Genomic DNA, 60948 nt, shown 5'->3' with positions numbered 1-60948 from the left:
TGAAACTCCAGCTGTCAAATGCAGGGGTTCTCAAACTAGGCTTCAGGTAAGAACCTGAATCAAGGAAAGAACTCCGCGGGGCCTCAAATTAATTGAAGATCAGTCTAATGTCCTATTGTAGTAATTCATTAATTCGTAGTGGAGCAGAATACCGTATATTGCCTAGATTTCTGTTCTTTCTATCTATAGATCTATCTGCACACTAGTATTCTTATAATCCCTTACCACTGTATGTGTGGTTTTTATTGCTGTAAATGAGACTAAATGACAACACTACAATGTAAATTGTATGAATATTGAATGTGATAGTGATGCCATAATGACACAGTTAATTACCGAGCCCAACAAGCATCAAGCTAGTCTAGAAGCCAGTAAAGTGGACTGGTTACTGGGAAGTGACATATTTAGTGATGGTGCGGCTTTTTCCATGTCTAATAAAGATCTCCCTTTGTGTGACTCAAAACCTCTAAACATATTTGCAGTTTGTCACATTCTTTCCATATTTTAACGTGAAACTTATCACGTTATAACGTGATGCTTTTTTGATGATTTTTTTTGCTGGTGTGGCAGCAATGAGCTTCAGGATGGAACAGATATCTCATGTTGATATGTTGTAAAGGACGGACAGTTAAGGATAGGAGTAGTGTTTATGGCGATTTCTACAAGAGATATTGAAATCAAAACCACTTCTGTTGTATGGTTTATTTTAGGTGAAATGTGTAGTAACTTAGTGCTTTAAAATGATTGTAAATAGGATCTCAGGAGCTTCATGGACTGGCAATGCTTTTCTATGATTTGGCCACAAGAGGGCTCTGTTGTCCGCCTGTTTATGCTCAGGAGTTAAAACGGAAACCTGCAGAGTATCTGATGTTTCTTTGCACCATATACGGTTCCACCACAGCATTTTGTGAACGACAATAAATAAATAATCTGACTTGCAGCCTTCTGTCACAAAATTATAGATTCAGCAGTCATTCATATAGCGTTCCTCCCAGTATGTAAAAGACGGAGTTAAAACCATCAATGTTAGACTTAAATTTAACTTCCCCCAGAGATTTTGGGCTCAAGCAAGAAGATTTTTGAAAGTCAGTCAGATAATTCAGTGAAACCCTAGCTCACACATATGTACATATTTAAAAGGAAGTTCTCATTTCTTGATTTTGGCTGTTAAGGAAAACACCATAACTTTAATTATTTGGTCATGACTTTTCCTGTCCACATCCAAGCTGAAGGTAGCCATTGTTAAAGGTAGAGGGATGGTAGAATTGCTACTCGGATTTAGCAATATTAATTACATGAGTATTGCATGAGAGACAGCCAGGGGTGAAATGTCGATCTATATACACAGTATTTACAAGAATTATAAAAAATTGAATATTAAAATTAAATGTACAACCAATAACCAACCATGTGCAAATGTGCAAAAAAAAAGCCACAGTCTTTATCAATCAACATTTAGACTGCAATAGAATTAATGTTATCTTATATATATAATAATATATAATAATGTTGTCTTATAATGTAATATTAGATCATATTATTCCATAAAACAAAGTAAATTGTTACAATTTAGATGCGTAATAAAGGATTAGGATTTGTGAATGGACTCCGGTGGACATACTTTAAAACATCTTGACACGAAACTTCTGCTTTTAACTCACGAAACATTTTCCGGAAGTGTTCTTCGGGTATAACAACAATTATAAAACGCACATTGTTTGATTGGACATGCTCAATGACAAACTGTGATATAACGCATGGCTGATTCTATACGTAACACAATATGAGCACAGGTTATGAATATAGATACACAGTCCATAAATGGGCTTTAGTTGTAGGTTGTCACACATCACATGTGTAAAACAAACGACGAAGCAGCACATGGTAGAGGTTTACAAATTGAGAAATAGAACATTGACAGCAACATGTTTCATACTGAATCTTCCGTTTTTATTTGCTGTAACCTGAAACAAAGACGGAAACAACGGTGTGGCTGCATCTCGCCTCCCTGTTCGTCTCTGCAGCGTCACTTGGGGCGTGTTAACAGCTGAGTTTTGTGGAACTCACGCAAGCTCGGCCAGATATCCTGCTAGCAACTCCTAAAGCTCTTCAACTTCACGGTAACTAGAACCAAAACGTGAGATGACGGCAGCTATGTAATAGTCGTTAAATACGGCGTTATAAGTTCTGTTGAATTGGACAGATAACCCAATTACCCATGTTGCTAAGTTAGCTTAATGTTCGGTTAGCTAATGCTAAAGTTGTTTTAGCTGCTTCGCATGCTATCGTTGTACGGTCTGGCTTATATCCTTAATTTTAAGAAGTTGCATGCTTTGGGTGTTGTTTAACGCTACTAGGCAGCTGCTGTTGTTTGACCTCTTAACACAAGCTAACTTGGCACAATGCTAATCTTCGATGGACATGAGTAAACTGTAGCTAGTGGTTGTACCGCAGGAACTGGTCTGAGCAGTAATGTCGGAATGCTACGACTCGGGATGTTAATGTTCAGAGATGTCATTATAAACCTGTGGTACTACAAGAGTTTTTTTTTTTTCTAGCTCATTTTTTAGCTGCGAAAATTTCTTAACAATTTTCGCAGTATAGGTGCGGCATTTTTTTTACCATGGCAGGAAATATTTTCAAAAGGGTAGATGGGTGTGTCATTAATTAGACAAATGAAGAAAACGCAGGACGTGCCACTACTTGAAAAAAGTCTAACTGGAGTTGCTGCAATTAGCTACTCTAACACTAAACAGGTTATCATTTTAAAACATGACAGGGAGGAATGGCATAACCACCACAGTTTCGTTTTTACTTGCTCTTTTTTTGTTTGGTTTGGCATTTACTTCTTAATTGTTCTGTTGTTCAGTTTATTTTCACTAGAATTTCCTAGACTTTTCCGAGATAAGCCTCCAAACAAATGAAAGACATTTCCCTTTCCAGTTTAAGTGATTACAGCTATAGTGCTGAGCTCTTTAGCCAGCTGTATCAGTCATGTTGTACTTTGCATTCACAGTTGACCCAAGATGTTTTTTGCCAAAAAGTTTATTGGCGGCATCATCGATGTTGTCAGGTGAGAATCTTCATTAGTACACATGTAAGCAAAACAAGAACAAAACCAAACAAAGTGGGGTTTGTGGATTCATTTTTCTTTCTCGTCTCTGACACTGTCCTTGTAGCAACATCGACCCAGCCCAGTTTGTGCCTTCTGACCCTGTGAGTATCCGTCATGAAAAGAGAAGCTATAACTGTTCTACTGACTTTGCATGATCACAGTGTTTCTGATGGTTGCTGGTGTCTCTCTTTCACAGCCTCCACCACGCAGGCCGGTTGCATATGCAGAGCAGCATGAGAACGATGAGGAGAAACAGTTCCGCAGAGTCTTCCAGCAACTCGCTGGAGATGTGAGTACCTATCAGTACTCCTCTTTGATTTTCTACTGTTTGATGCTTTAATTATGAAAATATCTAACTATGAAGGTTGCTTTAACACTATAAGGATTGTTTCTCCATCATCTATTCTGCTACACCATACAGGTGTGTGTTTGTACAGCTTTCTTCGGGTCTTTTAATGATGAATATTTATCATATAGGACATGGAAGTGAGCCCTCCTGAACTGATGAACATCCTTAACAGAATCATTTCAAAGCGTAAGACACGTTTACATTTGTCACATTTAGAAGTCATCTCTTACACGTCATTGTGGCTATTTCTTTTAGTTATTAGTCAGCTTTCTTACTTTGCTGTTCTTTTGTTATTCACAACATTTACACATTTTAATGTACCTTTTAACATTATACATTCATTTATTGACTCTTTCTTCTTATATTATAGATGGAGACCTGAAGACAGATGGTTTCAGCATTGAGTCATGCAGGAGCATGGTGGCTGTCATGGATGTATCCTTTCTGGAATTAGTAGGCTTTATGTGTTGTGTAATGCAGATGACAGTATTGAGCTGACAGTGACAGCGCAATAATTATATATACAGTGCAGAACAAAAACAAACAGTGCACTAAAGGAAGGAAATGTTGACTCCAACGCATTTGTGGCTGCTATGGAGCTAAGACCGAAACATTAATAGGCAGTTTAGACGTCAAATTGACCCCAGAAATGTAACCACCCAATGCAGACTGCAAGAGCTGTGATTGGTCCACTTGGTAGTAGCGTGTTTCCGCTTTAGTATTTCCAGCTGCTTCTCCATCTCCAAAAATTTCAAATTGATTGTTTTGGATCAATACTGAGGAGCTCCGGAGATACAAACATCTGTTTGTTGACTCGTCTTTCTCGAAAGTTAACAGTTAACCCGAATGGCAAAAAAGACGCAGCACCGACTAGCATTTGGGTGGCAGATGTCAGTGTGTATTTGGTAACGCGTGTGGAGATGTGAACACAGGTACTTAAAGCTGGCCAGTTGCGATTGAATTGTCCAGGTCATATGTTAATGGCGGTCTGAACTGAGCCATCAGGTGTTTCAACATGATCTATAGCCCTGTAATATAAGCTTGAGTTAAAATAATAGTAACCAATATTAATTCCATATTTTCATAGGAAATAGTGAAAGCTCGGCTGATCTTAGCTTCAACTAAGAATTATTTTTTCCTTGGTGTGGTGTCATTCTCTAGTGTGGCAGAGAATTTCAGTACAACATGCATAAGGAAGGCACGTGGAAAAAAACACCTTGAGCAAATAAAACATACCCACGAGTAACTGTTCAGTTTAGCTGGAGTCGAAGAAGAGGACATTTTGTCTGTTGTCCTTAATCCTGTTTCAGAGTGACAGCACTGGAAAACTCGGCTTCCATGAATTTAAACATCTCTGGAACAATGTAAAAAAATGGCAGGCAAGTACAGCAGGACCTTTTCGTTTGTCCTACACATCTGTTTCTGTGTTTCGCAGTAACATTCCTGTGGTGCGTGTTAATTATCTGCAGCAACAGTGAACACTCAAGAAAGCATGTTCTGTATCAGCTGATTTAAATATGCAGTGTGCCAAGCTTGTCCATAATTTGATAACTGCTGTGTTTTTACATAGGCATAGATGTGGTCTGTTTTCTGAGAGAGATTTTCTAACAACCAGTTTGAATGTGGTGCTCGTCAAAATGAGCCTGTATACAAGAGAGGTTCTCCTTCAATGCTATTATCATAGACAGCAACAGTTGCAGATCCAACACTGCCAACTGTTTGGATAGTGAAAGCAACCGTTTCATTGTTTCCTTTGACTCTTTCTAGGTTGTGAATTGGCTTACCAGGAATCTTTCATGTGGCGTACATGCTTTAAATTATTCTGTTGTTACTGTTTAGGGTGTGTACAAGACCTACGACACAGATGGCTCTGGTGTCATTGGTGCAGATGAACTGCCTAATGCCTTCAGGGCTGCAGGTGAGGATTCTTTAAATTTCCCGTATTGCCTTTTATGTGTTCGCTCATGTATTCTAATGATGCACACAAAAGCCTTATTAGTGTAAAAACAAAAAATGGTAAAGCAGTGTCTACAGTTGCAGAAGCTATGGGTCAACAGTCAGCTGTTGCGTGCCTGTGCATGTTTGAAAAAAAAATTGCATATTAGTTTTGAAAGGCCAGAAAGCCACGGGGGCTAAGTTTCTGACTTTGATCTTGGTGGCTGAATTTTTTTAACTAGAGGCTTGTGATTTTCTGTCATGCCGCTTTTAAACAAATTTAGAGTTAAGCCTTCAGCCTGCATTATGCACATGTACCGTCTGCGTACAAGCTATTTAACAGTGGTTTCATCTTCTTTCTTATTCAGGCTTCCCTCTCAATGACCAGCTCTACCAGATGATCATTCGTAGATACAGTGATGAAAATGGGAACATGGATTTTGACAACTACATTGGCTGCCTTGTGAGGCTGGATGCAATGTGCCGTAAGTTTAAAAGTCCTGAAAAGAAGTGATTCTTTATTGGTTTAGCAGTTTTATCAGTGTGATAAGAATGATTGTCTGCTCGGCTTATTATCTGTTCTGATGATTCAGGTGCCTTCAAAACCCTGGATAAGGACAACAATGGGACCATCAAAGTCAATGTCCAGGAGGTAACGTTATTGTGAACATCACCCTGATTTTATCTAGTATTCCAATTTGCTATGCATTTCTTCTAAAGCATTCGATTCAGCTGGTAAGTGAAATGCAGTTCACAGTTTTTATAAAGCCACCTCCTCTGCTCTGTTTTTCTTTTCAGTGGCTTCAGTTGACCATGTACTCCTGAGTCCGGGTGATGCCACTTCTGCTTGCTCAATGGAGCCACTTCGTTTATCTACACAGTACAAAATATTTTATCTATAATCCCCACGACTTTCTGTCACTCAGCAAATCCCTTGTGCATGCAGGTTTATTTTGGATTCTTCACTGTTCTATCAGAATTGATACAGTGTCAACAAGGGAAAGAACAAACCTGCATGCAGGATGGTCCCCATAGCTGAGGATCAAAAACAAATGCTACTTAGCCCACCTGATTCGGGTTTGTGAAGATGGTAGTATGTTGAATAGGTTTAATTTGGCTTGTTTAGCATTTGCTTTTGATCACGACGCAAGCATTTGTGAAAACCCATATGTGAAAGCAGCATGTGGACACAGCTGGTATCACAAAGACAATATGTTGTCAGTATGAGTGTTGTGTTGGGGTAGGTCAATTTTAGTTTTTTCTTTTCAACAGTTTCCAATCAAACATTCTGCATCCGTTTATAACAAATATAACTCTTTTGACACCTTAACCCAAGTTTGCATAGGAACAATCACTTTAGTTCATCTGCTGACAAAGATAGAAAGAGACTATTCACAGAACTTCAGTTGGCCACCCACACATTTGTTGCCACCATATTTAGCCTACATAATGCAAACTGTTTGATTATTGACTGCTTGATTACATCTCCATGTCTCTTATGTTTGTTGTGTTACCGTGGGGCTGTTGGCCTGGGATAGTGCATTTCTTCAGCAACCATAACATTACTTGGAATTTTGCAGTGTGTGCCACCCAGCTTTAGCCTGAGCCGGTGACTAATGAGCGTCACAGTAACTGATGTCAGCTGGGAGTTTGTACAGGACATTAAAGACTTTTAATTTACCCACATATTTAATCAAATGAACATATTCACTAAAAGGTGAGGCTCAGCTATTGTGGCTAAGGTTGAAGGTAGGGTAGGCTGTTTTGAGATATCTGTGACCATGTCCATTGTAACCTAAAGCTTCATAGGTGTGTGTCAGAAGAAATGCAGTCCAAGTCTAACAGGTGCAACAGGACAAACAAGTCATCAGTCAGTTTGCAGCCATCTAGTCCACAGAATAAATCTGTTAAATATGTCAAGTAGGCAGTGAGCTTCAGATGGTCAATAACAATACAGCTCTTGAAAGTGATACTCCCTGTATATCTGACATCTTAGACTTCTGCTATATTTTGATTTTGTAAAACCAGCCTCAAGTCCTGTGAATGAAGATGTGATCTCAATAAAACTACTCACCACCATTTAGGCAGATTTATGAATAATGGTTCAGCTGCAACACAGAAAATTGTTCTTCAGTGATTTGTAAAAAACCGTTTTGCTTCAGAGTTGCACTGCAATAATTCTTACTGTCATGAAGGCATGCTTCTTACAGCCACTAGAGAGCTGAACAATAGATCTCCTAGTCCCAGACCTTCTTTAAAGTGACCTAATATGAATGATTGTTTGTCAGTGTACAGTATATATTCAGTATATCCAGCTCTATATCCCCTCTGCAATAGTGACATCGTACGAGATGGTGTTTTATATGGGCAGGCTATATTCTGCGGTTGCTCAGTGCTGTTGTGCAACTCCCTCATAGAATTCTCTGTTTCTCAGCGAACTTACCACTTTCCATATCACTGTGTACTTATTCAAAATGCTTGCAGCAAACAATGCCCGCACAATGTGTGAATTGATTTTATGTAACAGATGTGTATGCCACTAATGCACGCAGCTGATTGTGAAGATGCCATTATTCAGAGTTTTTAAACATGTAGTTACGGCCACAGTCATTATTCTGTTAACTGAAAGTGCTTGTTAAAATAAATACCTGTGCCATATTTGGAATAAAAAGGGTATGTCAAATGTGTCACTCTTGTTCTTGATGCACTGCTTGAACACATGGCTGGATACTACTGAACTGAGATCCGCCTCTAGGCCACTTAGAGAGGCAAACATTTAGTTGAAATGGAACAATGGCTATTTATTTAGAACAAAATGGAAACCAAATAATACACTTTCCTTCTTTTTAGGATGCTTAAAGGCATCTGAATCAACTTCTGTTAGATGAATGGGCAATATGGTTCATGTTTTACTTTTTAATAAGCTTGGTTTTAATTTAAATAACATTATCAAAATGATAAAATGTGACTGGAAAGGTCCATACTTAAGTTCTACTGTCTGATCTCTCAGAGTTGTGGTGTATCTTATTTGAATCCTGGCAAGCATTTGAATTCAGATTTAACTGGTAAAGAGTGGCTTGAAATAGAAAATGTGGTGTTTTGGGAAGCTAAAATATCAACGCCCTCTTCTTCAAAAGTGAGGGCTTTACCAGTGACGGATCCACTGGAGGCTCTGTCACATTGGCATTCTTGGCTAGACATCCGTTTTTCCTCCGTGTATATGTGTCACAGTCAGTGGTGTGTTGTGTGTTTTGATCCCATATGGCTGATCCTTCGGTGAAGCCAGTTGACGGCACCGGAAGTCGGCGTGCGCCTTCAAAATAAAATGTATTAAACCTAAATGTTTGACATAAAACGAAATAATGTAGTCATCAAAACTACTAAATTAGCCGTGGTTAATCTCACAAGTTGCAGAGGTAGTGTAAACCGTGAAACTAACACAAACAGCTAACGTAGCATTGCCATACAAACGCCCCCGTGTTCCTGTATATCTGCTTTAGTTAGCTATCTGGCTAAAGCTAACCGGACATGATATGTGTACCGTTAGCGTCCTTGTGTCTAGCTTAACAGTTTCAATCTTGTCGATAAGGAAGTTTATCTGCTGGTTTCTGGATCAAATCCCAATTTGGGGGTATGTTCACCATCTCATAAGCTATTTTGTCACTAACGTTTACTTCTCGAGGAGAGGCTGCGTGAACTAAGTGCTTCATTGGCCATTTCTCAACGCAGCGTTAGCAAACGTTGCCTTGCAGCAGAGGGCTAGCTAACATTGTGTTTTGTAATATTAGCTAGCGAAATGTATGCTGCATCGCATGAGGGGGCGAAATAGGCAGCACTCGCTAAATCAATCAGGGCAATTTGCGTCAAAGTAGTCAAGAGAGTACTGCTTGAGTTCCAGATGTAGCAATGCTAACTATGCTATCGCATGTGCAAAGTGGTCACAGCATCGTCCATTGTTCATTCACTCTTTCAGTGCTATCGCTGATGGTGTTGTCCTAACGCCATACCTGCAGTATGTCCCTGTCCAACTGTGTGAACATGGAGACCTGTGTGTGTGTAACTAGGTTACATTTAAAATGCTGATTGTATTCATTCATTAAACGAACTAATCAACGTACTAGCCCCCTGCAGCTCGTTGCTCAGCTGTTGATTCTGAACCACAGTATCATTTTAGCAATACTTATGAACTGTTTGTGTATTGCAGCTTTACCCTTCACTCTAACTTTATTAAAAAGATTGTTGATCTCCTAACAAACAGCTGAAGAAGTTGCACCACAGCGGGGGCTACAGAGGAGCTGGATACCTACTGACAGTGTGCGTGGAGGATGTCTTCACCCATATACTACAACCAAGACAGTGTTGCCCGCTTCAAGAAAAGAAAAGCTCGTTTCTCTTTCAGTGAAGTTCACATACTGTTGGATGAAGTAAGGAAGCATCGAATGGTTGTTGTGGGTATGTGTCTGGTAATAAACTGTTTACTGCATTCAGAATGATTTCATTTACCTCCTAAATGAAGAGACTGCGCTCAGAGGCAGTAGGTGATTGCACAGCAACTGTTTAATTGAAAACAAAATGCACAGAAGTAATTTAGGGATAATTGAATGGTTTGAGAATTTGTAGGTAGAGAAGAAATGAGTGCATTATAAACAGTTAAATGTGATCACGGACATAATGGCCTTTTAAAGCAGATGTTTCTGATTTTTTTCCGCCCTCCCCAAAGGCAAATTCAACCGTGGTGTGCCAACGGACATGAAGAAGCGCACATGGGCCGAGATTACTGCACGTGTCAATGAGATTGGAGAGTGCCAACGCGAGGTCATAGAAGTCATCAAGAAATGGTCCGACCTAAAGTGTGACACTAAGAGGAAAGTGGCTGCTATGCGGTCAGGGACAGTACCCAACAGAGGCCTCAACTCACGCCTTTCCAAAGACCTTAATCCAACAGAGAAAATAGTGCTCCAGATCCTGGAGATGGATGACGAAGATCAGGGCTCTGGTGACTTTGGCCCACTGGGGGATGATGATGATGTACCAGACGAGGAAGAAGAAATGGAAGAGGAGGACATGATTGGAATGCAGAGCTCCCCAAATGGCGGCTTGGATATGCCATCGATGCCTCCGCCACCTTCCTACAACATGAGCGGACTTGCGCAGTCAGGTAGCAGAGACAATCACCTGTGGTCTACATTTCATTCCAAACTTTAGTTGATTTGTGTACATAGCACTTTTAATGTTCCAACAGCTACATGTCACATTTATCTTCATTTACATTTGGCTAATGGCTCACAAATCTTCAAACTTTGCATGACTGGTTATTATTAATAGTTTAATTAAGAGCTTGAAGTGAAGTGAATGCAAATGAATTTTTCAGGGGACTCGTCGCAGCCTGCCTTCGATTTGCAATATGAAGTACCTCCAGCAGAAGGTAAGTTGCCAGATCTATTGGTGGGTTAGTAATGTTAATAACGTTAGCTGTGCCTCCTCTTTACTTACTTATTGGCCTTTTCTTTGTCTCAAGACACTGAAACTGCATTTGGAGACTCAGACGAAGACCAAAGGGATGACGTGCTTCCTTCAACTCAGACAGCAAAACCAACAGAGGATCACCAAGTTAACAACGGCAACGGCATCCAGAAACAAGGACAACCTCAGACGTCCTCTGGACCGTCGGCATCAGCAGCCACACTTCCAATGCCAGGTCAGCCTCCGCTGAGCACAAGGGACAGCATGCTACACAATGCATCGTTGAGCCTTCAGGAACAGCACGCCACCAACATCCTGCTGGAGACCGTTTCACGCTCCCTGGAGCTTCTCTCCGAGTCTGTGCAGCAGCTGGCAGAGACTCAGCAAGAGTTTGTACGTGAGTCGCTGCAGCTCCAGCGGGAGACAGTGCAGGTTCTCAGAGACTTCACAGGCGGAGCCATTGCTCTCATGCACGACAAACTGAATGGACGGCCAGCGTTATAACGGCAGTGTCAGGCGGAGATGTTTCTAAGTTGTATCACTGACTTCATACATGACCTTCAGGCGCAGGAACTTCTAAGTTCCTTGGACTTCACCTGCGGTTAATGTCATTTTGATAATACTGAACAGATATTCTGTGGTTTTATTTTAAAACTGTACTGGTAGAAATATTGTATTGATGGAATTGCTGTCTGTGTGGTTACATGAAAATGGTTTGATAAGATAACCAATATTAGCCATAAAGAAAGAGCAGAGTTTTTTTTTCTACTGAAAGTGACTTCTACTTGCATTTTTTTATTAAGCAAACACCACATTTAAAGCCTTTACAGTCTTTTAATGTTGACATGCAAAGAATGAGTCTTTGATTTTGAAAAGTCCTGAAAAGTCAGTGTGTGTGTGTGCGCGCGTGTGTCCTTTTGTTGTAGATTTCCTTTGCATCTGGAGATTATCACATGTACTGTAATGGTGAGCGGATGCCTGCACCTGACCATTATATGGTCCTTATGTCTGAGAGCTAAACAAGGTGTGTTAGATTACTTTACCTGTAGGTGAATAATATGTGATTGTCTGATTTTGTTTTGTTACGATATAAACATCGACACTTGAATTTGAAAGTTTCAGCAAGTTACTTTAAATTTGAAATAAACCCTTCATATATTTAAATGTTTCAGAATTAATTTTCCTGACTATGGGTCTGTAAAGTGCAAAGCATTCTAGTCGATGTTCGGGAGCTGCACTTTTCCATCTAACCTCACTGCAGATCATACGTTTCGAATTATCTTAAATTGGAAAATATGACCTGTTAAATGGACCGACTGTCCAACTGCACTAGTAAGAGAGAAACCATAAAACTATTTTACAGTGAAACAAAAACTAGACACAGACCTTGAGCTATAGAGTTGGATATGTTCATTTTCCCCAATAACAACAACCATGACACCTTGATGGTACCTATCTAGCCATCCATATCCATAGATGAATATGTTTGCCACCATAGAGCTTCATTATAACCACATGAACGAGTGGTATTTTCTCCATCATGATGAACATGGACATTGTAGTTGAAGTTTGAGTAGATCTCCAAATTCTTACTTAAGCATGAAAAATGTATTAATCCCGTGCTGAAAATAGTCCCTGATAATCACACAATTTCCCCTTTAAGAAACTAAATTTTTCCCAACTAGACCTAGGGTTTTCTAAAAACTACAATACCTAGCTGATTCAGTTGATGAATGAACTACACTGCCTGATCTGTGATCACTTAAACGTTTGGTGAAATCAAATTGAAGAAAATCAACAGTAGAACTCAGGGCTGTGTTTAATAGTGAAAGTAAGAGCATTTCCACACGTACAATGTGAAGGGAACTCAAGGGATTGGGACTGAACAGCTGTGTAGCCTTAAGAAAACCACTAATCAGTGAGGATAACTGGGGGAAAAAAAGGCTTCAGTTTGCTCGGGAGCATAAAGATTGGACTCTGGAGCAATGGAAGAAGGTCATGTGGTCTGATGAGTCCAGATTTACTCTGTTCCAGAGTGATGGGGGCATCAGGGTAAGAAGAGAGGCAGATGAAGTGATGCACCCATCATGCCTACTGTACAAGCCTGTGGGGGCAGTGCTATGATCTGGGGTTGCTGCAGTTGCTCAGGTCTAGGTTCAGCAACATTATGTGCCCAAAGAATGAGTTCAGCTGACTACCTGAATATACTAAATGACCAGGTTATTCTATCAATGGATTTTTTCTTCCCTGATGGCACGGGCATATTCCAAGACGACAATGCCAGGATTCATGGGGCTCAAATTGTGAAAGAGTGGTTCAAGGAGCATGAGACATAATTTTCACACATGGATTGGCCACCACAGAGTCCAGACCTTAACCCCATTGAGAATCTTTGGGATGTGCTGGAGAAGGCTTTGTGCAGTGGTCAGACTCTCCCATCATCAATACAAGATGTTGGTGAAAAATGAATGCAACACTGGATGGAAATAAATCTTGTGACATTGCAGAAGCTTATCAAAACAATGTCACAGCGAATGCGTGCTGTAATCAAAGCTAAAGGTGGTCCAATGAAATATTAGAGTGTGTGACCCTTTTTTTGGCCAGGCAGTGTATTTTATGAACGTGAAATTTTATGAAATATTGTTACCTTTTTTAGAAATGGTCAGGCTTCAGAGAGGCCACATGTTGGTCATAGTTTTATGGGATGTGTTGACTCTTAAGTGAAACAAATAATAATTACATTATGTAGTGAGCGTATGCTATTTTTGCATTATCCCACTCACACACATCTTGACGGATGGAGACACATGTTCAGGACCAGACATTAAGACAGCTTTGCAGGATGATAGAAAGTGCAGTAGGGGGCACTACTGCACAATCTGTCTGAGACACTGTGTTAGTGCGGAGCTGACTGGAGACCATAACCAGACTGTGTTTTTATATATTCTCTGTAATATTTTGCAGCAGTAATCTATATACACTCCATCTGAATATTCCAAATTGTAGTACATCTGTCATGTCAAATGTTTAGTCATGCATACTTTCATTTTTCCCCTGCTCCCCTTTATCGGGAAAGGGCATGGTCTAAGTGTCATAAATCATTCACTTAACATGTTTGAACTTGTGCTAAGAGCTTAATTTCAGAATACGCCTTCAGCGGACATAGTACATGATAAAACACAACTTGTAAAGCCTTGTACAATGTAGAGAGGGCTTCTTAATAAATCAGGAAGAACTATTCCTGTCCAGGCATCATTAGGGACATTTCTGTCCATTTGGGCAAATTGTTCCTCTGCGCTTGGCCGTCATTTTGGCTGTGTTAGTGCATGTTGCACATTTTTTTGTAACAAAGCCACTCTCTACACAAAGTCTGAAAAAAATTCTAATATGTCAACTGAACACTGTGAAAAAATGTACTGCCCTCTTGAGTAATTAAGGACAAAAATATCCACTTCCAAAAACTGCTATAGAAACTTAACTGATTAATATTTTTTTCTGCTTTCTTTGCTTAAATCTCTTAAAACACTTCAGCACTTTACAAAACTACCAAAAATTCCATAATTGTTAGGATTTTAACCCTTTAAATGCCAGTTGGATTACTTAATATCACTGTTGTTTTTATGAACAACTGACTTGATTGCATTATTAGTTATTGTGTAGCATCAGATTTAAAATTTACTATCCTCTTGTGGCCTTATCCGACAAAAATGTCCCATTGACTGCCATTATAACCACATTTTTTTTAAATCTCTCAGCCATGACACAATATAATCATTCATTCTGCCGTATTAGGGTTTGATTTATGAGAAAATGGTCAGCTTTATCATTTAACATAGTACTTAGATTGTTGGTTGAGGTCATTTCTGCTGCAGTTCTACTAGTCTTGCATATGGTGTTTGCAAATCTGCACCGAGTTATGTCTCCAAAGTAGAAAGATGCGGCCTCCTACCATTCTGTTAAATGCGTTTTAGACAATTAACAGGAAGGTCTGTTCCAAATGGATGCACTTTTAAAGCTGATAAAATAATCATATATCCACAGTTCGATACTATAACAATGAAGGCTTTGAGCTGACAGCTGTAGAGGATTGGAAAAAAAAAAATTAACAACAAACTCATGCATACGAGTCAAGACATGGGCCCCCGTTGATTTATCAGGTTGCATGTCTCCTCTTGCTTTTGACAGCACAAATGGCCCATACAAATCTATTACTTTAAGATTTTAGGGTGTTTGGATGTTGTCTATCAACTAAAAAAAACATTTTTTTCCCCCCTTTTCTCTGACAAAGGTAGGCAGGTCAATGTGACCATGAAGTCTCCAACCTTTATCATTAATATGAAGCTAAGAGATGAGCTAGCGTGATCTATGGAGCTTCATAATTTAATGTGAAAGATCCAGACACACACACGCCTGCACACACACACACACAGAGGGATAGTTTTGTCAAACTCCATTGTTCTCCTACAGCCCCTTCTGCCTCAGTTGGTTAAACAGCTGCCAGGGTTGGGCTGGCGTGCCACAACAGGGAGGGGAGGAGGGCGGGATCCAGCGGGAGTTCAACAATCTGCTAGGGTATCCTCCTATGCGGAAAGGCAGGGGGCAGCATTATTGTATCTGGCTGGGGGGCTGGGGTCCTGAATAGACAGCTGTATTCACATTGTGAGAGAGCCCTTTACCTTCAGTTCTTTACGGAGCCCTTAAACCTGAGACTTAAGCCCCTCTGAAAAGGCATTATTCACTTTGAGTGCCTATAAAACTGTATTCTACTCCATCCCAAGCCCCTCTTTCTTCTCCTCAGAATAAAATACAACTCCTTTTCTATATTAGAGTGAATGTATACACTAGATCGGTAACTGCTCTAATTCGACTACAAAATTCCTTCATAATCTCCATTTCTACGTAGTATTCCACATTAAATGCTGCACAGCGTTAAATCTAGTTCTACACCAGTAGAACAAAGATAATGATTAAAAAACAGCAGAGGATATACTTGATAATTTAGCAGTAATAGTTGCCAAAAGCCTTTATATGCTATAAATATAAGCTCCAGTCTCTCTTCTACCCTCACTCTGTAGAAATGTTGGTTGACATCTGGCAAAATAAAAAGGGGGAAAAAATCTATCCATCGATCTGCCCTTCTGCAAGCCTATATGTACGTTTCCTCCCCCTGTTTCTCCCGTTGACCCTTGTGCCCTTTCCTTTTCTTCAGTTTTCACCCCCACCTGTTCTCATTCCCTCGTTCCTCCCATCTCCCTCTTTCATCTCCCATCTGCCACTGAGGCTGCTGCAGGACAGAGTCTGGAAAGGTAGGATTGGAGGAGAGCAGATCTGCAGCTCAGCTTGAACGGGATTAAATAATTATCATGGCTCCTTTTGTGCCATGACAAAAGAGTAATTATGCATCTGCTGCTAAGCTATACCGTTCAGTTTTATTTACCACATCACAGCTTTTGTTTTGGGGGGGATTTTGTGATTCAGCAGTGACTTGATTAGTGACTCACAAACACATATTTGTTTGTTCCATATGGCAGTTTAGGCAATAATCACACTTTTTGGTTTTAGAAAGCCAACACCCAAGATGTTTGTCAGTGTATGTTTTTGTAATGACTGGTAAACAGCCAGCCTATGGGTTGTAATATTACGTTCTGACTGGATCTTGGAAGATGAATGAAGAAAGTAACAGGTTACATTGTTGAACAGATACAGATAATGGATTTTCTTGCTGTTTTGTAGAAACTGTAGCTCCCCATTATGTGGATTTTAAAGCCAAAGTGTCCAGTTCCTCTGCAAAACCAGGGAATCCTACAGGTCCTGTAGATATTGTTGCCAACTTAATCATCTGGAGAAAGTATTAAGGTTTAGAGTTAGTTTGTGGATAGAGTGGGTTATCCACAAACCAGAGGATTAGCGGTTACCTATTTGTAGAAATTGGTGACCAGTAGGTAGGAAGGCATTATAGACCGGGGCCCAAATATCTCTCTAAAAAGCCTTCAATTATTTCAAAATGCGGCAACACAAGCATTAATGGAAGTTAGCGAGAGAGATCATATTACTCAGATTTTAGCTGCTCTTCATTGGCTCCCTGTAAAATTCTAATTAAAATGTACTATCCCTCTGTAAAGACCTAGCTCCATCATGTCTCAAACCTTGTTGTACCCAATAGATCACTTCGCTCTCAAAGTGTAGGCTTGCTTGTGGATCAAAAAGGAGAATGGGAGGCAGAGCCTTCGGCTACCAGGCCCCTCTCATGTGGAACCAGCTCCCAGTTTGAGTTCAGGAGGTAGATGCTGTCTCTACTTTTAAGTTTAGACTTCAAACTTTCCTCCTTGATAAAGCTCATAGTTAGGACTGGCTCAGGTGACCCAGAACCATCCCTTAGTCATGCTGCTATAGGTCCAGGCTGCTGGGGAATGATACACTGAGCACCTGCCCTCTACGTTCTTCTCTCGCGTACTGAGCACCTATCCTGTAATTTTCTCTTTCTCTTTTTGCTATACATGCATTTGTGTGTGTGTACTGTATAACATGTTATTAGCTGTGTGCTGTGTGCCATTCATGTTGTACCAGCAAGTCTACAACTGTGCTTGTTGGCCTTGTGTCTGAAACAGACGCACTCGAGGGTGAAACAAAAAAGCAAAGTTGTAGCCACACAGCAGAACAATGGGATGATGTTCACTATAGAGCTCAGTGAAGACAAGGAGAGATTCTGTACTGATATTTATGTAGGTTCATCACTTCAAGTGACCCATTTAACGGTGTAACATTGTGTTGTCACTGCCACTTGATCCACGGTTAGTGTAAAAAGCCAGTCATAGCTGCTCCACCTTAAAGCTACAAACTGAAAGTGCTTTTCAGGTTCATTTTACAGACACTCCTGAACCCAGCCTCATTAAAAAGCCTTCAAGTCTCCAATACCAAACATGAGCACTATTATTCATCATGTGGAAATAAATAATGTGCAGTGGAAGACAGAGGGACCTGCACTATTCCCTTCCTGGTAACTGTGATATTTTCTGGTGTGCTATGGAATAATGATGGTGATAGATATGTGCTGCACTGTTGCCCACAAAGTTATTTCTTCTCCTGAAAAAATTGTGACAATGTGATTTGTTCTTGATAGATAAAGTGTATATGTTCTCATAACTTTATTGATCGATCTCTTCCAAATGTATATGATGCGTGTAGGAATAAAAAGAGGAGTGTGTCTGAAAACAAAATTATTCCAACTTAATGGGCAACCGTTTGTTTAAAAAAGACTGTTTTTTAATTAGTTTTACATGTTTAATGTGCTGTCTTTAAACTGAGGCATGTTTAAGTTATCTAATATATAGTTAGTCTCTGTTAATCTCTGTTATTTTTTTTCAGTATTTAAATACTCAGACTATCCTCATTTCCTTACAAAAGTAAGAACGGCCTTAAAAAACAAGATGTTTTGATTTTACAACCTGCTGCAAGAGGTGTCAGGGATAAGTACAGTCGTTCTCTCCATATTACTGTAAGCCAGCTGTCCTAGAAGAGTCTGGAGGAGCACTATAGGATGTAAATTGCTTTAGTAGGCACAGATGGTCTTAGGAAACGAGAACTAAATGGCCTAAAATGTTTCTGAAACTGTGATTTAAAGACCGCCGGTTAGAGGCGGTAAGGAAAGTCACAGGATACAGTATATCTGCCAGTATTATTGTTAGCCAGTGATTTGCTTCATAACGCTCCTCCATCCATCACACAGGCCTTTGATTCAACCCATGAATTTACTCAAGGAGGAGGTGGCAGGGCTGTGTGCCTTTTCTGGTACCCAATCGTGCTTCAGCATCCAGCATCTTAATGAGCTCAGCCAATCAGCCAAATGACATGCATAAATGTGCTGCATGTGCACACACACACACACAAACAGATCACCCCCAACCCACCAGACAGCCATTCCACACCTCCTATTGTCCTGAAGTCAGACAGCAGGCCAGGACTACAGAGGTGGCCGCAACAGGCAGGCCGCAATTCTCCCCGGAGGGCCCCAGCGAGTCAGATTTGCAGCAGCTCCCCCTCTCTTTCTGCAGGGTCCTTGGGGAGAAGGATCTCCAAGCTGCTGTGGGGTTGTAGATGAGGCAGATGCTGGCCACTCAAACTAATGGGAGGTCCAGAGAGAGTGGGGGGTGACATGACTCCTCTTTGGTTCCCATGCCCCGTGGCACGCTCATGTCACACTCCGGCAAGTAATACAGGCGACAGCAGCAGAGAGGGTGCACTGTCCATCTGCTCTCCTAACACAAAGACACACACATCTTCCTCCACAGAGAGATGCAACAGATACTGTAGACTGTACACACAGTGCATACATGTAAAGTGAGTCTGTGTTTCACCCAAAGGAACAGACGTGATGAATGTGTCATGTGTGGGGTGATTGTTGTAGGATGGAGATATGATATGATGTATAGTGATAGAAAAATATTGGGTTTAGTTACTAGGTTTAGTAAACAGGATATATTCATGCACGATTAAGTGCCTAGTTTAAGGAGAGTGCAGGATTCCTGAGGCCTTGGCGCCATCTCAAAGAAGATACTCTCTCCTTCCAAAGAATAGATAACATGTTTGTTGCTTGGCAGTATGACATGTACTGAAGATAATCTAGCATTATGTATAAATACTGTTTCATTTTTCTGTTCTGTGAGCTCCTCTTCCATAACCCTGTGTTGTGTGAGATTCTGTGCACTGCTTAAATAAAGATACGCTGACTTTCGAGATCCTCATTGCAAGAGTGCTGATTCCCTTTTTCACCCCACATATAGGAACAGGTGCTAATCACATTCTTTCTCTACAGTCCATGGTGCTGTAACTGCTAAAAAAATAACTTTAAAATAACACGTGCTGTGTCAAGTATTGTCATACACGTACGTTTTAACCTCAACAATATAAACAAACAATAGAAAGCAGAACAAGAGAGCACACTTCATATCATTTGCTAAAGTTACTCTCTCCTACAAGGCCAGAAAACAACAGATCTAACTACACGGTCAGATTAAACTGACTAATGAATATGATGCAAAAACAGAATGGAAATTTCACAAGAAAACAGAGATAAACAAGAAAAACCGTGTAGCCACTTCTCCTCATTTCTAGTCAGAACTCAAGTTAGGCTCCAGCAGCTTAATCTAAACATTCACATTTAACAGGCAAAGGTAAAACCAGATGAAGTAGTCCTGTAAATGCCTAGTTCAGCAGAGTAGGAGTCACTGTTTCTGCAGCCACTGTCTTGTGAAATTCACATGATTCATACTTTGATTAATATAGTTCCTGAGTTCAAACGGCCAAGTTAAAGAGGAATTGGAGACACAAGTGGTTCTTTTTCAGATTTTATGTAAAATCTTTAACAATGATTAACAATTAGCCTAAAAAGGCCTAAAATTAGGGTTTTGATGTCTGATACAAAATTTGGCTGCCTTCAGCCAATTAACTCTCAACACCACTCTTTGTCTTCAAAGAGGACAGCAAGATCCTCCTTTTGTAAGAGGATGATGTTCCTAGTTTTCCTCTTTTGGAACCTCCTTTGCAGTACTTCGCTAACTTCGTAGTTCATTGTGTAGCCTGCGTTTCCTCCCCGTATTGTCCTTGTTGTTCTGCAGGGAAGCGTGCCAAGATATACAGGGGGCCACTTCAGGCACGCGTACCCTTTTCTCATTTAAATATCAATAGCCCCCCCAGCCCCCACACACACTCACACACACACACACAAACACAGGCACACAATCCAAAATGCGCATGTTCTGTTGCGTGAAATTAATAAACATGGCTGAAACTTCATCGCGTTGCAAAGTTGAAATCTTTGACATAGTCTGTTTTTTTATGTCATTCTGCTGTTCGTGTTGCAGTTTCATCTCCACGCAGACAAACCCTGATTCGTTTATCACAAGTTTGTGACTGTGATGTGAATGACACACAGAGTTGGGACAGCTACAATACACAAGTGGTTACTCTCCTCCACATAACTGACCCTATTATAGTCAGGTATTTGTTCCTTTATTTTAAGACTCTTTTAAACAAAACTTCATCTAACATATCTGATTCTGTCTATTGTCCTAGTGGTTAAAGCAAATGACGTGTAGATAACATTTAAGGTGTGTTTACTCTTCAACACGATCTTCAGCTCAATCTGCCAGCGACAGGTGACCGACAGTCGACCATAGTTCTTCCTAAATCAATAAGGGGTTAGCGGTGTGTGTGTGTGTGCGTGTGTGTGCATATGGGTGTGTGCTGTGTGTGGCGCTGGGAGTAGACGCTTTGGGGAGACAATAGCGGGGTTTGGAGCCCCGCACGGTCGACCATGTGCCGTTGATTACCATACAGCTGTTCGCATGAAGTCCAGACAAAGGCAACATGATAGTCCCAGCCCTCCCGGACCCCCCCTCCTCACACGCGCACACACAAGCAACCCCCCGCACCATTCTTCAGGCTCAACAGCACAACAGAAGTGGTCTGAATAACCGCTAGACGCGCACAAGGTCTTATCCGGGACCTGCCCACTCTTTGTAACCACACACGCGTCAGAGCAATTATATTGTTGGATGTAAAGAAAGAAAGGCTATATGCTATTCTTCTCTGCTTCCTTCTGATATTTGTTTTGTGTGCAGGCAAACTTTAACGTGAAAAACACTTTCTAAACAGTGATCTATTGCACAAAATCCGGCTTTTTAATTGCCCTGCTTGCTTGAAGAAATACAGGAGGCCTTAAATAGACTGGCGAGTGTTGAATCAAGTGGAAAAATACCAACACAAACTCTTACTGCAAAGGTTAAATTATTTTAATGTGTTCCGATTTGAAGGGCACCTCGTTCAAACTGGTCCCAACATATCTGCAATTTCACATAATTAAAAGTTGGATCGTTTGTTGTTAAACCTTTATCAAACTATTTCCATCACATCGTTTTAGCTGATTAAGAAGTGTGCTGTGATGCCAAACATATCTGCCTTACAACAGCTTCTTATGCATATTCCTAAGAACCTCGTCCAGATGTAATGTGGGTTGTCCAAATCCCCAGGCAGGCCCCGCGTGTCAGGCTGGTCCCCTGCGGGACCTGCTGCGGCTCCACCTCTTTGCCTGTGACGCGCACCCTAAAGAGGGTATAAAACCACTCTGCGTCTTTACGCACCAGAAACCAAACAAACGGAGTACCAATAACAAGACGGAGGAGAGGTCTACCAAGAAGATTAAGGACAAACCAAACGGATCAAAGACTTCCAAGTGATGAAACTTTTTTGAGAGACTTTCCAATTCACTGCAACACTATCTTTTTGGGAATATTATTGCACACGGCGAATGAAGACATCCAGTTAGACTCGAAGAGCAAACTTTAAGAAGAAATGGCACATCTACACCTGAGATACCTCTTGGCCTTGGCCTTAGTGCACGTGGTAAGTTGGCTGACATTTTCGCTAAAATAACATATCTAATTTATCTTCACGCACTTGACACCTGACATCATTTTTCTGTCACTGCAGGTTTGCTCCTCTGGTGTGTTTGAGCTGAAGATTAATTCATTCCATACGGCGCAACACATCTGCAGAAGGCACAGGGACTGTCATATATTTTTCCGAATCTGCCTAAAACACCCCGAGGATGTGATCTCCGCAGAGCCGCCTTGCACCTTTGGCACAGGTCACACCAACGTCATTAGGGCGGACCATACCTCGATCTCTGGCAGCGCTCCCATCAGGGTGCCTTTTCACTTCAAGTGGCCGGTAAATAAAAATAAACAAAATCATATTTACTCAAAAAACGATGATGGTGCTGGCATGGTTAATTTACCATTCTGTTTATCTGCGACTTATAACTGTATAAACTCCCCACGCCTTATGCGTAACTGAAGTAACCGGACACTGAACGAGCCTTTTCTCTATTCTAGGGGACGTTTTCGTTGATTATTGAAGCCTGGAACGCCGAATCCCCGACTGAATACACAGGTAGATTGTTTCTTTCGATTGCTTTATTAAAAAACGCTTTACCCATAATGGACAAAGATAAACTTTACTCACACGCACACTTGCTATGTGTTTCTAAACTTCTGTTCCCTCTGCAGACAACCAAAACAACCTTGTGAGCCGTTTGGCGACCAGAAGGAGACTAGCCATCGGAGAAGACTGGTCCCAGGACGTGCACTTTGGAGAACAGAGCGAGCTGCGCTACTCTTACCACGTCTTCTGCGATGAGTACTATTCTGGAGACGGCTGCGCTGACTACTGCAGGCCGAGGGACGACACGCTGGGACACTACACCTGCGACGAGGAGGGCAATCGTATCTGCCTGGAGGGCTGGAAGGGAAACTACTGCTCTGAACGTAAGTGAACATTTAGAATTACTGATGCCACCGAGCAAGTCCAGTTGGATTCGATACTTTTTTCCTCATGGTGCAGTTCAGTTACGCACCTGTGGAGGGAGCAAGTAAAACTTTACTTTTCCCTATAAACAAAGTTCCAGCCGCACATGAAGCATGCACTGATGGCAGCACCTTTCTAAACAAAGTTGCAAACTGCTTAACACGGGAAAAACAACCAAAACTATTCTGCACTACGTTTTTTTTAAAAAGATATGTCAAATAAGAGTACATAATATGAACTAGAAGCAAACATAAAAAGGGTTAAATGTGAAAAGAAAATCATATAAAACACATAAAATAAATTATTTTGTGATACTGTTTTCCCAAAGGGATTGTCTTTCACAATGCAAAACTGTGTAAAGTGTTTTTACAAAACACCACATAACAGCACATTTGATTAATTTGGCATGTGGTAATAATAAAGAAATTTATACTTGAAATAAAGTTGCCAATATGACACTATGAATTAAAACATCTGTCTCAAGTTTGATAAAGGAAATGAGTTTTTATGTTACTACTATTACACTCTGGAATTATTTCAGAGCGTACAGCGAGTGTCTTTTATCTGATAGATGTCTTGCAGCGTATTCATTTTTAGTCTTTGTTTCGTGCTCCATCTGTCTATTGTTCTGTTACAAAAAGAAGAAGAGTCCTGGCCCCAGTTAGACATTCACATTTTTCAAGGTGATCTGGTTGTGTGTGTGTGTGTGTGTGTGTGTGTGTGTGTGTGTGTGTGCACGCGTGATGGGGAGGAGATAAAAGAAAGCATTTTTCTTCGGCAGTGTGCCTACCAGCTGCTTGGCTTAATACTTAACCAACAGTGAAGTCTAGAATAGGGCTGGGGTCAGACAAGGGGCCTTGTGTGTGTTTATGTGGGTGTGTGTGATGCATGAGAAGGCGTGCCCATTGTAATCACACACCCTCCCTCCCCTTTCCTCTTCAGCCATCTGCTCGGCGGACTGCAGCGAGAAGCACGGCTACTGCGAGGCCCCGGGGGGCTGTACATGTCGCATGGGCTGGCAGGGCCCCTCTTGCAATGAATGCGTCCGCTACCCAGGCTGCCTCCACGGGACGTGCAGCCAGCCGTGGCAGTGTAACTGCCAGGAGGGCTGGGGGGGCCTCTTCTGCGACCAGGACCTAAACTACTGCACCAACCACAAGCCCTGCGCCAACGGAGCAACCTGCACCAACACGGGACAGGGCAGCTACACCTGCACCTGCCGGCCCGGCTTTGGAGGCACCAACTGCGAGTTGGAAACCAATGAGTGCGACAGCAATCCTTGCAAGAATGGAGGCAGCTGCAATGTAAGAATACAAATATATTAAGTCTTTTTTTATTTTAAATGTTTACTACCGCACCATAGAAACAAAACCATCACAGATAAGACAAGATAGGATTAACTTGGTTCCATGCATGGAAATTCTAATAGCACAACAGCAGTACAAGAACAGATGCCTAGATAAGTAAGTGAAAAAAACCCAAAAACAATTCATAGATTAAACATACGCCAGCACATTGTAAAGTGTGACTATACACTGTGTTGAGACAAATATACTAAAATAAAGTCAAACTGTACTGCTTAAAATACAACTGTTGTAGAAGCTAAATCAAGGCTTCTGTCTTACAGTGAAAACACAGCAGTACAAAACACCACTCTTGGCAGTGTGCCTGACTTCTAGACTGCGAATGCAGATCTACACCAGAATTTACATAATATAAACTGTTTCTAGATCTGTCTTCTTTAACAGGAAGTTTTTTTTCTCCCTCCCTCAGGACTTGGAGAATGACTACTCATGCACCTGCCCACAGGGATTCTATGGGAAGAACTGCGAGATCATTGCCATGACATGCGCAGATGGTCCCTGCTTCAACGGCGGCACCTGTGTTGAGACGATGACCGGAGGCTACACCTGCCGCTGCCCTCCCAGTTACACTGGCTCCAACTGCGAGAAGAAGCTGGACCGCTGCAGCAACAGGCCCTGTCTGAACGGTGAGTGGTCAGGCGAGGCCTCTCCTCTGGCGACATCTTGTGGTTGAAAAGCGAACCTACAGTTTCTAGACTTTCCTTTAGTGACTGTGTTATTGTCAGCACTCTTGGATGGATGCACTTCCAACAAATATAATCCAATTAACACTCTGTCTTTAAACGGCTGGCCACCCCTGGCTTATTGGATGCTAAACAGAGTGTTTCTCTCTTCTGCAGGTGGTGAATGTCTGGACCTCGGCCAGAGCATCTTGTGCCGTTGTCAGGCCGGCTTCACGGGTGCCAACTGCCAGGTCAACATTGACGACTGCGCCTCGAGTCCCTGCCAAAACGCTGGGACCTGCCAAGATGGTGTGAATGACTACACCTGCTCCTGCACCTTAGGCTACACTGGCAAGAACTGCAGTGTGCGTTCAGATGCCTGCGGCGCCCGTCCGTGTCAGAACGGTGGCACTTGCTTCACCCACTTCACTGGGCCGGTATGTCAGTGTCCTAAGGGCTTCATGGGTCCCAGTTGTGAGTTCACTCTTCAGCCCAGTTTCAAGCCCGCTTTGCGCCAAACCTCTCAGCCCTCCTCCACCACCCTCACCATCTCGTGCATGCTGGCCGTCCTGGTGCTGGTTTTGGTGGCAGGCATTCTCTTCCTGAGGAGGAGGAGGAGGATGCAGGGAAGGAAGCAGCTGAGCGACGTCGCAGTTTATAACGACTTGGACACGATCAACAACCTGGGAGGAAGCGAGAGAGATGCCTTCCTTGTTCCAAACGGCCTTTTCAAGATCAGCAACAGCACGGCTCGCCTCAGCCTCTCCCTCTGCCCGGACGGCAGATCCGGGTACAGACACAGCCAAGTGGAGAGCAGCTTGGCCAGAGGAGAACGTCAGGATTTTATGTGGAGGGACGAGGCCGGCCTCGGCTCTGCAGCTGGAATGAGATAAAAACCAGAAGAAAACAAGGATGTTCAAACAGGGGAAAAATATATTAGCACTTGTTGCTCCTCTGTCTTCATGCACAGTGAAAACAGGAGCAAATCCATGAGTTGAAAACCACTCATGCACGCGCTGGAAAACGTTAAAAATGTAAATGTAAATGTAAAAAGCAAAATTCTGACAAATGAACAGTTCTGATGAAGATGATTTACAAAGATTATTGAGAATAGAGTACTGTATATGGGGCAAAGCTCTTCCATTTTTAAGACCCAAAGAGACAAATAATGATCCAGTGTTCATAGGACCTACAACGCCAACCAAATACACCAAGATACAATACTCTGACCACCTTTGGAAAACCTGCCCAAAAATATGTTTTACTGGGTTATTGTCTTTAATATCTTCATTTTGTTTCTTCTTTTTTGTTTTAAACACAGAATTTTGTTTTGCTTTTCAATCTTCCTTTGCCATTATTTCCTTATTGTGCGTACCATCATTTTTATTCTTTATATTATTATTTATTTATTTGAAAACCTGTGTTTATAGCTTCACTCTGATTGTCACAGATGTAGAGATATATTTATATGATGCTGAATGAAGACCGACGCTTGATGTTGTATCTGGACGTTTGAAGGGCTGTGTTAAATATCCCAAAGATAAAATGTGCAGGGATATAAGAAAACATGTGCTTTATGGCACAAGGTCAGCCATTACTGTAATTTATATATATATATGATATACTACTGATCACATTGCTCTTTTTACGTGCCATTTTATGTTCATGCCAAAGTTTGTGTTGTATTACATGTTTCCATTCCTATTATTTAAGTTCCTCATGTTGTGGTTGTGATGTGAAATAAAATATCTGCTTTGATGCAATTCTGGATTCAGTTTTATTCCAAAGACCTGAACCCTGGTTTTAAATGTCAGATGTCAGATTTTGCATGGTGTACTGACAGTTAATCATGTGTACAATTTAATTTTTTTTTATATAATTTTACATTATAAGTGTTTAATCCACCAATCATTCAACTTACACTTAGTCTTAGGCAGACTTTATTAATCCAAAAGGGAAATATCTTGGTCACAGTAGCTTAGACATAAAAAACACTCTTGAGATCCACAAGTAAAGATAAAGTAAAATAAAATAAAATAGGATAAGCAAAATTGTACAAAATTAGCATATGAACAGATGTACAAGAAATAGAGACAGACATGAATATATATTATGTACATAGTAAACCACAAAGATCTTCAATTACAGTCATATACACTGTTCAGCATGTAGCAGGCAAGTGATTGCTGCTGCACTGCAGTGTGATGAGAGAGAGAGGGGGGGTGTGGTGTAGCAGAGAGGTGAGTTAATTGTAGACACCTGTGAGCTGTGTGAGGACAATGGAAATCAGGAGGGAGTGTGGCAGAGGGTAAAATGCAGTGCAAAATATCCAAAAAAAGTTCATAGGAAACCAGAGTGGGTGAAGTAATCGACCTTGAAAATCTGGAAACTTACGTGGAGCTCTGAAATCCAAAAGCAGTAACAAAGAAATCTGAATGCGGGGCCCTGAACTCTTCTGCCAGGACTGCCCAGGCTAAGGATTATTAACCTCCTGTTCCTGACAACATCTCTTTCCAAAGTCTTCCATTATCCTCTCTTTCTTTTTATCCTACACTTTTTCTTTATCAAAACCCCTTACCTTCTTTTGATATATAATATTACATATCCGCATTGAACTTTGGGTTGGTTATTTTGGTTTGGACTTGGGAATATTTTATTTGGTTTTGCAAGAACTTTGGAAAGGGGACATTTGATTGAAGGACTGGGTGCATTTTGGAACTCTTAATTTTGATTTTGCTTGAACAACTGGGGGGGGGGGGGACTTTGGACCTATGGTCTCTGGATATTGAAATTGTTTTGTTTATACTGTTGGGCATTTCGTTTTTCTTATTGACTAATCATATGAAGAAATTTTGAGAAGGCTTTTTTTGTTGTTTGTTTTTGTGGTTACCCTGACACTTAGTTAATGAAAATATAAAAAGTGGTACCTAACTGATTTTGGCCTTCATTCATTTTTGTAGCGAGATTGTTATTTCCTTTAGGCCTTAAATCTAATTTTCTCTACCCTGAGATTTTAAATGATAGACTTGGTTGTCTGTCTGGCGCCCAATTAAATTTATATACCTACATATTTTTGGCCTTTAGTTACGCTACAAGCCACTGACAGAAGTAAATAACATTGACCATCTTGTGACAACACAATGTTCTACTGGGAAACCTTTGGACCTGGCATTCATATGGATGTTACTAAGACATGTACCACCCACCTAGACCAGACCCATAGCAATGACACACCTTGATGGCAGTGGCCATCTCCAGTAGGATGCAGCCTGACACAGGCACACACGCAAAAACAGTTTAGAAACAACTAAAAAAAATCATGAAAAACAGCACAAGGTGTTGACCTGGCTTCCAAATTCCCTAGATCCCAGTCTGATCAAGTACCTGTGGGATGATCCACAGGATTTACTTAAAAACACTGAAACAACAAACAGCTGTAGCTGTGTTTGGACTGTGTGAACTTTGAGAATAAGAGTAAGAGACTTTTTCCTGTATAGGACTAATTTTGTGTCAGATAGGTAGTAGACAATAAAAGCATGGGGACAACAAAAAAATAAAGTATGGTGTGATTGCAGACATGTAAATACTTTGGCAGTATTTAGATACCATGTAAATAAACAATCCAGTAGAGAGAAAAAAAAGCAATCTGTGCAGCCGTCTGTTCCGTCGTCGCCTCCCAGCGCTCCTCTCTCCTCCTTGCGCCTCTGACAGAGAACCAGTCTGTCCACTCCACAGTAGACATGGCAGCCGATCGGACCGAGACGCCGCTTGAAGACAGCGACGCGGTCCATTCATCAGCTTTTGGGTCTCTTCAGGACTCCGGGTGTAATATACCGAAGAGGCATGCCCGGGTTACCGTGAAGTACAACAGGAAGGAGCTGCAGAGGCGGCTCGACGTAGAGAAGTGGATCGACGAGAGCCTGGACCGACTCTACTCGGGTCAGGTGGGTGGATGTGTCCCAGGACCAGATAAGCCTTATCTGCTTTTTAAAATATTCCATCTTATAATAAACTGTGTGTCTATTGAAATAATCTCAAAAACTTAATAAATAAATAAAGCCTCCCACAAATCAAATTAGCTACACAAGGATATGTGATATGTGCGTTGAAAAGTATTACATGTTGCTAAGAATGTGGTATCAAGTCACTGAGGCTCACCTCCATACCTCCACTGATCTATGAGGTGTTTAGCTGAGGACAGCCTGGTTTTCCTTACAAGGCCAATCATCATGTAGATGTGAGGTCCCCTGCTGTCCCCTTCTCACAGATCTCTATCTGTGTTTGGGCTTTCTGCCTTACATGGGCAGCATGGAACTGAGAAAAGGGTGAGTGATGAGAAAAGGAAGAGGGGTTGAGGAGGGAAAATGCTGCTGTGTGTCCCAGGAGGAGGTAAACACTGTGCATCTGGCTGCTGATGCAGCCGACGGGAGGTTAGGAGGAGATGCAGGGATAGGGGAGAATTTTTCCTGACATAAAGGGCTGGAGTTATGTTGTGAAAGTCAAGTTTTTTGATTATAAGAAAACAGATTCGGATGATTACATCATTAAGGCGGCTCTGCAGAGGAAAATGACCAAACAAGATCAAGCTTTTGCTCCAACCCAGAGGCATATTCACATGAACCTCACATCCAAAACATTAATTTCATGTTATAGTAAAGGGGCAGAACGGTCAATTTAGTCAGATTAGTTATTGTAAAATGGCTTTTGATGATTACACAACATACATCATTATGTTACATCAAGTTATGTCACACACAAGACCAAAGTTATTTTATTTTTATATGCATGAGAAGGACTCATCTATAGTGTATAAAGATGGACTTGGTGAGCTGTAGAATTGCAGTCCTCAATGTGTCATGGTCCTAATCAAATAGGCGATGCAATGCATTGCGGTTCAGTGGTGTGTGGATGTGTGGGTGGACCGTCCCTTCACTCAGCTGGAACAATGGTGGTTTGTTCAAACACAACAGCCACTGTTTCAGTATTATGTGAACATTGTAACTATTTAGCCCCCACAGCATAAATGAGCAACTGATGGTCGCTAAACTTGTAATTTTAGCTGTAATGTGTGCAGCAAAACTAGCCAAGTTGAAAAAATTTGGATGTTGGCCCACCGTTTTGGTCCAGACGGACCTTTCTCTCCAATTTTTGTCAATAATGTGGGGACATTCATGGTCCCCACAGAGTGAATTTTACTGAATTTGGTGTTTTGTTTTATGTTTTTTATTTCAGGTTTTCATTATTGTCAATTATCAGATGGATTCCTGTGTAATGTTTTGCACACATCATAGGTCCCACAGGATAACTGCAATCACCAAGATACACTGATTTTCTTTTAGAGGCTGCACATGGTCAACATTATACCTAATCATGTGCAGCATGTTAGCATTGTCTTTGCATTAGCATTTAGCTAAAGCGCAGCCTGGCTGAGTAGAGTCTCAAACTCCTGTTATGTAAATAAAATGAACCATTTAACACTTGAAATATTACTGTAAATATAAAGAATTTATATCTACTGTGATTCATAGCTATGAATATATTATATATGACAATGAAGCAACATGTGACACGGAGAACATCTAGAATTTTCCATTACATCGACGTACCAATGTAGCAGTAAAGTACGTCTCCATGTTTGAATATTGTTTTAGTTAAACTGGAATGTGGGAGCTGTTTGAAGAAGAGTCAAAGGGAAGAGCAACGTTCAAGAGGTTAAACCAGATAATGAAAGCATCCTGAAAGTGATTGCGTCTTTTCCAGTAACTCATTAAAACTATGTGAGTGTGTGTTTTTATCACTGTGTGTCCCTGTGTGTTGACTCTAGGAGAGTGACATGCCAGAGGAGGTGAACATTGATGATTTGATCGACCTGCCGAATGATGACGAGCGAGTCAGAAAGTTACAGGTATAGCGTGACGTGTCACATTCCTTAGCGCTTTGATTGACGGAGTTGTAGGTTTTGTTGTTAATGACAGAACACTGGAGGGAAACCTGGGATCATGTGGCTGGTCTCTTACAACATTATCCCTCCTTTTTTTTTTTAAACAGGAGCTTCTTCAAAAGTGCAGTAACAGTACAGAGGTATGTTTTATCTCCCCAATCAACTGTTTAATTGTGGTGATTGCTTTATTACATATGCAAATGTATACCTTAGTTCAACTGAAGCAGCAGCAGCATCATCCCACAGCCCCTCCGCTCGCCTCAACAATGGCTTTCTGTGTTCTCTGGTCTTATTCCTTCCAGTTCAATGCTGAAACAATGAGTCTTTCTGGACTCGCACGTTGGCCTCGCAGTGCCCTGGTCATAAATGCAAACACAGGCAAATGAGCAGGGACGGTCAGTGTAGCTGCTGCTCCCATAGCTCATACTTAATTCATGAGACTCCGATGTGGAACGTCATTTAAAGACAGTATTGCATTTTTCAGGTTTGTCTTAAAAGAATCAAGCACCTGATCGACACTGAAGCATTCATTCATCCTCATCCTCATACTGACAAACAGTGCCTTTCTAACACGTTTCCTGTGATGGTGTAATCCATAGCCCTTGCTCTGTGCTGAATCGATTCCAAAGTTTATCTTGAGCTAACAGGTAGTCAGTCAAATGAAGAGGTCACATTTTTAGACTTTGGTTTCTGTGCTGGACACTTTTGGTTTGATACAAACACACAGGCGATACTCTTCTTAATTGTCAATATGAACAGGTGGAGTAATTGCAGCAAGCATAACCTGTTTAAATGTACACGTGGCTACATGTGGTGACTGAACAGGTTTCTAGAAATTATGCTGCACCATGCCACGTAGGTTTGTATATAAATGCACAAACAGACTCATGTAAAGCAGATTCAGATTTTACATAAAAACAACAAGCAGTGTAGAAATGAACCAAATGTCATATTCAAAAGTTGTTTTGTTTCATATTGTATGTCCATCCTAATCACATTCCGACTTATTTTTTTATCATCTTATCAAATTGACTTTATGAGCAGCACACTTAAACCAAAAAAAAGTTTAAACTTCCACCATGGGGGGGAGGGGGGGGGGGGGGGGGGGGGGGGGGGGGGCTTGAGGTCATCCTCCCGGGACCCTGCTGCTTTTCAAGGCATTCTTCCATCTATGGACATGTGAACACAGACAACACTCAGACAAGATTGGCTGGGAAATAACTAAACACCACATCTATTTGGCACTACATTTTTTTTCATAATGACCGAGGCTGTTTGTTTTTAATGGTCCGATAAGGACTGTTTGCTTGGACTTGGAAGAAAAATGGTAGAATGCTTATCCGGATAATTGTCACAAGGCTGAGCAGGGAGTAGGGGAGGATCCGCATGGCAGACAGAGGAGTAGGAAACAAGAGCAGGAAATAAAATAACTTTAATGAATCTTATTAACAAATAACCACTGCTCTTGCAAGCAGGGATTTCCAAAATGAAGAGCCCAACAAAATAAGCAATATAAGGGAGAAATTAAATCAGTGAAGAATCCTAAAAGAACAGGCCAAGGCACACAAAATCCGGGAGACACAATTAGAAAACAGTAAAGAAACAGGAAAAACATCCAGCAAGAACACGGGCGAACAGAGAAGGGACAAAAGGTGAGACAGGACTATATATACACATGATAATGAGGAGAGAAGCACAAAGCCAAAAGATACAAGGCAAGACAAGTGAGTGTAATCACAGGGTTGGAAAATACAACAAAATGCAAAGAGAAAACCTAATAAAACACAAAATAAAAGGAAACTGAACGCAACAAAAGGTAACAAATTCAGTACCATGACAATAATTGTTTAACAGTGACTCTAATCACTTCCAGAAGTTTCTACATAAAAAAATCTTTCAGTATGAGGCAGCGAAAGAATAGAACGACCAAAAATAGCTATAATCTCAGACAACTGTTTGGTTTAGCCGGACAAAAAAAATAAAAATAAAGTAGGAATATGTTCATTTGGGCATAAAGGAATAATAGTGGCAATTTTTAAATATATTAATGACTGTTGAACCACTAATAACAATAGAACTGGACCAAATATAGCGGCTGTGCAGTTTATTCATAATGATGATAATTTTTATGGAGTAGAAATTTGATCAATTATAACATTTAAAGTCAGTTTACACTAAAATAAAGATTCTACGAAATGTTGATATAGTGTTTCTCTACAACTTAAAACTTACAGTATACCATAAATTGGGGTTTTTCCTCAGTTGGTGTTTCTGATATGAGAAAAGGAAGAAGTATGAAAACAGCATCATTAACCATAACAGCAAAAAGATGTGTTTAAGGATGTGTTGTTCTCACCAATGTATCCCATGAAAGAGCAAAACGTATTTACCCCTTTTTTCTATTGTTTTTTTTTTTTTTTTTTATATACCTTCTCTTTGGGGGCTTTAGCTTTCAGCCCAGGACTTGTCCTTTAATGTGCAAATGTCAATTACAATGCGGTTACTGAACTTTGGGAATCAGTGACATTGGTTGCTGCTTGTTCCTCCTTAGACCTTCATCAGACAGCTGGTGGCAAAGCTGGTGGGACTTCATAAGCAGGAAGAGCTGCAGAGCGAAGGCATCGAGCATCCAGTCATCTGCCACAGCCATTACCGCCATGAGCCCTACCAGTTCAACAACCCGCAGCCCCACCAACACTTCCAGCACACCAAGGGCCAAAACCAGACCCTCTGATGGCCCCGTCCTCTAACCTTACGCACAAACTGTTTGTCTTGATCATAAATTGTCAGTTATGTTGGACTATGGAAGGAAATAATCAATGAAGAATTAAAAATACTGTAAAACCACTCTCATATCTGTCCAATGTGAAGCTACAGTCAGAAAGTGAAACAGCTATCCGGGCTTTACTCAGACGGCACAATATCTCCCTGCCAAAACAATATTGAAAGTATGTTCACAGAAGTACAGCTCATGTGATGCTCACTGATAAAACTTATGGATTCTCCACTGGCTGTCTGACAAACTTGGAAGGGCACGAAACTAGTGCAAGATGTCACTGCTACTGGCTGAGAAATATCCTGGTAACCCACCATTAAACCGCTTTAGTTTTTGTACAGATCAAACAAAGGTGATATGCACTGATCAGCCAAAACATTAAAACATGTGAAGGGAATAGCATTAATAATCTTGTAGCAATGCAATGCTCTGCTAAGGAAACTGGTCCTGGTATTCATGTAGATGTTTTTTAGACACACGTATCGCCCACCTAAACATTGTTGCTGATCTGGCATCACACCCCATAGCAACGACACTCCTTAATGTCAGCAGCCATCCCCAACAGGAAAATGTGGCTTTTACACCAAACAATTAAGAACAACTCAAAAAACATGAAAAATGTGGACTGGGCTTCCAAACTCCCTATACCCCAAACTGATCATGTATCTGTGGGGTGCTCTGGAACAAGCCCGAGCCATGGGTCCCAAAGACTCCCCTACCAACATACTGGACACCCTCAAAAGGCCTGTGTCTATTTCACGATGCACCTAAACTTTGTGGGAGGCAAAAGGGAGAATTAAACAATATCAGACACGTGGTTTTAATGTTGTGGCTGATGAGTGTTGCTTTGCGTTGTGATAATGTGTTAGTGACAAAATGCTCGGCCCTGTAAACAGCTGTTTGGGACCTGGTGGAGAGATAATTGACCATGCCTAAGACATCAAATAGAAAGAAATGATCTTGTCTAAAATGAATGAAACGGTAAGAGCTTCATTCCGTCGTCATCAGATACAAAATCAGAAAAAATATCTCAACTCACAGTTGCTCAAAAATACCAACGTGGATTTATTTGCAGCGACAAAACATGTGACTCTCATTTTTACTTGACTGGAAACCTTTGTCACTTCATTGCTCTATGTACTCATACCCTACCACAGCAATTTCTGGCACTAATGAATGCATGTATATGAAGAGGAAGAGGGTCAACACTATTTTCTGTTGAAAATATCACTGTTAGACCTGCCTACACCAACCTGAACTGGGTCACATTTACAGTGTGCCGCCCTCCGCTGAGCACATGCACAGGAGTTTTAGATAACACTCTTAGATCACATGCACCTACCTGTACAACTTATTTAACGTGTTAAATTATGATGGTTATTTATTGTCATCGTTGGACAGATATCCGATATACAGTATGATCTAACTCTGGAAATAATCCCATTCCATTACTTTAATATTATCATTTTAATGATAATTCACTGTCATTCATCCCTACTGTTTTCTAGTTGTCATGTCAGCACATTCACTAAATTTTGTTTCTGGAGTATGATATCAGTCTCTCTGCAGAAGTCAAAGAGACTGCTAATAAAATTATTTCTTTCGCTGTGAATGTGTTGTATTATCTGTAGTTTTCCAGGCCAGCGGGATCTGACACTGCTGTATGTGGGTTATCTGAACAGGACAAGAACAACTACCACACCATAAAAAAGTTTTACTTAAGTACAAACACAACCAACAAACTACTTGAAAATGACTCAATTATTTTACATTTCCAGCAGCACTGTCAAGCTGATATGAAGCACATTTATAGGATTCTTAATGAAAATGCACTTTTCATTAAGTGTTGACCTACACTGAAGTCAGGATGTAGTGGGTGAATATTTGTGAAATATGTCAAATGCAACAGGCAAAAAAAAAAAATTGGAACTATGATCATAAGGACTATTGACAAAACAAGATAGAAAAAGAAGACAGAGCTAAACGATTAAGGTTTTTCAAAACCCATGTCTTAATGTTCTGTTATTGTTTTATTATTGCAGAGAGCATAGATTATTGATCTTCTTATGACCTTTTGCTGTGACATGCTTTTACCTAAACTGTAACTCTGACCTCAGGAGAATATGAACGTTTTGTATAGTTAGACGGACTGTTTCTTCAACTCACTGGCAACCAGCCGTGCATCTTGTAAAGAAAAGAAAAAAGAAAAAAAGAAGAAACTAAAGAGAGAAACTGGGAGATGCAGCATGAAACATGTTGTACGACAGGTTTGGCTGCATGACATTCAGGGTAGAGCTGTGGATAGAGGGATTACAGAAGCCCCTGTGACACAAAACACATGATGACAGAGTGGACATGTCTGAGGTGCACTAGAGGCAGAATAACATCTCTTGTCCTTCATCGCTTTGCACACTAGGTGGCAGGGTGGGCCTATGCTGAGAACAGGAATCTTTGGAAAGTGATTAACCAAGGGCTGTTTAACAGCAATGTGTTACTTTGCTTGGTTATTTTATAAAAATGCACAATCCAACTCTGAGTCATCCACACACACACTCCTCTCATGCAGTTTATCCTCCAGTTGTTTTGTTCTGCTCCTTGGCTTGCTGCAGAGACTGCCGTGGCTACAGCGACCTTGAAGCTCTGCACCAAAGACAATATAGCAGCACCAGGGTTGACTGTCATTACAGTTCAGATCATTCCACTTAAAGTCTTCCGCTGTGGAAAAACACACTGCTGGTGGTTGTAAGAATGGAATTTCTACTCAAGGCTATTGACACCAAATGTTCATACGGTTCACTTTCTGTTCTCTACAGAGATCAGTCACACAGAAACTGAGAGAGGGTAGCGCTGATGAAAACTTGCACACTACAGGGGAATGTTCTGTCCTCCTTCACTGTACAGTTAATGCAATTAGCGTAATTAGGTGGGTCCCAAGGGTGGGGTGGAGGGTCTGTGGTGTAGGAGGGGGAGAAAGGACGGGACGGGCTTTTCCTCAGGAAAACATATCACCTTCCACCACAATAGAGCCCGTCAGGAAACCACAGGCATTGCTCTCTTGAGTCACCAAGTACTTTTGGACACGCTCTCACACTCATCAGTGGCTCACACACATGCACATCCACACATTCCACTCCACAGCTTGGCAGCTCGCACCAGCAGCACACTCCAGGATGACACTGTACTGAAACACAGCAAGGCATTGTCATCAGGTAAGTCTGATTCTTTGCACTCACTGATGCTTGATTATCGCTTGACAGAACAGCTTTGTTGATTCAAGCTGGCTGTTAACCCCATGATAAATATGATAATTCTGTTCAAATTGTTGTTTTACTGAGATTGTTGTGTTTGGACATTTGCCACTTCTATACTCAGGTGTATTGTACCCAGGCATTTACTGTGTTGAGTCAAATATACATGAAATTGTTCATTTGACAATATTTCTAAATTGTTCTGTTCAGTTATCCATCTTGCAATTAAGAAAACTCCACTTTCTAATTGTTTTTTGTCACATCACAGTCAGAAAACTGTTTTCTAAAATACTTATTTTATATCTGACAAGTTCTGATTTCAGTGTATAAGTGGTGTGATACCGGTGCTACATAAGTCCATGAGTATAAAAGCTGGTTAAAAAAAAGATTTATTTTTATATATTTTTTTTTATAGATGACTTCTAAATGTAACACAGCACATTTAGCCCAAAGAAAATGTCTCACTTCTTTCAAGAAAGAATAGTTTTAATGACACCTTTGGCTTTGTGTAAAGATGATTATTCTTTCACATTATATTTATTCATCATGGATGTATTTGTACTTCCAAGTCATTACTTGTCTCCATGATTGCAATACAAGTTCCAGATAAACCCAGTGAGAAAACCCTGTACCAGAAAGTTATTCTCACTATCTCCAGGTGCTGCCCCCTGTTCCAAGTGGGAAGGTTAAATGAAGAGAACAAATTAATGAAGCTGATTTGCTTTTATCTAAAAAAAAAAAAAAAAAAAGAAGCTGATTTGCTCTTATCTAAAATTTATCTAAAATGATGCTGTTCAGCTGAAAACAGCAGAGGACAATATGCCTATATTGAAGCTTCAAGGTATAATTACAGTGTGACTCTGCTATATGCAGACACATAAGAGAACAAAATAAGAGAATAAGTGAATGTATATGATGTAAAGTGAGCTTAAGTTTACAGTGAGAAGATTATCCTGACAGCACACATTTATATTCCGACTTCTGTAACCTTCTAAGGTTTAGATCTTGGACCAGGTGATTTTTAAATAATTGTACTGAGGCTTTATGATGCAGAGTATGTTTAAAAACAAAAACAGTAGCTAAAATTATACTGGACAAGAGTTTTAAATGAGAGAAAAATCTTAGAGCGGTTGTGAAAATGTTTCTTCCTTTTCATGCTGGTCTTGAAGTGATCCTCTTCTATCCGCCAGTTTAAGTGTAAATGTAAGATGGGAATAGAGTGGATGCAAGCTGTATATAATTAGGTATATTTTAAGTTAATGGGAGGATTACAGGCTTTGGTATAAAAATCCTTCTTTGTGTTCCCTGGATAGTCTTTCTTTGCTGAGAGACTTTCACAGCAAAAAGACCACTTGATTTAACTTATTTAGACAGTAGTGGCACAGATTAGCTGTGACTGAACAGTACTATTTAGAGTTATACCATATAATAACTGTTCCTGTATAAGATATGGGCATGTGTGCAATGGTTTAGGACAAAAAACAGACAATTTTTGAGTGTGTAACAGATTCAACTCAAGAGCTGAGGACCAGTTTCTGAAGTCCTCCTGATACATAAAAAACAACAGACAGGGATGTCAGGTTCCACGAAACTGTTTGGCACCTTTGTGTTGAAAAGATGGATTTTGATACATCACATCATTTATAGGGCAGGCCGACAGTTCATAGTGTTTTTTTCAGCTTTAAGGAGTTAAAATTAGTTTAGAGAAGATAAACGTCCGATCCAGGCCTGTTACAAAATCAGTATATTTTATTCTGGGACTTGCAGAATCAGATTATCTTGCAAGAAATAATTTATTGAAAGAGCATTTTCTATTAAAAAAGCCCCCTATAGCACTCCTGCCACTCATGTGGGTTATAATTAACAGACTTCAGGTCTTCCTCTCCATATCCAAAATACTTCTACAAGGTTGCAGTTTAGCACATGTAAACGCAGCAATATTTTGAGTGTTTATTTCCTATGTGCGTAGTGAAGCCATTACATAACCATTATGTGAAAGGATGTTTTTGAATTCAGTTATATAAACTGTCTGATGGTTGACAAACAAAGGGAAAACATCTTACACGTTGTCGTCTTTCTGCAGTTTGTGAAAGTATCAGCTACAACCATGCCCATCCTAAAGAAGCTCCCTGGAAGATCCAAGAGCTGCCACGAGTTCCCCAGAGTGAATGGAGAACTGATTCTGCCCCGGCTGGACCTGGACCTTAAGGACTTGAACGATCTTAATGACCTGAAGGAGCTGAATGACCTGAAGGATCTGAACAAGAACCTGAACCCCTTTGAGGATGTGGACCTGGATGAGGACGAGAGGAACGGAGGTGAGATGGGCCTCATCATGGGTGAGGTCAGGGGTAACCTCAGGTCCTCCCGCGACGGAGAAGAGGAGGAAAACGAGGTGAATGCAGAGAGGCACGGGGCAGGGAACCCTAAAGGGAAGCCACTCAGGGGGACGCTGGAGCGGATCTGTGGGGTGTCGCCTCTCAAAACCCTTGGAAAACTTGGGAAAGGGCTGCGCATATCAGGACGCAATGTGTGGGGTAACAACTCTCCCCACTTCAGCCCTGGAGACTCAAATACGCTTCCAGCTGAGAAGGAGAAAAAGAAAGGACTACGCAGAAGCTCAGAGGGAATTATGACGCTGCTCCGGTGAGGAGGGATGGGAGGGAAAGTAGGAGGAAGAATGTAATCTTAATTGATTTTAGCTGTTGTCTATCACTAAAATGTGATGAATTTTGATGTCTGACATTGTTGTAGAGTGCCACAAACAGAACTTTGATTAGAATAGTGTCAAGGTAAAGTACATAATGCGTAAATAAGATGATTTTCTGAAATTAAAGCAGGAGAAAAATGCCTTTTACAATTTTATAAAACAATATGTCTACAAAAAAACTAAAACAAAAACCCTTTATAATGGGTTTTGCTACGCTCACATGCATCAATGCTTTCTTCAGTCCACCCAGTGAAGCAAAGTAAAGTAAACAAATTGTAAAAGCTTGTCATGAAGACAAAAACACATTTTTCATCAGTTGAGACTGACAAAGAGTCCCAGAGGAGATGGAAATCCTGTGTTACCTTTGCTGGTCAGTAATAGAACAACATATAGTGTGGTTATTTCCTGAAGGGTTATGTAATATGCTATAGCAACTTGATGATTAAAGGAACCGCTCTGTTTTTCAGTGACATGTTGTTCACTTGATGTGCTCACTGAATGGAACTATTTTTAACTGGGGTAGCCAAGGTCTGCAGCACCACAGTTTAGCAGATGTGTGAATATGTGGCATACCAAACATAGCTGCTGCTAGGTATTTGGTACAGCACAATACAAACTCCATGCAGTCTGATGTGTATTATTCAAAGTCCTTGCAGAGGCCATCGTTAATGTTCTTTGTTGCTTTGTCGCTGTGGATACTGCAGCTTCACAGGTCGACGTAAGGAGGAACGCAGAGAAAGCCTTCCCTGTGGGGATCTAATGGCAGAAAGTGAGGCAGAGGCTTCCAGACGATCCTCCTTCCTCAAGATAGTCAGCCTGGGCAAGCTGAAGAGGGAATCCATGTCAGACAAGGCATCCCAAGAGGCTGAGGAGGAAACGGTGGAGGATGACCCAGTGGTCAAAACCAGAGAACCCCTCTCAGGTAACTATGATGGAAACATCAAGTGTGAAAAGAAAAACCAACACTTATTAAATGACCTTGAAGACTTTAGCGAGCTGTTTCCCTTACTTTGGAGAACTTTGATCTTCCTGGTCAAACTTAAGCAGTACTTCCTCCTAACCCCAGACACCTATCTGATCAGCCTGAGAAGTCCCCATATTCCCTGAGTCACTGGGTTCACTCGGCAGCAGGCTGCGAAATCAGGAAATGACTGCATTTCCTGCCACCCCAGATTCCTCTTGATAGAAGTTCAACCAAGCTACTGTGCTGCAGACTCCACAGGGAACCTACCTAGGAACAGAAGTGTTCAGAATGAGCAGCAAATAGCCCAGTTTGTCAGACAAGCACGTAACTCTGTAATTCAGCACTGTAACTCAGTAACTAAAAGCAGACAAGCCCTTTGCCTGAATACTCTATTTCTTTTGGTTCCCCACAGTTCTGGAGATTCTACAGTTGGTCAACCACAGGGACCTTCTCCTGGCTGACACACACATTCAGGAGCTGGAGCGAGAGTGTGATCTCCTGTCTCTCCTGCCAGTCCCATCTCCCACCCTGACACCTGCCATTTGTCCCAGCACTCCGTCCGGCATGATCCCTTCATCATCCTCATCTTTGGATGAATCCCTCAGCTCCAATGCAACACTGGACTCAAGCCGGAGAAAGGCAAAGGACGTGGAGCTCCTATATGAAGCCCTGCAAAAGGAAATGTGGGATGTAGTACGGGAGTCCCTCCGCCAGCCCAGCGCTGGCCCCAACCTTGGTCTGGTGGTGCTGGTGATCCAACAAGAGGAGCATGCTGATGCTGCCTGGGCCCTGAGAGAAGAGACCAAGCCAGAGCGAGAGGTCTCCCACATCCAGCCAAGCCATCGTCCCCGACAGCTGAAGAAGAAGTGGAGGCAGGCCGTGGGGGAGGCCGCGGACTGGAGCCTGCCACATCAAGTGGACACCCAGGCGGGCCAGCTGGCCTCATACCTGGAGCGCCTGAGGTGTCGAATGGTAGATGACCTGGATGCAGCGAGGAGGAATGCTGTATCCATTTACCCAGAGGAGTTTGCTGCTTTCCAGGTGTATGTGGAAAGTTATCATCGAGCCGTGGCCAAACGTCTTCGGACCATTACTAGCGGCCCACTGCAGATCACGGATGTGTATTCACTACTAGACTGGTTCTACAACATCTACAACAGGTGGGCGGTGACATACTATTGAATGAATGCTTCAGTGATCATGCAAATATGACTATTACTTGATGAATCATTGAATATTTTCAATCAGGGATGTTCTAGGAACCATTGGCACCACCACACCCATCAACTACGGCACACTGGATTCAATTCTCCCTCAAGAGACGGTGGACAGGCTGGAACAAGACTGCATCAGTATTGTCAGGGTAAGAAAATTACTGTTTTGGCACCCTGTTCTTTGTAAAATCAAAATAGTAGTCAGGTTGTAATTTCATGGTGTAATTGTCAGGATAAAGTGACAACAGAGCTGATCCAGGTTCTGGATGAAGAGGAGAGGCGATGGGCCCAGACTCTGCACATTGAGGAGTTTCAGTCGCACCTAGCCCGCTCAGTCATCCAGGTACAAACACTGCAGAACTGTGAAAAGTACATTTCTTCTTGAATGTTAGTTTTGTTTAACATGTTTTTTCATAATTTCAGAGGCTGAAGGTGGACTTGGACAGATCCACATCCGTAAACCAGTTTCTAGGAGCAAGAGTGGCTCGCTGTAGTCTCATTGGACTGGCTGACTTTCTTTACAGGTGAGAGCATGTCAGAAATAAAAAAAACTATGGACCTGAAAGGTGGTTCAGGATCAAACTTGAGCGGTATTCAGTATTATACCTATCACTGAAGTCTATGTTGGGTATAGATTATATTAGCATTCAGAAGGTTCTAATAAATCCTCTTTATGTCCAGTTTCCAGAGGAAGGTGGAGATTTTTCATGAGACTCAGGCAGAATTTGGAGACAGAGGGGATGGATATGTTTCCAGGACAATAGCTCTGGTTAACTGCTGTCCTCCTCTCAGGTAAGCAAAAAAACAATTATGACATTACTCATCTGAACCATTTCAGGAAGGATGCAAGTAAATAAGGTGAAGTGTCATATTTCTCGTGTGCCCCGTAGAACATTTGTGGAGCGCTGCAGGCAGTGTGACCCACAGGGCAGCGAGGAGTCAGCTCAGAGAGCCAACAACTCTCTGGACAGGATCATCAACCAGTCAGTGAGGGTGCTGACGGATAGACTGTTTGAGCACATCAGGGTGAGTAAGACCCAGGCAAGATTAAAGAACATTACGACCACTGACAGGACAAGTACCTAAATGTTATTGACCATCTTGTGACAGGACAATGTTCTGGTGGGAAACTTTTGGACCTGGCATTAATTTGGATGTTACTTAGACATGTACCACCCACCTAAACCAGACCAGTCACCCCCACCCCACAGCAATGACACTCCTTGATGGCTTCAGCCATCTCCAGCAGGATGCAGTCCGACACAGGCACTCACAAAAATGGTTTTGGAGGCACAAGGGAGACCTACACAGTATTAGCAATTCCACAGTGTGAACTTAGTTGTTTATAGGTTATATTTGTAAAAACCCTGTAAAGTCCCTGTATTCAAAAACGTATTTAAGTAAACGTAAAATCTTAGACTAATACTACTTAGGTTATCTAGTGGAATATGTTAATCTGGTCTGTTGTCATTCCAGCCTTTCTTTGACAAGCTGATAAAGAGAAAATGGCTGAACAACACTGAGGCGTTCGAAGCAATTGAGGCCAGTATTAAACAACACTTCAAGAAGTTCAGAAGGATGGACCCTCCACCATATCAGGTAACGCCCTGTTTGACCTGACAGAGGTGGTGGTTGACACGTTTAAGCCCTCTGATACTTGCTTTTAAAGTTATGTGTAGCCAATCAGTGCATAATGTTTTGTCTGACAGACGCTGGTGGGTGAAGTGCACCGGCGGGTCATGGTGGAGTATGTCCGAGCCATCATGAAGAGAAGGGTCATCTGCACGTCCTCCAAGATGAGGAAGAGGATGGCTTTCCGTCTTCAAGATGAGGCCAAACAGCTGAAAGGACTCTTCAAGGATCTGGTGAGTCTGGTTTTCACAAAAAAAACTTTCCATTTAACTGACTTAGCCTGCAAAAGCTATACGTTCTTTAGTGTGTCTAAAGAAGGAGAATGAAGTCCAAAAATTCCCAGACAGAACTAATGGCTACTTTTCCGGGGACCAAAAGCATTAAATAATCCCAAACTGCTGATTCTTAAAAATAGAGAGCAGAGCTGGCATGGAGTATACAGAGTCTGGTGGTGGTGAATGGAGCCTGACCCTGGTATTTCCTAGGTCAGGAATAACTCAGACAGTGTTGATACAGGAGTGAACTCTGAAAAATGGCTGCCGTCAGTGAGATGGAGATAGATGAACTGGGCTTACGTTAGCACTTGCCAAAAGGGGGAAGAGGGTGTAAAACAACTGGGCCTGACAGCGTGGCATTTGCCCCCTTTCTGTGTAAGAGTTCAAACAACTGTCCGTCACCTCGGCTGACAACAGGAAGCCGCTGTGTTAGGAAGGAACTTCCTGTTCCTGTCAGCTGGCCGGCTTTGATGTGAGTTTGGGATGGCCTTGATGGCCTTTTTTGCTGAGGAGCGGGATGAAGTGTCTGTGGAAACGGGGAACTTGGGGGCAGGAGGAAGATGACTTTTTAATGGCTGTCTAAAAAAGACGTCTTTATTTTTAGGGAATGCCAAGACAAAGAATTCTGATTTCTTTTTCCTGAGTGTTTAAAAGAAAAACAAGAACTAAGAAAACAGAGGAGGAGTTTTGTTATTCACTTAGCGTATCTAAATGTTTGGCCTCTGGCCTTTAGAGGCATTAATCTGTGTTTCCTCTGGAGGTTTGATTGTTCCCCGCACTTCATATTATGGCTTGTCTGATGAAAAAAAAAAAAAGAAAAAAAAAGCCATTGGACAAACAATGACAAAAAAAAAAACACGTAGACTTTCCTACCATCAGTTCAAATTTGAGATTTGTGTGCTGCATGATCACAATATGTCTGTGAAGATTCTCAGTAATCCAGGTGACAGTATATCCAAAAAACAAAGCTAAGAGGAATAAAGGAACCCCTCTGGACAGGGGAGGGGAATTGCAGTGACTGAGACACAATTTATCAACCACTTATTGATATCTCTTCCCAAAAAGTTTCACTGACATTCACACATTGACTCTGGAGTTCCTGGCCTATAACAGATCTTAAAGTACCACTCACTGGAAGAATAAAAATAATAATCAAAAAACAAGTTAATTAATTAAAGGTGAGTGTCTGGTTGTTAACAGACCTTGGTCATGTAAGTCTCAATAGGTGCACCACCCACAGATGTTCCTAGCTAAAACCCAAACTTCTTACCGGTCATTAACAACTGAAGAGGCTGTTTGGAGGAGTAGAGAAGCGTCTTCTAGAAAACTCAACAAGTCCAGATAATAATAAATATTTAAAATATTTGTTTTCTCCCTTCTTTAGGAATCAAGTGCATCCTGGTTGGACAGCATCATCTGCCACCTGGCTGACATCATTCTCCTGGAGGATACCCCCTCCATCCAGATGGAGGTGGCTGTCCTGGTGAAAGAGTTTCCAGACATACGGTGAGGATACTTAACAAATTAACATCGGTGAAATGTTACTGTTGCAACCAGGAAGCATCTAGAAAAACAGATATTCTCTGCACTGGTCCCCCAAAGGCCCTATATTATTTTATGCTTACAGCCACACATTCTCTGTGTTGTTCTTGGCGTGAAGCCAGGACAAGAAAATGTAAGACTATGCATGGGTTTTTCAGTTTTTTTGTCACAATGGATCAAAACAAGGAAAAGGAGTGCGGATGCATATCTACATTAACTTTGCTATTTTTGGAGAGCAGCGCGGGCTTGCTTTGAGAATGGATAAGGCAGAGAGGACTCAGGGGGTGGGGGGGGGGGGGGGGGGTGTTTGTGCACCGATTAAGACTCTAGTGACGGTTGGCAACCTACGAGCGCGCGTGACGCATTACCCTCTGAGGAGCAGACAGGAAGCTGCTGCCGAGTACTTCCTGTTCCTGCCACCCTGCAGGAGACAGACTGGTGCCACACTTGGAATCAAAGAGAGAGAGGTGTGCTGGAGGAGAGAAAACACAGTAGTTCAGGCCTGGAGACATGCTAACTCACTGCTTTTGTTTACAATATGGCATCCCCTGCTGGTATTTTAGGAGATCAAAGGCCGTCGGCCTTCCTTGAGTTTTCTGGGTGCTTCATTTAACTTCAGCTGAGCCCGTTCTTGCCCACGTGATCGCGCCTACGCATGACGTTACAAGACAAATTGGATCTTTTCTCTTTATTCAGTCATATCTGAACACTAGCTGTTGAGTAAAGCATGAATCAATGAATCAAACACCATTAAAAAGCGTTTTTCACAACCTGGCCTTCACAAGTGTAAACCTGTACATACACAAACACAAGTTGTTCTTATTATTAGCTTTTATTCAATCTATACATTAAATTTGTAAATTATAATTAGTATTGTTGAATGATACACCGATATAGTTCTTACACACAAAACGAATCTCATGTGAAATATTAGACAGTCATACTACATTTTTCGTTCTTTCCCAGAAACGGGTTGTATGACTCATGTGTGACTGCTCATCAGAGTCTTGACAGCCTTTGACGGCACCAAACAGACCCGATTCCCATTAAATCCGTCTGTTCCCCTTCCTTTCTGTATCCTTCTTCCCCACAGGAAGAAACACGTCTCCACCCTGCTGAACGTACGAGGAATGATGAGGCAAACGGAGCGGCAGGAGATCCTCAACATTGTCAAAGACTTTGAATGCAGCAGCGCCCTCATGTGCAGGGACCACGCCCTCTTTTCTGACATCCCCATCACCTCGGAGGTGCACTGCATCAGCCTGGGTCTCCTCCGCCTGGCCATGACCGTCTCCAACTGGTTCTCAGAGCACCGGCCGAGGCAAAACCCCAGGGCAAGTGTCAGAAATGCAGCACCTCAACCTGCAGAGAACGTGGAAGAGACAAATAAACTTCATAGAGAAGACTAGCTGTTGGTATTTGTGCCAGGAGAGCAGTCACAGAAATACTGTGAAGATTCTAGTGAGATGTACATGCACCTTGACCAAAAACTGATTGTACCAAATATTGCAACACTTAGAAAGAAACTTGACCTCAGGTACTGCTCATGATGTACATGCTCCCTGACTTACTGACCATCTCTACAGGTGTATTTTTAATGGAAATGTGAAATAGTGTATTGTAATATCTCACCATTTATAGTACTTTTATGTTGATCTACACATCTACAGAAGTAAACAAGTGGTATAAAATATCCTCAAAATGTAACTTGTTCAGTCTTTTTTAGGCTTTTATTCATCCATGTCTTTGCAGGAACATCTGCTTCCAGATGCGATGAAAGATTTACAATGGTTGCTGTTCAATATATATTTACAGATTATATAATCCCATAGTACATATGTACAATACTGTGTTACAGGCACTTTATATGGTTTGATTCTTACCCAGCACAAAATACCTTTAGAGAGGCATCTGATCGGTCCCACATTCATTCTGCAGCATGACACTGACCCAGAGGCAGAGTCACAAAAAAATGTTTTCAGTGAGAGGAAGACCAAGGAGTCCTGCGGCATAGGGTTCGGGACTCCACGGAGCAATGAACCCAGAATCATGAAATTACAATGGGATTACATAAAGCAGCAGAAGAAACTGAGAGCGATTAAACCCACAGCAGAACTGTGGCAAGTTCTCTAAGGTGTATGGGACAACCACACATGAGTCTACAAGAACTGGTGCTGTTTTTAAAGGCAAACGGTGTGTGTGCGTGTTTTTTTTTTCTCTTTATTGCACTTAGTATGAAGTTAACTGATAAATAAAAACTATTAATTGCGCTTTTGAAAGCATCCTCACTTTACTTCGTATGCCTAAATCCTTTGCATAGTACTGCATGTGAGGATGTTGTGTATGGAAATGTAAATGAGTTAAACTCTCACTGTGAATGAAATGGATCTATTGCTGGAAACACGAATAAAGCCCATTGACTGGGTAGACTAAACAAATTCAGCACCTCTGTCATTCAGTACTCTTTTGTGTTTCAGGTGAGAAATGTAATTTGTTTATCCGGGATGTTGATAAAGATGAGTCAACTCTTAAAAATGGACTGTCTGCTTCTTCTGCCAACTTCTAATTTTAGGTGCTTTGACCCCTGAACATGGGAATGTCAGACTCTTAGTCTACTGCTAGGTTAAACAATACATACCAAGAGGCACTTTGACAGGCATGGGGCAGACGGGCTGACGCACCATCTATGCAGCCAGGACATATACACACATACTTTATGCCTTTTGTTGTTTATCTTAAGGATATGGCTGCTTTGTTCAATAAACAGATCTTGAAATATGGGGCTCCACCACAAGTATATGACGCTCCGCCATCGTACAACAAGAAGGGTCACACACCCCGAGGCCAACAACGGGATGTTTTTTGATAAACAAAGATTTCCTGTTGTCCACCAAGGTGCCAACGGATGCTTTTATTGGAGCCAAGTTTACGTTATGCACTAGGAGGGAACTTCCCCTCAGCCGCAGCCACAGAGCTTTTTCATGTCTGAGCTGCTCGTGTACTCCTCAAAACAAAGACGGCCAGCCTCAGCAGGGGTCATTCAGCATGCAGACCTCTCCAAGTCAGAGGGTTTGCGTCTGAATTTGAATGACCAGCTGGCTGCTTAGTAATGTCGACATTTTGTGGTTTGTGGGCTTGTGGGATTTTACAGCCAGTGGATAGACGCACAGAGATATATTTATCTCAGAATCATGGAATTACACAGATGTTCGTGCATCTCATTGTCTCCATAGAGCAGTGAGGCCATGGTGGTCCCTCAGGGGATGTGATGATATCCCAGTCAATGGGACACACAGAAAAGACACTAAAGACTCTAAAGAGATCAGTAGACATCTAAGCAGTTACAGATCCCCTCCAGGTTTAAAATTAAAAATTAAAAATACTTATGCAAATGTAAGGGTTGCAGTATGCCTCTAAAACTGATCTGACTCATCAGAGAATGGACATGGGCCTTCTGAGGGTGTCCTGTGGTGTCTGGCAACAGAATGTTAGTGGGGACGTTTGGGTTGATGGGAGGGGCCTCTGTGGATCATCCCACAGATACTTGATGAGTTTGGGATCTAGTGAATTTGGAGGCCAGGTCAACACCTTGTGCTTTTCATCATGCTTTTTGAGTTGTTCCTAATCTGTTTTTTTGTGTGTGTGCCTGCGTCAGGCTGCATCCTGCTGGGGACGGGTGGTACGTGTCAAAGTAACATCCACATGAATGCCAGGTCCAAGAGTTTCCCAGCAGAACATTGTATTGTCACTTCTCTTGTCAGTGGTTTTAATGTTGTGGCTGAACAATGTATAGTTAGGCCATTTGTATATTTCATGGAGACTCTGTTCAATGGATGATAAGATGTTAGAGGGAACATATTAGATGCCATGCTAATTGAAATTTTAAATTATTGTTGCTGCAGACAGTATGACATTAGACAAAAGATGCCATTGAAGATGTGTATGAGTGTACTTTCTATTGATCCACTATTTATTGACATGAATGGTTGTCATCTGGTGATGGTTGTCAGTGTAACTGCTGTACATGTATACCAGCCATGACTTGAGAATGCATCAGCACAAAGACTCCAATACATTAACCATATTTGGAATATCCCTACATTTTATTCAATGTGTTTACCTGTTACCAACAATGGAGCATAGATATCTCTGACCTCTGACTGCACTGTGCACTTGTTTTTATTTTTAATACGTTCCAAGAATTTGTGTGAGAGAACAGGAAGAACATTAAGTGAAGTTGGCATAAACTGAATGTTAAGTTTGGCAGTGTGGCTTCTGAGTCATACACATATATCTTAGAGCATTATCAGACATCCTTTCATATAGCAGGCTGAAGGCGGATGCTGAACGGCTGTTTTCCAAGTAACCCATGCGGGGATTACCATCTCTGACTGAGAAGTCAGGTAGGTATGAAGCCCAGCACTTGGAGGTTTCCCTCGATCAAGCTGTTGGAGGTGGAACGGTGAACGGTATCACAATGCAATCCCTGGGAAGCACTCCCCTGCTTCCTCTCATTAACACAACTCTGCGATGGAAAATCCATCTGGCTATATTTGCTGTTTGTTTTCGGAAGCAAGCCGTGCCCTGTCTTTGTTCACACTGTCATGCACTTTTCATGGTTCCACTTTTTTTCTGTTTGTTTCTCGTGCAGTGTGCTGCATATCAGAAGTACTCAAGAGATTGTGTTGTTGCTGAGAGGGCTACTTGATTACTACTGAGGGCACTTGTTTAGTCTAGACAGGCTGCTCCACTGTTTATTTACCCTCTCCAAGTTTGATAAGCTCAGCCTGGACAGGCATCTCTACTTTTTGAAATATTGGTCTGGTATTAAGTTCTTTACGTCAGTTATCAGCTGACCTTTACTGCCTTGAATATGAGGGAAGAACATTAGTGTCATCCAAGGTTATTATCGTTAACGAAAACGAACGAAATAACGAAAACTAAAATTGAAAAAACAATTTCGTTAACTGAAATAAATAAAAACGAAAATTAAAAGAAAAAAAAACGATAGATAACTGAAACTGTATTGCGTGTTTAGAAAACGAACTAAAACGAACTGAAATTATAGATATAATTCCCTTCGTTTTCGTCTCTGTCAATTTAATTATAAGCCTCTGGTTGGATTCATACGACCGATTTATTCCGCTCTGGCAGTTTTACGCCAGCTGGCAGCACCTTACGGCACCTCACGGTCCGTGACGTCACCTGGCAGCACCATGGCGGTTGCAGCAAAAGCTGGGAGAAAGCGGCAAAGTCCTGTATGGGACTTTTTTGAATATGACGACGAGAAAGATAAAACTAAACTAAAATGAAAAAACCTAACGTTGGCTTTTGTTCACATTGTTTCAGAGAGTCCATTCTACTGGATTTGCCATTAACTTTTACACTACACACACAGTTTTACATTCTGAAAACCCAGAAAATCATAAAGCTGGAGTGGGTGGATTTTATATCTATAAATGAACATAAAGCTAATCAGATAAATTCCTCTGTAGTTTCCGGGACTAAATCTCTTTGAAGAGGGGATCAACTGTAGTGATGGCAAAAGAGTAGCCTACAACAATTAGGAGCATGGCAGGGCCTGTTTATCCAAGAACTTCTGATGCCCCAAACAAAAAATTAAACTGCATTTAGAAGGATTACAGTCTAAAAAGAGTAAGTGATAGACGGCGAGGACAAACACAGATTAACTCTGCCATGGCTTTTCCTTGATGGAGGCCGCTAATAGAAGTGATGTGATTCAGGACAGATGTGGGTGTCACAATATATGGAACAGGCTTTGTAGCTATATTCATATATACATATCAACAGTGTTTCTGTAAATACTCATCAGAAAAGAGAGAAAAGCTTAAACTCTGCGGCAGTTGTTGTTACAGATGCAGACCGGTGATGGTGTGCCACGTTGCATTCAACCCTCATCAGATTTGGCTTTTGAACAGTGTCCCTTAAATGAAAGGAACCACTGAATTAACACTTTTGTAATGCCCTTGTTTGTTATTCGTGCATCATCTGGATTGGACTGTGCAATAGCACATCTCAAGAATGTGATGAATTTCTGCAGAACATTCTTGCTAGAATTCTTGGACGCCTCCATGCGGCAATTGGCCAATAAAAAACTCTAGCGCTGTTAGGGATTAATGTTTTAAGAGGTTGACTGGTGAGGTGTACCTCCATGTTTTTCAGTCCTGTAGTGCATTTGAATTGCAACTTAACCTTAACCTTGATACAGGAAGCAATTTAATAACAGTAGGGGAAAAAACATGTCTAGATTTTTGTCTCTCTTATTTGCATAAAGTAGTGGATGCCTAAACAAATTTCCAGCAGTGGTGAAACACTTGAAACACACATGCATGTCTTTGAGTTGACATTACAGCAGCTGTCTTTGAAAATACTTGTGAATTTAAAGGTTACACCTTACAAAAACACCTCTTTATGATCTACTGGTGTCTTTCAGTGGAGCAAATCTGCGGCAATCTGCATGACGGAGGGGTCTCAGATGGAACAACGTGCAGTGAATAAAGAGTTCTTTAGAGAGAGCTTGGTGCAGGCTTTTGCAGTTTGTGACCATCTTTGATTCATACATTACTTAAAACGGTCAATGAATTCACTAATGAAATTCAATTTCTCGATTAATGGGAGACTAGTTCACTATGAAGTAGATTTGCATTTGTCCTTGGATTCTTCAGTATACGCAGTGCATAAAGCTTCCCAGTTCCGTGTGTTTGTAGAAAAGGTCTCCTCAAAACTAAAGTAGCTGTTTTCATAATCATATCAGTTGGCGGCGCAACAAAATCTACATTCAACATTTCATTTATTTCATCTTTGGACATGCAGTATCGCAAAGTGTCCCATCCTCGCACGTATCATGAAGCACGGCCCTGTCAGCCGACCCATTGCATAACCGCATACGGCATGAACAACCAGTTCTGACATGACCCATCAGGGCAAGATTCAATAGAGAGAACCTCCTGTCCTCTCCCATGTCCAGAGTACACTGTCTGTCAGGATGGCTGCCCACTTGAACCAAAACAATGGTGCACTTCGTCACTCCTGATGGGATATCCTGATTTATGTTATCTGAAAGTATCCATCAAGTGTGTCTTTATTTAGCGACAAGGAGATGCAGGGGCCTGCCTCCTTGTGCCCGCTCAACCCCAGATCAGGAGGAGCAGACACGCCAACCTGTTTGTTTCGTAACAGCCACACTAAATCATCGTCCTCCGGCCTTGACCACAAGCAGGCAGAGCAAAGGAAGTTCACCTTTGTTCAAAGCAGAGACTTTATCTAAAATAAACGTTGAATATCTTGAATCGTTAGTCTTTTTAGTCAAAAAACATGCGTCGGAGTGAATTCACTTTACTGTTGATATATTTGACGTGTGCTAAAATTTACACTGGGTGGATGCATGGATATAAATATTTTTCTCAGGTCCGTGCTGGCTTGGTGCCACTTACACACTGTAAACATCCCAACCTGTGGAGTTATTTGTTTTCCTTTGTTTAAACTATTTTGACGTCCGTATAATAGTGAGAAAAAAACAGGAGGAGACTCTGCTGGTCCTGATTGTCCGTATTTATGCAAGCACATCCCCTGGCCTCACGGACCTGGCCTCATTACAGCAGGACGCTCAGCATCAGTGCCAATCAAGCAGTGATCCAGCTGTAAATAAGAGGAAAACCTCTGACCTCCAGGTGGAATAGATCAAAACATAAGCAATGCATGTGAATTATAACCCTAGAAAACCATAGGATTGCTTTTTAGGTATTCTGTTAGCTTCCTTCTAGGGTGGGAAGTCAACTTTGGTAGACCACTAGTAGACACTATTATTGGTGAAATGTGCTGAAAACTAGGTTGTCCTCAAACCTGGGGTCAGCAGTTGGATACCTGGTACATGGACCACATGCCAAAGTGTCCTTGAGCAAGACACTGAACCTAGAGTTGCTTCTAGTGCGTTATACTGTTGTGGAAATTTGTGTGTGAACAAATGAGTAAATGTGGCACTGTGATTGCAACGTTCTTTGAGTACCAGTAGCTGGAAAAGGACTGACTTCAATAGTGCACTTACATTTCAGCTAATCCCACAGCAAGATAACATTTGTAGTTTTGCAAGAAATATCTCAACAGCTAGTTGCTAGTTGACCTCTTTGTGCCCGTTAGCGGTTGCCAAACCAAACAGAGGATGCTCTTGATGTTACATCTGTAGACGTCATGTTACGGCCCCGAGAAAGATACTTGTTGATACGGATCCAAGTGTCCACGCGGACTCTGGCCGTCCTGACGTCTCCGATGTGCACCTGGACCGGGATTTTGAGATGAAGTGTAATCACTTCGGTGCAAATTCACCTTTTCTCTAGCGCCATCGTCAAGCCAGATTTTTCATTTGTCCTCTGCTAGCTCAAGAATATGACAACATCTCCAGCTCCTCCTCACCGCCGCAATAATTAATAGCATCCTGCCATTATCCAGCAGTCTGGCAGTCAGGAGCATTTAGTAACCGCTGTCCCAGTAGACTCTTAGTCTTGTTTATTTGTAAAAGCTATTTCATGTGCAGCACCTGCACTGATATGAATGATTAGGCTAACGTGACTTGTAAAGCTGCAGGTAGCAAACAGTACAGCTGCCAATAAGCTGTTTTCCTCGGTTCGGTTCCCCAGATTTGCACATCTAGATACTTCCTGTTTAAATGTGTGGCCTCTAATATCAAAAAATTCACAGACATGCATCACACGCAACAGTCACTTGTTAGTTTATATCAGCAGACAAAAACTGTGCATCACCGTTGTAAAACAAAAAAACATTTCCATGACTCAGTTCCTTTGCAGCATGATAGATTAGCTTTGCCTGTCTTGTTGTCCTTGTTGTTGGTAACGAAGTGCTCCATTCTCAGCATGTCCCTCAAAAACTTGAAACAAACAAGAGGTTAAAAATAGATGAGGGGAAAAAGAAAGAAGAGAGAGTGGGGATGACAGTGAGCCACCGCGCTGTCAGATCTTTTCATGGAAAACAGGGTGGACAAACGGACATCCTTAAAGCCTGAGTATTTGTGAGGGAAGTCTGTCCTGGAGGCCTCACCTTTTATTCTCTGGAATTTCTGTTGCTGCAACCCAAAACACGAGCGTGACCAAGGCGGCACACTAAAAAAGGCAGCAGCTGATGTTTGATGTGCTCCGCTGGTAGGTTTCTAGGGAAAATCTGAGAAATTCAAATGTTTGGATGGTAATGTGTCTTTCTATTCTGCAGTAGAGTTAGTGTATTAATGATGAATGCATGAATCATCCATTGACAGTTGTCCCTGAAATTTTTTCCTGGTGACAACATATTTGTGTCTCCGTCTGACGCCATTTTTTTGCCCATGAACAATATGATACCCTTTTTGTTCCGCTGAAAGCAGGTCCGGTGTTCATGTTGAAGAAGCCTCCCCCACTGTGTTTTGTCATGGGACCCCGTACCTGCCAGTAAGTTGTCGGTTTCAGCCGTTAACAACAAATTTATTGGCTCGGGCCATTTGCAAGAGCGGAAACTACTTTGCATGGCGAGGAATAAGTCTAAAGCTAAACAATGGTTCCTCTTGTGAAATACGGCCACAGGGTCTCACCTTTGGCTCCTTGTGCCTTCTCCCCCGGCTTATTTACGTAAGCAGGTTGCGTCCTGTACCCCATCAGGAAGAGGTGTTTCAGGAAACCCAAATCTGAAACACGTTTTAGAGTAAACTCACAGCATTAGACCCCAAAAGAGTTCTTATCTGATCACAGAGGGAGGTGAAAGAAAGGGTAAACACAAATGTGACCTGTGCACCAGAACCCACAGGGAGCCAGGGATTCACTTCTCTGGATTTGATTGCAGGCTGTGTTGTTTCCACACTGCTGGCGGGTTGTGCTGACCTGCAGCATAACCTGTTCATTGTGTTCAATTCCAGTGAAACCAATTACCATCAAACTGCTTTTTGGTGAGTGTTAAATTTTCATCAGATCAGATGTGACAAACAGAAAGAGAGTAAACCCGACAGAAGGTCAAGTGGCTGTAGGCTAACAAAAAGACAAAAGTTCCCCAGAGTCTGCCATGGTTCCAAAGAGCGTGTACCCATTCTTAAATCTCAAATTGTTATATGTAAAAAGGCTAACATTTTGGAATTAACTAAAAGATAAAAAGGAAAACTTATATGTGTCTTTTCATCATTACAAAAATATGGAATGCCTTTGAAATAAGAAACATATATCTATATAAAAAATGTATCATGCTGAATGGTTCATTTTAGTGTTACAATATTGTAGATTAATGTATTAGATTATTATTATCGATGCATTAATGTGTCTTGGTTAAAGTGCAGATATTTATATATTATTTACACAGTTGTTAGATTCCCAACCACTCCCAGGAACTTTACTAAAATGACTAAATACAACCATGACAGAAGGATATACACTATTATTAGCACAGTCTGGGCAGTAATTTTCCACATCCTTATGTGTCATACCCCAAACAGGTCTGCCTGATTTTGAATGAGTAGGCTTAATCTGCAATGTAACTAGTACAAGATGATAATTATAAAACTATTTGTGGAGTAGAAATATAATGCCATATAATAATGCCAAATAAAAAAATGTTAAGTACAATTACTTCAAAGTTTAATACTGGAACAAATGTTCTTATTTGATCTCAGACAATAACTGAACAATTAATTATGGGACACGGAGAAAAATACAATCTCTGAAGGACAATGTAAGTATAATTTTTTAAATTATCAGGAGTTCTTTTCATTCTTTTTGTTTGCTACTGAGCCAGTTTCCGGTCATTGGATTTTGATTAAAGCAAATACAGTACATTGTTATGCATTACTATTTCACATGCAATGTTTGAAGAGATATCACAAAAAAACTGTCAAATGCAACTTTAAAAGACTCTCAAGATTTAAGGATTATTTTAAAGATGAGCCATGAGAGAAGTGTACGGCTGGTTAACCCTTTCCACACTGGAAATTTCTATTAAAATATAACCCATTGTCATTATTCAAAGGTTACACATTCAGTGAGAGCACAGTGAGAGGTAACACTGTTGTTTTTTTTTTCAATTCTGCTGTATCAAATTTGTCCAGAAAGATCAGTGTCACTGACATAAGCTGTTATTTGCTCTATAATTTTTTTGTTTTAATCGTTTTAGGTAGAGACAAACCGTACAATACAGTACTTTGCTGGAAAATATATTAATTCATTCTCATAAGGGTGTGAAAATGTTTAATAATTAAGCAAAGTTAAATGGAGAATAGTTCTTTCATGTCACATGGAGGTGATATTTGCAACTTTATTTCCACTTTTTTTGTTTATTCCTTTTTTTACATTCATAACTATCTGGCTGCAAAGAGATGAACGAGTCTGTGGAAACATCTGTGTCTTGAAGTCCAGATAAGTGCAATCAGTTCAAAAGCTCTAAACACCAGTGTTGTGAACACAACCTCTCTCACCCCCTCCTGACCCTCCCGCACCCCACACCTCCCATCTTTCATCAGCGGAGTTCAAGTTTGAGCCTAATGACTCCACATCCTCTCTGCCCTCCTGCTGACAGTGCGCCGCTCTGAACCTGCACTCTCACATTTAACGATTGGTCAGCTGGGCCTTCGACTCAGGGAACCTACTCACTTATATTTCATGCTCATCTGTTCGCTTTCATCTGTTTGCTTTCATTCTAAAAGAATTTAGAGACCAAATCTAGAGGCTAGCAGAAGAATGGTTTAACAATGTATCGACACAACCTCCCTTTAAAATGCCAATACCAATATGACTGCAAATAGCCCCACAACATATAACCGGTGATCACTTCAGTGCCTATATTAAATAAAATATTATTGATATTAAACACCTATATATGTTTTAGAAGTGTAGAGTTGCTTCTTTTTAAAAAAAAACTTTCAGCAATCCTGAAAGAAGTTGTGACAGCAGACATTGTTTACAATGTGTCTCCCTCTAGTGGCCGATGTGAAGCATTACATGACCAAACTGACAAACTGACATGAACGTGAGCTCCTCAAACACAAAGGTGGTGCTTTACTAAAGCCATCAATACTTTTACTGCCTCTGGAGGCTGTTTGTAATCTATGTTTTGTGCACTTTATCATTTTCATCCTGAACGGCAATACCTACAGTCCCTGCTACTGTTCAGCGTTGCAACACAACAAGATTCAAGAAGTTTATTGTCATATACACAGCAAAGGTTACATTAGTTGTGCAATACTGCCACAATGTCCAGAGGTGCAATTAAACTTGTGTCAGCTGCTTCAACCACTGCAGAATGATATGGGTCTGGTTTGGGTAATGTCCATATTCCATAATATAATAGGAATTCTTCAGTTTGTACCAGTGTTAAAGTCATGACCTTGACCGCATTAGGGGATAACTGTATTGTTGGCAACTGATGGACATCAGTTGATCTGCCTGTCATCACTTTGATCCAAGCATCTTGACTTGATTTCATGTAGACTGTCACAGTCCTCAAAGAATGCATCTAGTCACTCCCGATGCATTAGCCATTCGTGGTTTCAGGTGAAACAGCTCAACAAACATATGGCTTGCTGTGAAATTTGGCACAGATAGGCGTAATAACTTATGATTATGATGGGATAACTTTGGTGATCCCATAACTTTCCTTTTCACTGTGCACCATCATGCATTTCATTCCATCCAGTACCGTAAAACTAATCACAATCATGTCATCAGTGGATCATTGTGTATGTTAACACCACAGACTCAACATTAGACTCGCTCATCATCATTTGCATATTAGCATTGTGAGCATGTTAGCATGCTGCCAATTAGCCCCAAGCAATGTTGTGTCCAATTACAGTGACATAGACTTGCTAGTACATGGAAGGTGCTTAATCTGGTTTTTCAAGTTCTTAATTTGGTGGCATTGCAAAAACAAACATTTGCATTTCATTTTGAGGCGTTGAAACAATACGTTGCAGGGCAGATGCTACATCATTACACTACATCAAGTGCAAAGATTACCTATAGGGGAAAAAAGTAGAATGGCTCTAGTTGCACCTGAGTGCACCTAATGTGTAATTTGTTTATTTTTGCAATTAAATTTTTAGCACGTCCTTGTAGGCTTAAATTTTTAGCCCCAGATGTTACCACGTGAGCCTGCAACTGACAATAATGAGAAGCTAACAGGTAAGTGGTTCTTTGAAACAACAAACATAGCACTTTTTGAGCTGGGACTGATTCTAGCAGCTCATTCATCCATTTTCTGTAACCGCTTGTCCTCTGGAGGGTGGCGGGCCAGCTGTCATTGTGCGAGAGGCAGGGTACACCCTGACCACAGAGAGACAAACAACCACACTCACACCTACGGCCAATTTAGAATCATCAATTGACCGAACAAGCATGTCATTGGAAGGTGGGAGGAAACCGGAGTACCTGGATAGAATACACGCAGACACAAGGAGAACATGCAAACTCCACACAGAAAAGCCCCAGTCGGCCCATGGATTCAAACTCAGAACCTTCTTGCATCAGCATTCTCGCAACTGTGGAAATATAACCAAATTTTCATCACTTACCAAACAATAATTTATGCCTACTCACTTGGTAGTTTGTACAAATACGGAGGATATTACAATAGAATGTAGGCAGATGAAAGTCGGTGGCTGTGATCCAAGTACATAAACAAAGGGATGGAATCATTGTGGACATACTCTGGTCAGGCATGGCGATGGATCTGTGGGGTGGGAGTTAAAACACCTCTGGCTTGTCTTCAGTTGCTGGTTGAGATTCTTACTGTTGGAGTGCAAGAAAAGAACCCTAGACGAGTGTAGCCAGAGGGCTTCATTGTGTAAATGCTGATTTCTAGTTCTGTTTCACCCTGAGCTGGAGGAAGTATGGAGGGGGGGGGGGGTGCAGGGAGTCATGTTGTGGAAAGAGCCTGCTATTATTAAAATCACAGTGTAGTTCTGGGAGCGTCAGTGAAAATGAGAGACCTTGGTTTCTCAGGAATGGGTGGGGAGAGTAGGAGACACCTTAATCTGAGTGAATGTAGTTCAACCTGTCTTTAAAGCCTGGGCGTCCCCTTCCACGGATGTCTTTGAAAACGAGGATGAGCTGTCAGGAACGTGAAACTCAAAGAAGATTTTGACAGAAGACAAAACCTGGAAAGAGAGGCTGTCATATGCATATGGTATTTACAGTGTGTGGTAACAAATGATGATATGTGGAGGAAGCAGTAGGGGAACCCTTTTCGACGCTACAGGTGCAGATTAAGGTGGAATCTGAGTTCTTGGTAAGGATGACACATTTCCACAGAGAAGAAGAGAAGGCCCCATTGCAGAAAAACACTGATCCAGAGCACTCAAGCAGATTCAGTTTATCATAGGGTTGTTGAGAAGCTGCAGAAAAACGTACCATTCTCCTATGCAAGGATATGTTACAACGAGAGGTTGCACTTCGTCAATAAAATCTTCTGTTGAGTGCATTCCAAAACATGTAAAGTTGTAGCACACCTCAAACTTCCAAATCAAGGAGAAAAAAATACTTGCATTTCATTTGTTCATCATCCATCCATCCATCTGCACACCACTACTCATCCTTGGAGGAGCTGCGGGAGGCCTGGAGCATAGCTGACACTGGTAGGGGTCACCTTAGAGGGCTAACATAGAGAGACAAACAACTATTCACACTCACGCACACCCACTTTACAGTCACCAATTAACCTAGCTTTGAAATGTGGGAGGAAGCCAGAGCACCGAGAGAAAACCCATGTAGACACAGGGAGAACATGTAAGCTCTGCAAAGAAGGCCCTAGGCGACTGGCAAGTTGGAACCCAGAACCTTCTTACTGCGAGGTGAAAGTGCTAACGGCTGCACCACCATAGCGCCCCATATCTAACATGTGAGCCAAAATAAATTCTGAGAATTCTGGATTTGGAAGATGCAGATGTGCTACTCTTTTATATTTTTTTTTTTCGGCATGGATGAAAGAATGTTAGAACATCTCTTACGGTATGTTGAGATGAACAGTACAGGCTGGCTGTCTGTCTTACTTTAACACTTTAAATCCCAGGGCTACAAACTGACCTGTGGAGACATAGCCACATATGGTACAGACATGGCACACTGTCTCCCTGCACAGATCGCCAGACACGTCCTCGATACATTTCTCACATATACTGTGAGATTGTCACAAAGCCAGTAGGGACCAGCCCTCCAGCCCAGCCCACTGCATCACAGCACAGCATATACTGTGTGCTAACCTCTGTTCTCTGTTCTGGAAGTCAAAAAAATCCTGAGATGTTGCACCATTATTTATTTCTACAGGCATAACATTATGCCAACACTTTGCTAATATTGTGTAGGTCTCCCTTGTGCCTTCAAAACAGTTGTGACTCATCAAAGAATGGACATGGACCT

General features: G+C 41.4%; 5 protein-coding genes across 6 annotated transcripts; all 5 read left to right on the top strand.

Moving 5' to 3' along the window:
* The first annotated feature begins 2017 nt into the window (after nucleotides 1-2017).
* capns1a (calpain, small subunit 1 a) lies at nucleotides 2018-8086 on the top strand. The gene is made up of 11 exons (XM_084564889.1): nucleotides 2018-2120; nucleotides 3017-3073; nucleotides 3180-3216; nucleotides 3312-3404; nucleotides 3593-3650; nucleotides 3835-3899; nucleotides 4775-4843; nucleotides 5304-5382; nucleotides 5768-5884; nucleotides 5993-6051; nucleotides 6198-8086. Exons 2-11 carry the CDS (start codon nucleotides 3027-3029, stop codon nucleotides 6222-6224), a joined length of 651 nt encoding a protein of 216 aa, XP_084421015.1. The 5' UTR covers nucleotides 2018-2120; nucleotides 3017-3026; the 3' UTR covers nucleotides 6225-8086.
* An 848-nt stretch (nucleotides 8087-8934) lies between these two features.
* LOC311503069 (uncharacterized protein) lies at nucleotides 8935-12013 on the top strand. 2 transcript variants are annotated; one of them, XM_084565584.1, is made up of 5 exons: nucleotides 8935-9030; nucleotides 9658-9851; nucleotides 10120-10557; nucleotides 10771-10824; nucleotides 10918-12013. In XM_084565584.1, the coding sequence occupies exons 2-5, from the start codon at nucleotides 9725-9727 to the stop codon at nucleotides 11364-11366; spliced, it is 1068 nt and encodes a 355-aa protein (XP_084421710.1). In that variant the 5' UTR covers nucleotides 8935-9030; nucleotides 9658-9724; the 3' UTR covers nucleotides 11367-12013. The 2 variants fall into 2 exon arrangements, with proteins under 2 accessions (XP_084421710.1, XP_084421711.1); XM_084565585.1 differs by lacking the exon at nucleotides 8935-9030 and having other exon boundaries at nucleotides 9782-9823.
* Nucleotides 12014-21899: 9886 nt separating this feature from the next.
* On the top strand, nucleotides 21900-26990 carry dlb (deltaB). Its single transcript, XM_084565545.1, has 7 exons — nucleotides 21900-22262; nucleotides 22350-22589; nucleotides 22754-22811; nucleotides 22928-23185; nucleotides 24168-24529; nucleotides 24999-25215; nucleotides 25429-26990. The coding sequence occupies exons 1-7, from the start codon at nucleotides 22212-22214 to the stop codon at nucleotides 26142-26144; spliced, it is 1902 nt and encodes a 633-aa protein (XP_084421671.1). The 5' UTR covers nucleotides 21900-22211; the 3' UTR covers nucleotides 26145-26990.
* Nucleotides 26991-28653: 1663 nt separating this feature from the next.
* Nucleotides 28654-34023, top strand: ppp1r14aa (protein phosphatase 1, regulatory (inhibitor) subunit 14Aa). Its single transcript, XM_084565449.1, has 4 exons — nucleotides 28654-29195; nucleotides 31076-31156; nucleotides 31300-31332; nucleotides 33744-34023. The coding sequence occupies exons 1-4, from the start codon at nucleotides 28992-28994 to the stop codon at nucleotides 33924-33926; spliced, it is 501 nt and encodes a 166-aa protein (XP_084421575.1). The 5' UTR covers nucleotides 28654-28991; the 3' UTR covers nucleotides 33927-34023.
* Nucleotides 34024-37154: 3131 nt separating this feature from the next.
* Nucleotides 37155-47955, top strand: exoc3l2a (exocyst complex component 3-like 2a). Its single transcript, XM_084564353.1, has 13 exons — nucleotides 37155-37177; nucleotides 39300-39862; nucleotides 40631-40848; nucleotides 41303-42050; nucleotides 42139-42253; nucleotides 42337-42447; nucleotides 42528-42628; nucleotides 42786-42896; nucleotides 42995-43130; nucleotides 43581-43703; nucleotides 43814-43969; nucleotides 45396-45517; nucleotides 46647-47955. The coding sequence occupies exons 2-13, from the start codon at nucleotides 39324-39326 to the stop codon at nucleotides 46960-46962; spliced, it is 2796 nt and encodes a 931-aa protein (XP_084420479.1). The 5' UTR covers nucleotides 37155-37177; nucleotides 39300-39323; the 3' UTR covers nucleotides 46963-47955.
* Nucleotides 47956-60948: the final 12993 nt, after the last annotated feature.

The sequence above is a fragment of the Chelon labrosus genome, assembly GCF_963514085.1.
Source record: "Chelon labrosus genome assembly, chromosome: 17".
Taxonomy (NCBI): Eukaryota; Metazoa; Chordata; class Actinopteri; order Mugiliformes; family Mugilidae; genus Chelon; species Chelon labrosus.
This window is presented reverse-complemented; position numbering and strand designations above follow the sequence as displayed.

Bases quoted from the DNA above. Each gene is read 5' to 3' on its own strand.
- dlb (XM_084565545.1), top strand. From the start codon at position 22,212: ATGGCACATCTACACCTGAGATACCTCTTGGCCTTGGCCTTAGTGCAC. The intron at 22,263-22,349 runs GTAAGTTGGCTG...CTGTCACTGCAG, and splicing joins CCTTGGCCTTAGTGCACGTG to GTTTGCTCCTCTGGTGTGTT. The intron at 22,590-22,753 runs GTAAATAAAAAT...TCTCTATTCTAG, and splicing joins CTTTTCACTTCAAGTGGCCG to GGGACGTTTTCGTTGATTAT.
- ppp1r14aa (XM_084565449.1), top strand. From the start codon at position 28,992: ATGGCAGCCGATCGGACCGAGACGCCGCTTGAAGACAGCGACGCGGTC. The intron at 31,157-31,299 runs GTATAGCGTGAC...TTTTTTAAACAG, and splicing joins AGCGAGTCAGAAAGTTACAG to GAGCTTCTTCAAAAGTGCAG. The intron at 31,333-33,743 runs GTATGTTTTATC...GTTCCTCCTTAG, and splicing joins AGTGCAGTAACAGTACAGAG to ACCTTCATCAGACAGCTGGT.
- LOC311503069 (XM_084565584.1), top strand. From the start codon at position 9,725: ATGTCTTCACCCATATACTACAACCAAGACAGTGTTGCCCGCTTCAAG. The intron at 9,852-10,119 runs GTATGTGTCTGG...CCCTCCCCAAAG, and splicing joins GCATCGAATGGTTGTTGTGG to GCAAATTCAACCGTGGTGTG. The intron at 10,825-10,917 runs GTAAGTTGCCAG...CTTTGTCTCAAG, and splicing joins TGAAGTACCTCCAGCAGAAG to ACACTGAAACTGCATTTGGA.
- exoc3l2a (XM_084564353.1), top strand. From the start codon at position 39,324: ATGCCCATCCTAAAGAAGCTCCCTGGAAGATCCAAGAGCTGCCACGAG. The intron at 39,863-40,630 runs GTGAGGAGGGAT...TGGATACTGCAG, and splicing joins GGAATTATGACGCTGCTCCG to CTTCACAGGTCGACGTAAGG. The intron at 42,629-42,785 runs GTGAGAGCATGT...CTTTATGTCCAG, and splicing joins CTGGCTGACTTTCTTTACAG to TTTCCAGAGGAAGGTGGAGA.
- capns1a (XM_084564889.1), top strand. From the start codon at position 3,027: ATGTTTTTTGCCAAAAAGTTTATTGGCGGCATCATCGATGTTGTCAG. The intron at 3,405-3,592 runs GTGAGTACCTAT...TTTATCATATAG, and splicing joins TCCAGCAACTCGCTGGAGAT to GACATGGAAGTGAGCCCTCC. The intron at 3,900-4,774 runs GTATCCTTTCTG...ATCCTGTTTCAG, and splicing joins GCATGGTGGCTGTCATGGAT to AGTGACAGCACTGGAAAACT.